Source organism: Empidonax traillii, unplaced genomic scaffold (genome assembly GCF_003031625.1).
Source record: "Empidonax traillii isolate 1590-97213 ecotype Southwest subspecies unplaced genomic scaffold, ASM303162v1 scaffold138:size3245559, whole genome shotgun sequence".
Classification (NCBI taxonomy): Eukaryota; Metazoa; Chordata; class Aves; order Passeriformes; family Tyrannidae; genus Empidonax; species Empidonax traillii.
The window spans coordinates 378,469-447,495 of NW_020955331.1; the positions used below are offsets into that span (position 1 = coordinate 378,469).

General features: G+C 50.6%; 3 protein-coding genes across 5 annotated transcripts; 2 read left to right on the forward strand and 1 right to left on the reverse strand.

The window, feature by feature from the left end:
- Window positions 1–4,057: 4,057 nt before the first annotated feature.
- Window positions 4,058–9,797, forward strand: PDCD1 (programmed cell death 1). The gene is made up of 5 exons (XM_027884083.1): window positions 4,058–4,291; window positions 6,182–6,514; window positions 7,465–7,617; window positions 8,153–8,187; window positions 9,007–9,797. The coding sequence occupies exons 1-5, from the start codon at window positions 4,219–4,221 to the stop codon at window positions 9,223–9,225; spliced, it is 813 nt and encodes a 270-aa protein (XP_027739884.1). The 5' UTR covers window positions 4,058–4,218; the 3' UTR covers window positions 9,226–9,797.
- Window positions 9,798–17,447: 7,650 nt separating this feature from the next.
- Window positions 17,448–19,437, forward strand: LOC114057594 (receptor-transporting protein 3-like). The gene is made up of 3 exons (XM_027884084.1): window positions 17,448–17,738; window positions 18,775–18,970; window positions 19,360–19,437. The coding sequence occupies exons 1-3, from the start codon at window positions 17,557–17,559 to the stop codon at window positions 19,399–19,401; spliced, it is 420 nt and encodes a 139-aa protein (XP_027739885.1). The 5' UTR covers window positions 17,448–17,556; the 3' UTR covers window positions 19,402–19,437.
- Window positions 19,438–22,315: 2,878 nt separating this feature from the next.
- MASP1 (mannan binding lectin serine peptidase 1) lies at window positions 22,316–46,367 on the reverse strand. Of its 3 annotated transcripts, XM_027884065.1 has the most exons (11): window positions 45,758–46,367; window positions 43,116–43,341; window positions 35,936–36,113; window positions 35,542–35,673; window positions 34,891–35,087; window positions 34,438–34,585; window positions 33,836–33,954; window positions 32,918–32,996; window positions 28,499–28,636; window positions 27,414–27,488; window positions 22,316–24,852 (listed from the first exon to the last, which is right to left on the reverse strand). In XM_027884065.1, exons 1-11 carry the CDS (start codon window positions 45,976–45,978, stop codon window positions 23,957–23,959), a joined length of 2,409 nt encoding a protein of 802 aa, XP_027739866.1. In that variant the 5' UTR covers window positions 45,979–46,367; the 3' UTR covers window positions 22,316–23,956. The 3 variants fall into 3 exon arrangements, with proteins under 3 accessions (XP_027739866.1, XP_027739867.1, XP_027739868.1); XM_027884066.1 differs by lacking the exon at window positions 28,499–28,636 and having other exon boundaries at window positions 45,758–46,366; XM_027884067.1 differs by lacking the exons at window positions 22,316–24,852; window positions 27,414–27,488; window positions 28,499–28,636 and adding an exon at window positions 30,795–31,295 and having other exon boundaries at window positions 45,758–46,355.
- Between the last annotated feature and the right edge of the window lie 22,660 nt (window positions 46,368–69,027).

The window sequence follows — 69,027 nt, forward strand, 5'->3', positions numbered from 1 at the left end:
TCAGAGGTCTTTCCAGCCTAAATGAGCCTGTGATTCTGTAAATAAAGTGTTTCATGAGGCTGCTGCCTGGGGTGAGGCAGGAGGTCTGACAGGGAGAGAGTGAGGTAAGATGGCCCAGCCTCTCTGGGTGCTTCCCCGATGCCTGTTCCCCTGATTTTTGCTTGTGTGTTGCTGCCAGATCTTGTACTCTCTTCCTGCCTGTGGGCCATGCATCCCAGCCATCAGGGAGAAGGTCCCAGCCTTGCTGCTTTCCTCCAGGAACTTCTTAAATCCTCCATAAAAGGCCTAAACTTCTTGTTCCCTGATATCGTCTCCCTGTCATACCCCTGTGCTCTTTTCCCTGCCTGCAGCTGCTGTCTATCCCAAGGAAGGCTGCATGTGACGCAGCCCCTCCTGAGCTGACATTCTGCTTACCCGGCAGTTTATCTCGATGCTGCGATCTCCACGATCCTTCCTGCGTGCAGTAGGTGACGCGGCTGAGAAAGTGTGCTTCACTTAGCTCCGAATGGAAACTGTGTGAAGGCACAGCCAGTGCCGGTATAGAGCACACTGCTGCCAGGATCGTCGTGCTGGAGGGGACCATCACCTGTGACAGGGCTGGTGATGACTGGAGGTGCCCCTGGGGTACAGGAGGCGTGAGGTTGCACCAGGACTCAGAGGGTACAGCTGCTGCAGTTTTACTTGGGATGCACAGGCACATCCCAACTGGTGCCAGGTCCTGCCCCCAACTCCTCTGAGTGTAGATGGGTTGATGAGATTCCGAGCAGCAGGAGCTCCTGATTTCCACATTTAGCAGCACCACTTGCTAGGGATGGACCATCAGAGTCCTTAGTACCACCGGACTCTGCCCACCGGTAGGAGCAGCACCTCACTGCCATGCTGAAGGTGATGGTGGCCCCATGCCATACCCATGTGGCACCTTCCTATCGGAGTTACCATAGCTCTGCCCAGGCCCCGCAGGTTTCCACTTGCTAAAGGAACAGTTTTATGCCTCTGTTCCATCCCTGTGCTTACTCACTGCTTACCGTTGCTTACTCACACCCACAGGCTGCTGCCTGTCCCCACAGGGTCAGGTGCTGTTCCTCATGCAAATAATTTGCAGAGACCTTCCTAAATTCTAAGAAGTATCTGAAAGACCTCAACACCCTTCTGTGTTTATCTGTAAGCACTATTAACCGTTTCCTCTTCTTGCCCCAGCCATTCGCCTCCCGCCTGAGTCAGAGCCGCAGATGTGAATTCAGTTAAAATGTTGGGGGAAGGATCTTTGGAACCTCTGGGTTTCTCTTCCTGAGCATCTTTTTGTGGTAATCTGTGTTCCCCATTTCATTTGGGAAGCTTTGCTTTCCCTGGACTTCAAGGTCATTTAGCTTTGGACTCCAGTCAGCTTATCTGACGTGTTTGATCATAGCTTTCTTTTTCATCTTCCAAATTTCCAGTGCTCCTTAAATACCCCAGATGCTTGTAAGCCATATTGGGTCTGACCCTCTATCCTTTGACTCTGGTGATAGCTGTGTGCCCTGACAGTGATGGCTGCAGGAGACTGGAGTCTCTTCTGGGTCCCAGCTGTGTCCCAGACTCTCACTGACACACTGGGCCACCTTCTTGTTGGGGAAAAAAAAAGACATTTGTGCTCCTATGAAGTGGTATGATGCGCTTGCTGAAGTTACTCTCTCTTAGTTTTAAAGAACAAACTTTCTTCTCACTTATTTCTCCTTGTCCTTCCTTTTTAGACCTTCTTTTCCTCTTTTAGTGGCCAAATAGCAAAGGACTGTCCCGTGCAATTTACTATATTCCAGCTCACAGAAAGTGCCTCCCTTAGTAAAACCCCAAAGTGTACCATCCACCCCATTGGGCTGGAGGGGATTTACCAGCACGATGGGGTGCTGCAGAACAGTTTGAGCCAGGCTGTTTTCCTTGGTGCTGGAGAAGCTGGTGAAAGAGCCAGCAGGAGCTGTGTTGGTCTGGCACAGTGCAGGCAGGGTGCAGGCAGGTTGCAAGGTCTTCCTAAAGCCTGGTGGCTGCTGTGTGGCTGGGGCTGGGCTTATCTGCGATGCTGACACCTGGGGCACATGCTGGGCTGGGGCACGGCACTGCTGCTCACCTCGCTTTCTTCCGCAGTGGCTTCCTAACAGTGAGATTGATCTTTTCTTTTATTCTTTTCATCGGTTTTTTTTTTGGTTTTTTTTTTTTTTTTTTTCTCAGAAAAAAGGGCATCTAGCCATTGTTGGTTTCTCGTGGACGTGGCAGCCTCCCCGCCTCAGGTACTGGCTTACACCCATTTCAAGTGCGTATTGGAAAGTTTGAGCAATTCGTGCTATGATTTTAATCAGAGCCCTGTGCTGCTGCTGCATGCGGCGGGGAGGATGAGCCAGTTTTTCCTGCTGTTCCCTGCCTCGAAAAGTCGTGATCTTGTCAGTGATACCCATCACATCTTCTCCCTTTAGAAATCAAAACATGTGGCAAGCCTTCCCCCACCTGGCCTAGATGCCTGGTGTCAGCATTTGGGGACATAAAGCCTCAAGGTAGAAAAGCCTCCTTGCTGTGAGCTTCTGTATTTCCTGAAGTTCAGTTTAGTTTAGTTTAGTTAGGGTTTTTTTGAGTGGGAATGCAGGAAATTGTGAAAGAAGATGTGAAGTCCGCCTCAAAACCCACCTGCACCCTTGCACATGGTGGAGAGCACTCCCTTTGCCACCCATCCAGGCAGTGCGGTGGCCTCTGGACAGGTGGCATGGAGAGGTGACAGGGTGGGCACAGCTCCCAGCCTTGCTCTGCAGCCCAAGCAGGGCCAGCAGCTCATGAGAAAGAAATGATGCTACAATGCCAGGAGGAGACTGGAAAAGAAGACTCAGGACAGGCTGGATTGAGCCACCCACCTAGGGTGAGCCTTGTCTGCCCCAGTTCAGAACCCCCTTCTTGGCCATCCCAATTTGACCATCACAGTAGTGTTAGGTTAATGGTTTGACTTGATGATCTTAGACATCTTAATGATTGTATGATTCTATGATTCTATGAAATTAGGGGTGGCTCCTCCAGCCCACTCGCCTGCCAGGGCCATATTTGAAAGTGAGAGGTGAGCAAGCCTCAGCCCTGCAACTCATTTCTGAAAGCCTGGAAAATAATGAAATCATCATTAGAATCACATCCTTCACCCCAATTATTAATTTTCCCCTGACACTTTCCAAAATTGCGAGGCACTGAGGCTGTGTTTGAGAGAAGTGGAGGAGCTGCTTTCACCGCTGGTTATTTCCTATGCAAGTATTAGTCAGTGTGGTGAGCGGGGAACATCGATGGCGGAAAAATTACAGAAGCCTTCTGCAAATGTCACCCCAATAACAGCACCCTGGCCCTGGGCACCTGCCTTTGCTCTCTGCAAATCTGTTGTGAAAAAACACCCTGAAGGAGGCAAACCATCTCCTCCTTCTCCTTCTCCTTCTCCTTCTCCTTCTCCTTCTCCTTCTCCTTCTCCTTCTCCTTCTCCTTCTCCTTCTCCTTCTCCTTCTCCTTCTCCTTCTCCTTCTCCTTCTCCTTCTCCTTCTCCTTCTCCTTCTCCTTCTCCTTCTCCTTCTCCTTCTCCTTCTCCTTCTCCTTCTCCTCCTCCTTCTCCTCCTTCTCGTCCTCCTCCTTCTCCCTATTCTCCCATCCCATCCCAGTGGGAGCAGCCTACCAGTAGGTGCCCCATGGCTACCAGACTCTCCCTATCTATCCAGTCCTGCATGTCCCGCAACACTCCACTGCCTTGGGCACCTGTTGGGACTACCTGTGGGTGCCTGGGAACCCAAGACAGCTTCCACTTATGTGCCGGGCTTGGAGCTGAGGACCTGTCCCTTGTGGCCCCAGCCTGCTCCATCCCTGGAAGATTTCCCCAAAAAGGGTTCAGGCTCAGAGGTGCCTGTCTCTGCTGCTTGGTAGCTGTTTGCCTGCGTGGGAAAGCAAGGAGGGGAAGGGGCCAGGTATGGCTCAGCTGATTCCTGCCTCTGAGGGGAGGAAGCTGGGGGCGGGAGGCAGCCCGGGTTTCCCTCTGGGGGAGAGATGGGCACGTTTCATTTCCACCCAGCCCTTGCAGTGTACGACAGAGAACAAGCTGCTGCTGCGGGGAAGGAAGCACGGAGAGAGCCGGGGCCGGCACAGCACATACGGCACGGCACATCACGCCTGCCTGGGCAGGGGACCCACCACCTCGCCGTGACTCCAGGTGCCTTGAAGACGTCGTGGGGCAGCATGGAGGTGGCCCTGGCTGGCCTCTGTGCTGTCCTGCTCTTCTGCGGGCCCACGCTGGCCTGCTGCCGCCGGGGTAGGTACTGCAGTGTGGCGTGCTCGCTGGCTTGGCCCGTGTCATTTGTTGCTCTTGGAAAATGCCTAAAGGCTAGTCTAACTAACTAAGAATCTGGCATCAAGAAGGCAGAGATCCCAAGGCTTTTGGGTGCGTGCGGCTGAAACAATGGACATGGGGATGCTCGAAGCAGAAACGGGATTAACAGCTGGGGAAGGGGACACAGCCCACAGTGCTGACACCAGAGCTGTGTTGTGGCACAGTGACTGTAGTTAGGGTTTGGTGGGTTTGCCAGTGCCATGTGGGGTCTGGTGTTTTCTGTTCTGGCTCTCGTGGCTTCAGTCTGCGCCCTTGGGCTGCATCTCCTGTTTTGGACTTGACACTGAGGAAGCCAGAGTCCTTTCTCTGGCTGAAATTTGGGGAAGAAGGAGAGGTTGAGGGGAAGAGCAAGTGAAAGCCCTGGTGAAGTTGTGTTCCCCCTTCCTCCCAGCCTGACTCTTTCTTTGGTGGATTCGTGTGTTTTCTGTCCCGATGGTGGGTGCAGGGCTGGGCGTTCATTGGAGCAGATGTTACCTCTGGTGCTGGGAAGATGCAGGGAAAATGTAAACCCAGCATCTACTTTCAGATGTCCTCCGAACACTTCATTCATTGTTGGCACCAGCAATGGTAGAAGGCAAAGCCCTGGGCCTGCCAAATATTTCCTGTGAAACACAAAACGCTGCAAAATTCAAAACCTGCAAATTCAAAATACAAAACACTTCAAAAATTCCATCTCTTAGTGTGTGCGCTGCCACAGCCGGTGCTGCTGGTGGGAGCTGGGACACTTCCCTCCCTCCTCCTCTTTGGTCTCATCCCTCAATTCTCGTCCCAGTTTTCCATCTGATCTTGTATCTATTTGAGGAATCATCCAGGTTCGTTTTCTGGTTGATGACACTGAGATCGTGGTCCTACAGCCTCAGGCCAGAGCTGGAGGGAGAGGAGGGACTTTCTGGCTCTGCCTGCAAGCTCTGGGGCTGCTATTGGTGTTGATTTCTGAAAATGTGAATGCCTCTTCCCACTTTTTAGTGCTCTGAACAGAAATTAATGCAACAACTGCCACGTTCTGCTGTATAGGACTGGCTGAGCTGGAACAGTGTGTGCCTGTCCCATGTTCGCAGCATCCCCACTGCCTAGAGGGGTTGAACCTGAAAATGTGGTGAAGCAGCAGGGCTGGTGCTGAGAGCCAAGAGGCCTGTGGCTGTAGCTGACTGCCCTCTGTGCTGGGAGCAGCCTGGCAAGCCCATCTGGGACCCCCAGGGTGGAGGACATACAGTTTTGGGGACAGGCAGCTGGGAAGGGATGGCATTGTAAGCTCCAGGTTGCTCTGCCCTGTTAGGTGGTCTCAGGCTGGCAATAGCAAATACTGTGCCACGGTCAGCCCCTGCCTGCTCTGAGGTCCAAGCATGGTGCAGTGGGCAGAGCCAGAGTATCCCAGCAGGCAGCCAGGCGAGAGATAGGCTGCACCGCAAGGCACTGCCCCAACCCAGGACTCAGTCCCTCTGCTCACTTTTAGAGTCAGCATCAGCTGGAGGAAGGATGACTCGGACATTAAAATATAGCATAGATTTTGAAATAGTTTCAAAGTTTGTTTTCCCTGCTAGAGGTGTTCTGTGCTAATTTTAGGTAGCCCAGAATACAGCTTGCTTTGCTGAAACCACTTCACAGTACAGTTACTAACTCTGAGGGTCCCCTTCTACCCAGCAGGCAAACACTCAGGAGGGAAGAGACATGGACTGATGTACCTCCCTGTGACCCAGAGTGATGAAGTGGACTGGGCTTGCATCCCTGGCTCCTGCACAGGGGGTATAACTGTTTCTGAGATCTGTGCCTGCTGTAACCATGTCTGCACCTTGTTTCCTCTCTCCCAAACAGTGACTATCTTCCCATCAGTGTTGACTTTCCATGAGGGCGGCATAGCCACCTTCTCCTGCAATATCTCCACGGAGAGTGACTCTGGCTCAGAGTACAGCCTCAACTGGTACAAGGAGACCGACCACGGCCAAGGCCAAAAAATAGCTGAGATCGGCCCAAACAACCCCACGATGAAGACAGAGAAATACCGGCTCACCAATCACACTCCTGTCTTCAAGATCGAGATCCTGAACCTCCACCAGAATGACTCAGGCTCCTACTACTGTGGACTGATCACCTTATTTGAACCCAGTAAAGTGATGGAGAGCAAACGGTCCCAGCTGATGGTCACAGGTCAGGCTTGGGGCTGAGCTGATGGGTAGCACATTGTAGCTTCAGGGCTTAAGGCAGGCAGTACCCTGCTTGTGGAGGATCTGACATGGGTCAGGGGAGCATAGCCCTGCCCTTTCCCCTCTCCTTTGCATTCAGGGTTGAGGTCCAGGAACACAGGCTGATTTCCCTGTGAACACTGCATCTAGATGTGGTCCTGATGCAGGAGGTCTTCATCCTACTGGGGCTGTGTTGGGACAAGCAATTCTTACCCATTGATGGAGGCCTGAGACCAGTGTAGGGAACTGCCTTCATCCTTGAACAGCTCCTTTGGGGACAGGAATTGTGTTTGGGGTGATGACCAGGGCTCAGACGCCTCGAACAGCCAGTGTTGGTGTAGATCCTGACATTGCAAAATCATGCTCTGTGAGGGTCTGATAGTCCCATGGTGTGTGAGACCGAGATTTTGCAGCAGTCTCTGCCATACCCTTGCTTGACAGCAGAGGGGCTTTGTGGAGCTCAAGCTGGCCTTTTATAAAAAAGGAAAAACTCTGCAAAAGTCACTGTCTTCCACAACATCTCTTCCCAATGCGAGCTGACGTTGTACTGGCCCCAGGATGTGGACATGGCAGGGAGGCCTGGGGAAGCTGTGTCCTCCATGGGGCTCTGCTGAGCATGGGGTCATGGCACAGGACTGCCTGCAGGTGCAGAATGGAGCCCTGACCCTTTGCATCCCAACTCTCAGAGGTGTGGGATCATCTTCACCACCTGCAATGGGAAGGAATGGGACATATCCAAAACATCTCCCATGTCAGCCCAAAATCAGGGCCCCTGGAGGGATGGTGGGGCTGTGGCAGCCTGTCTGGGACTTAACCTGTTCTGAGGATGCTCCCCATGTTCCTCTGTTGCCTTTTACAAGAACTACAGAGATAATTTTCCACTCCTGACCTGCTGTTTTTGAATGGCTCTTGCAGCAGCTCCTGAGATGAATCCAACTGAGGAGCCAGAGACAGAGGAAGGCAACCCCTCAGACCACATCAAGGCCATGCTCCTGGGCATCCTGCTGCTGGCTGGGGCGGTTCTGCTGCTGATCTTTGGCTACCTCACCATCACGTACAGGAGAGGAGGTACGATCCTCCTGGGGGCCATGCAAACCCAGCCTGGGACAGGGATCAGCCAGATGTCTGCAGCTGCTTGGGGTGCATGGCCTGCTTCAACGTGCTAAACTCTGCTGTGACATATCCCTATGGAACAGATATCTCCATGCCTAGGGGAGATGGGTGCTTTGAGCCCTGCTTGCCCGTTGTAGAGCCCCCAGACCATGTACAGTGGCTCTACACCACTCATTGCTGTGGTGCCCCTTGCCCAGGCACCTTTGGAACATCTCACTGTCACCCTGCTGCAGCACAGGGCATCACCTCAGCCACTCCACAGGCACCCCAGAGGCTCTCACAGAGGGGTCCCCTGTATTCCATTAATTCAAATTAAACTCTGGACTGTGGGCTGATGTCTCACTTGTCCTTGTAATGCTCAGGGTGTTAGATGATCCTGAGCAGAGAAGGAAATGGTTGTGATGTCCAGTGCTTTCTAAGACAGGGGGCTGGGTCAGCTCATGCTGTTGTGGTAAACAAGCCTCTTCTAACCAAGTGTGTTACTTTGCAGATGTGCAGAAACCACCAAGTGAAAACATGCCAGCGGTGAGTTTTCCGCCTCTGTCGCCCTGCTGTGCTGCAGGGGAGCATTGTGGCATCGCTGGGGTGAGCAGGGTGCAGCGCCTCCCTTTATCAGCCCTTCACAAGCATCTTACTTCTCCTGTCTTCTCTGCTGCTCCTTGATCTTTTCTGCACAGCTACAACTGCTTTTCTGCACCTGCAGCACAACAGTCCCATCACAAAATCAAAAAAACTGCCCCAGAGGGGATGGGACTCTCTAGTCTAACCCCTCATCAAAGCAGGGCTATCTTTGACAGTGGATTGCATTACTGTAGAAAATGGGAGAATGTTTCCCCCCAATATATTAAGCTGAAATATATTTTGGTACATTTGGTGCCTGTTTTCTTCTCCTTTTTGCCAAGCACCTCCAGGAGGGATCTATCTCCATCTTCCCTCCTACACCACTAATTTGGTAGCAGTAGGTTCTGCTGCTCTCTCTCTTCTCTGGGCTGAGCAAACCCAGCCCCAGGCTCCTCTCATGCACACTTCAAGCCCAATGGAGAGGTGGGAAAAGGCTTCTAACATATCCCTGCCTCCCAGTGCATGACAGGGAGGGAACCCAGCCTGCCTGCAGAGGCAGAGAGCTGAGATGCACATGGCTTTGCAGTGAACTTAAGGCTCAAGACCTGGTTCCTCTGGGCACATGCTATCCCAGGTCTGTGCATCTTTCTGCTTTGTATCTCTCACCCTCCTGGTATGCCTCTGGCATACCTGATTCTGGCACTTGCTGTAAAAAAGGAGGCTTGTGCTGGGGATGGCGGGTACCTCTGGACATTGAATCACCACAGTGGGATTTCCTTGCAGAAGGAAGAGAAGCCCCCTGTGGTGTCGGTGTCCACTGTGGACTATGGTGTGCTGGAGTTTCAGAGGGATCAGTGCACTCACGTGATCCCTGAGACCCGGCCCGTTGACCAGACAGAATATGCCACCATCATCTTCCCAGAGGAGAAACCAGTCACACCAGAGCGGGGGAAGAAACGCCAGGATGAGAGAACTCGACAGCTGCACTCACAGCCCTGCTGAGGATCAGGATCCCTCCGCACCACAGTGTGGGCATGAACAGACTGCTCCGGTCCCTTGCTCCACTGCAGTTTGCAGTTGGGAAAAATCCAGCATATCAGGACTGAAAAAACAGAGATGCTGCTGCTGGAGTTGATATCAGACAGTCCTGGCCACGGTGTTATCGTGGCCGTGGGGTGGGTACCACAGGATGAGGAAGGTCCCTGCTGAGCTCCATGTGCTGCCTCTTCACTCAAGGCAGGGAGGATGGGCTGGGACAAAGCAGTGACACCAACAGGTCTGTCCCAAAGGCAATGTATGTCATGCCTCAGTTTTCTACCTCCACCCAGGGCTCTGCGGAGTGGCCCGGCTGCTTCACTTCCCCAGGTCTGACCCAACTAGCAAAGCATGACTGTTGGAGGTAATGCTGGAGGCCAGAGCTGGAGTGGATCCTGTGAGATACTGCTCATGGAATCCCAGGACTGAGGGCTTCTCCTTGCTCAGAACAGAGGCTGCCTTGTGTTCTGCTATTTAAAGAAACCCCTGGGAAGTGGGCAGGTGGTTTTCCTCCTTTCTCCAGGCACTATCCTTGTCTCCAAGAGTCCCTCCGACCACAGGTGGGAGTTGGATCTGGCGAGGGGGGTGAATAAAGGGTTTTGCATGAGGGGAGTTTGTTCACTTGTGATGGCAAGTGCGTGGGCAGGCAAATAACGGCTCTTGCAGTGCAGGCGAGAGCTGGGAGATAGCGGCATCTGTTGTGGTTCCTGGGCCTCTCCGTGAGTTATGCAAGCTGCTCTTCCACAAAGCTGCTCTTAATAATTTAAGAGGCTGATGCTCTTTTTCCTCCTGCCCCTGTCTGAGCTGGTCACTCAGGCACAGCTGCAAAACCAGGACTGTCCCTTACCATGCTTGTCTTGGGACACTCACTCAGCCCTTGGGGATATGCATGCTTGCTGTGCCAAGGGTCTGGCTGCCATAAGCCAGGGCAAAGCTCACAGCATGTTGCTCAGTGCAGCTTTCTGTCTTCAAAGTTCCACTTTCCCTCTTAAAAGAGGTGCCAGGGCTGTGCTGCCTGCTAGAAACTAGAGTGGAAAGAAATGACAGCTGTTCAAGAGGGGAGAAACCCCTGTAAGGAGTGGCTTTGAAGGTAGCAGAGACCTACCAGGAGACTGTGAAAACCAGTGAAAACAGAGAAGTCACTTGTATCTCACACTTCAGCAGCACCGTCAGCATATTTCTTCTTCACTTACTTCCAGTAAGTCTTGTGGGACCCAGCCTGGGCACTGCACGAAGGGGTGAGGCAACCCAGGCATCACAACTTGTCCTCTGTGGGGACTGGAAAGTCCATGAGAAACTTCCAGAGGTGATCAGATGGGATAAACATCCATTTGGAATGTCTTTCCTCTTTCCTCAGGGTGGAACAGTGGATATGGTGGCTTCCCCTTTGTCCCTGGTGCTGCTGAGGGGTCCCAGGAGCCTCCATGGGCAGCGTTGTAACTCCCAAAACATTGACTCAGGCCAGTGCACGGTTCAACCCTTCAGGCCTCTTTGCCAGCAGCAGCCCTGCTCCTTTGCCCCAGCGGCTCTGTCAGAGAACTGCTGTGGCCGGCAGGGCCCGGAAAACCAAGGCAGGAGGCAGCTGCAGTGGGCGAGAAGCGGGAGCTCAGTCAGCAGTTTTGTTTTTGGCTTTCCTGTCAGACACAACACTGGTGAGAGGGTGGGCCAGTGGGCCCTGCTTCATATTTTCCGATCTGCCTCTCAGGCAGCAGAGATGCTGGATCTTGAGCCCTTCCTGCACCCCCTGGCTGCAGCTATGACTCCTCCAGGAGCAGTTGGGGCTGAGTCCCTTCCTTTCTTGGTAGATTGTGGTCTGCAGCTGGCCAGAGGCTCCCAAGCCCTCTGGTGGGGTTGGAGGTGTAGCAAACACATCTCCCTCTGACATCTGGGGTGGGAGAGTATCCAATCTGTGTCAGTGCCTGTTGTGCCCCTCCAATCCCCGTCAGCCTTGCTGCAATCCTGCCCCATTCAGGGAGCAAGGCTGGGCTCTGAGGATGTTTGGGGTGAGTGGTGCAGATGTTCCAGGCTGCCAGACACTGTCTCCCATCCCTGTTTGGAGCACAGGGTCCTCAGCATTGGCAGAGACATGAGCTATGCTCCCCTGCACTGGGCACAGCACTGGCTGTGGTAGCCAGAGCAGGAACATGGCTGGGATGAGCTCCAGGTGGGATGCAGGTTTCAAGCCCCCAGCTGGGCATCTCCAAACCAAAGCAGTGCCTTACAATGCGTGCCAGGCCCCACACCCCAGCATCCTGTTTGGGAATGGGGAGTTGAGCGTGTTTGTGTGCAGGAGCTGTTCTTTTGTCTTCCTTTGCAAGCCAGGAGAGCAGACATGTACAGTTTTAACTTTCCCTCCAGCCTGGTGATGGTAGTTTGGTCTTCCCAGAGTCACTGTGCAGGATCTGGAAGAAGCTGTTTTACCTCCTGTCCTGAGAAGTCCCCAGTTCTGGCTTTCCCAACTACACTATCCTACATCCCTCCTTCCACTTCCCCTCCCTCCCTATCACAGCCCTCTTGGTTTTGCCCACCACTGCACCCATATCAATTGGCTGCCTGCTATTTGCACAAATGGGCAGGTTTATGCCCCTTTTCTCTACTCCAAATCAGGGAAAGACTCAAGTAAATTCATTTCCACCTAGGATGCAAAGGTTTGTGTCAGGTTTTTTGAGGGGGCTGAGTTGACAGCTTCAAGTCCTTTGGCTTTCCCTGCCCACATCAAGGGGAGACTGGGCTGTGATGGGCCTGGTGTGGTTTTGGGGCACATCCTTTCTTCCACAGCTGCTTTGTTGGCTCTGAAGGGCTGTGGGTGGCAGGGTTTCAGTGGTCGTTGGTTTAGGCTGTGGAGGGGAGGTTTGCTGAAGGGTAGTTAGGCAGACCTGACCACCTGGCTCTGGATTTTGACCTTGTTCCTTGCAGCATCACAGCCACTGGGACTAAGCCCTGCACTTTAGAATCACTGGCCACTGACAGAGTAAGAACAGGGCTCCAGACCATTTCTTCATCCCATTTTGGGTAAATGGTTGCTTATATCAGTGCAAGAACAAGGCCCTGAAGAATTAAATAGCACCTGGACCTGACTCTGTGTTCTCAGATGTGTCATCACTGGGAATAACTCCTGAAATGCCAGAGGAGATAGGGTGTAGGTTTGTATCTGCCCACCTCATTCCCCTTGGCATAGTGATGTGAGCGATGGAGAATGCTCCCAGCAACTTCCTTCCCATTGCACAAAGCTCATAAGTGCACAACAGCCAGACCAGGGTGGGGTGGGTGTGTGTGTCCAATTTTTTTGCACACTGTATCCCCCCAGAGCAAGCATCCTCAGCCTGTCCATGCACACTCATGTGCAAGCACACGTGAATGCTCATGAACACAGATGTGGAAGCAACTCCCCATGCAAATTTGTGTGCACACCCCCAGATTTGCACAGTTACTGTTACCAAATACACTAACCCTGCTGCAGACATGTATCCCCCCAGCCCCTCCATCCATGTGCCAGGGTTTCTCCCGTACTGGGACCTGGATGCAGCCAAGGGGGTGGCTGTGGGTGCTGAAGCTGTTGCGTTTCCTGCACACTCTGAGCTGGCAGCCAGAGCAACCGCTTCTGACCGCGGACACCCAGCACTCCCCTGAGAAGTGGCTGTCACAACGTCAGTGCCAAAATGCTTTGTCAGCTCCCTGAGACCACATGCCAGCTGTGACCTCTTGGAGAGCCTCATCCCTGGTCCCACCCCGGGGTCTTGATGATGGAGAATGGCCAGACCCCTCTGTGAGACGTGAGACTGATCCCTGTCAGCATCTGCAGGGAGCTTGGATGTGTGACTTCATGTGCCTAAGCTATACCAAAGCAAACAAAACCCTCTATGTGAGGCTTGGGAGCCAGCCTGGCTCCTTATATACCCCAGCCTTGATTAAAGGTGGTTGGGAACAACATGTGAACAAGCACTCCTTAAAAAAACCTGTTTCGCTTAAAGAAAGCTGAACTTACAAAACACGTATCAAGAAAACTGGGCAGGCAGATGAAGATAGAGAGACACTTGCAGCAGTGTCTTTGAGGAGAGCCATGGAGCAGCAAAGTGCTGTTCCTAAACAACAGGGCATTGCAGATTCTGGGGGGGGGAAGGGGTGGTCAGGACATAGAACAGTAAGGTCATTTTCAGGTGAGCACTGTCTTGATCACTGGAAGGTCTTGGAGATGTGTTTTTGTTTGAAAGAGGTTAGGCTGGAGGTGATGCAGGAAGTATGTGGGTTATTTGGCCCCCGGGTTAATGAGATGGTCTGTGTGGCACTGTGGTGTGGAAGTGTTGCCATGGCCTTGACTTGCTGGGAAAGCAGATGTCAGTCCTGGAAGAGACAGGCTGGGCTAAGCTAATGAGTGGTGTCACTGATCATGGGAGGGATGGGCTGCTGGGCAGGCTGCCTGTGTCTAACCGTGGCTTGCACAGCCCTGGTGTGTCCTAAAGGGTCCAAGCCACAGCATCTCTGTCCTGTCCCACCAAACGCCTTGCCCTGCCTGTCACAAACCTGCTGAAGCCTTGTAGAATATCTGCATTTCCTCCCACCACCCTCACTTTGCTTTCTCTAGTTTTGCTTTGAGTCGTCTCCAGAGTTTCTTCTCTCTCTTCTTCCCTTTGCTGGGATGTGATACTCAAGGAAGGTGGTGGCATGTGAGATCCTGACACATGGGGGCTCGGAGGGACAGGCAGGAGCCCTGTACCTGCCCACTCCACTGCCCTAAGACCAAACCTACTGTCCATGGAACTGTGGCAGAGCCTTGTCGGAGGGTGCTGAGCTCTCTCCTTACGACTGGAGAGATCATCACAAGGCTCACCTGAAAGTCAGGTATCCCAAATCCATGTGGACTGATATCTGTCCACATCTTCACATCCTGCTCCATTAAACCTTTCCCCATCGCTCAGCATCCCTCTCATCCCAGAAGTCTTGGGTGATGAGGCAATTACCTCTCTAAAATCTGGCTTGGGCATACCCCCATTTCCAGAGGACCTGATACTCCTTGCCTCAAATCCACTCTGGGATAGTTGGACCCTTCTTCTCCAAGGGCTTGCATGTGGAGGCAATCCAGCCTGGAAGGGAACCTGCAGCTATTGCTTGTCCCTAGAGGTGGTGGGTTTCACCACAACAGGGTGACAACCACTCAACGTCAGCAGTGGCAAGGTCGGAGGGGGATTGAGGCACAGAGAGCTGGCACGGAACTGTGTCCCAGGAGGATATGGACGCCCAATTACCCATCTGCTTCAAGGAGAGCAAAAAAGAGGATCTGTGAAACTCTAGATGAGTCAGCCTGCCTTGGTACCCAGAAAAACTCTGGAACAAATTAGTAAGGCCACCAAGCAGTAACATTGACAGGACAATACTGTGGCTGAGATAACGCATTTAGCAGGAATGTGTGCCAAACCAACCTTGTTTTCTCTTCATTAGGGTGACAGGCTGGGTACAGCAGGGAAAGCAAGAGTGATGCTATCTTTGTGCTGTCTTATGTGAAATTCTCATAAGCAAATTGGGGAAATGGGAAATTCTGCCACTGTGGGTGAATGGCTTCCCAAAGAGCTATATCCCATGAGCAGTTATCAATATCTCATGACAGCAGACACATCAAACTAGTTTTCTGTGGAAGCATGGCTCACATGAAGGCAAGATGCTCTTGAGGGAGGGTGTAGGACCTATTTGAGGGGAGGGTTGGAAAACAAATTTACCCTGATGACCTGGAGAAAATGTCCTGAAAGAATGACTGATGGAAAATAATCGGGTGTGTTTAGTGCAGGAAAAGATGATGAAAGTCTTCAGAGTGGGGAAAAAGCCCCGGTATAGAGCAAGCAGTTTAAGGTTCTGCCCTGTTGCTCAGATGTCAGTCCATCTGTCCTGCAAACCTTGCCATGCCCACGAACACAACATCCCCACTGCTGAGGGGATGTCCCTCTTTGCAGTCCTGCCTGTGAACTGGGGTTGAATGTTCCTATCTGCCCCTCCTAGGGACTGCTGGCAAGATGGAGCCACCTGTGTACAGGGTGACCCATCCCAAAAGAAGTAATGGATGTCCCAGCAAGGATGGGGTGCACATGGGCCAACGAGAGTCCTCATGGGCCTGGGCTGGAGACCTGGGGGACAGGGAGGCTGACACACACTGAGAGATGAAGAGGAGGAGAAAGAACTTTGGGAAACCTTCCCGCTTCCGCAGGGGCTGCTCAGTTAGGGGTGGGAGCTGAAGTAAAAAAATAATTTCAGGCTGTGTGAAAGCAGCAGGGAAATTACCACACAGGCTGCACCTTGTGTGCTACCTTCACACATTCCATGGAGGACTCATGACCAGTGTGCCGGGATGGAGAGAACTGTCAGGGTCTGTCTCCAGCAAGGGTTGCCAGCCTAGTGGGGTCATTCTGTGTCCTGGACAGGGCTCATCCCTGCTCTCTGCTGAGGCTGGGCTGCTCCCTGTGGCAGCAACTTTGGTTTCCAAGCAGGTGCTGGTAAGCAGCAAGGTGCTTGGGCAGAGCTGGGAGGTGTGTGTGAAATAGAACAGGACGTCAAAGCAGTTTCGTCTCTGGGGGTGGTTCTGGGAAAGTCCCTTTAGTAAAAGCAAGTCAAAAGCTTTAATAGAGGGACCAGCACCCAGCTCTGTCTCAGAGATGACTGTGAGGGCTCGGCACATCGTGAGTTGTGATTTGAGTTGTGTTGCCATGATGTAACAGGGGACTGGTTTCCATCACAGCTTAGTTTTGGAGACAGGGACCCGTCCCTGCGTGAGGAGTGTCACTGGATTTCTGCTGAACACTGTGTCTGAGGGGCAGCATTTTGGTCCCTGGAGTGGGAAATATGGGGAGCAGTGCCTGTCCCATCGGGACCATCCCTCTGCCCTGTGGCAGCAGTCTCGGAGAGGAAGAGCTGCGCTGAAAGAACAGACCCTCCAGATGAAGTAATCAGTGTGTTTGGGGTTGAACACAGGCAGCTCTGCCTGCCTTTTTCTTGCATTCAACCCCCCACAGACTAAATCTTGGACAATAACACAGAGAGGTCCAAGGGGGCAGGAAGATGCTGCAGGGTGGGGGCCCCATCCTGGTACCCTGCTGCTGCTGGGTCCCTATGTCATAGTGGGCCATGATGCCCCCTGTAAGGCCAGCCTTGATGCTGCTTAGCTCCTACTTTCTGCACTACAAGATTTGCAGCCCTGGAGACTTCTCTGTGGAAGGATGCATGGAGGAGTCTTCTATAGTGAACCTATAGAAATGGGGTCCACTGGGAAAGGAGTGAGAGGAGGCCAAGGAGATCTGCTACTTCCTCTCTTCCTCCCGTGCACCAGCCCTGAGCCAGGGATGTTCTCTGGCCCCGACCTGTGAGCATTGAAAAGGCTGGTGGGATGACTCCTCCTTTACTGTCCTGCTTATAGTTTGCTGCCCCAGCCCAAGCACGACCTCATGTACCCATAGCGGGGCTCTTGGGAAGGGGATGACTCAGGTCCCATCCACAGGTTAGGACTTTCTACCTCTTCATAAGGATCCTGAAGACCTTGGCTCCTCTCCTTCCAAGAATGCTCTTTCCTTCCTCCTAGTCCTCCCCAGATGATAGCATCAAGGGGTAAATAAGAGTGGAAGGATCTCAAAACAGGAAAGAACCTCAAAGCTGAAGATGTGGTCTGCCCTGGGACCTTGTTATGTCCCTCTGCTCTCACAGGACCAGCAGCACTCATCGTGAAGGTGTTGGAGGGGTCTTGGTACAAACGACTTTTCCTTCCAGCAGCAAAGATCAGAGGCTCCCTGCCAACCTGTGGTTGTTGGGACTTTTTCTGCTTGAGTTGGCTGGAAGTTGGTAAAAATAGCCCATGGTTAGTGGCAGCTATTGAGAGAGATAAGGTTACCTGGAGCATTATCAGTTACTGAGTCCTGTGTGGGTTTCACTTCCATTATTCCTAAGCTAGGCACAATCTCTGTCAGTTCACGCCACTGCCACAACAGTGATGGGCAAGGGCAGCCTGGCAGGTTTTGTTTCCAACCTCTCTGCCTGTGGACAGAGCAGCATCATGACAGCATGGCTCTGCAGGGTCAGGGGTTCATGTGTGGATCTTGATGGAACCCACCTGTCCTTGCTTTTGGAGACATTTTACCTGTCCAGGACCTGGTGCAGCGTCAGCAGGGACTGTTGACCCAGAGATCAGGAGGGGGCGGTGCTGCTCTTACGGGAGCAAAGGTTCCCCTCTTCAAGCACAAAGGCATTGTAGAAAGAGGAAAAACTTGGGGAAAACACAGTCACACGTGTATTAGCCCTCAGAAGCCACAAGCTTGACCTGCAAGCATGGTCACTGCCTCTTCCACAGCTCCAAGTGGAACCAGGATGAACTGGCAGGACATTTTCAAAGAGAAGCTTGCAAAAATGCATGTAACAGAGCAGTGGACACTTCAGGAGGATGATACCCTGCAGGCGCAGGCCCTCAGTCCTGGCTGGAAGGAGTTTGTGCAGCGCCATGCTCTTGGCAGGTAAGGGACTGCTGACTGAGTCCCTGTCGGAGTGGGAAAAGGGTTGATGTGCTGCCATGTGGATCTTTTCCTTTTTCAAAGTTTGCTTGTAGGAAACAGGTTTTGACACAAAAGGGGCAGTTTGGAGGTGGGCGAGGCTGGAAGGAGTTTTTCTGGTTTTGTTCAAAGCTTAGTGGGCTATTGCCAAACAGGAAAACATGATAATTGGAGGGGAGAAGAGTGCAGCAGCCTCCACAGGGCCAAAGGGCAGCTGGTATTTGGCCAGAAATTTCTCCATGTTGGTGTCAAGATGCCAGAGCTCCTCCAGTAAGCAGGGTTAGTTACACCACACTAGAGCCAAATCTTCTGGGTTTGGACCCAGAGGATGAGGACAGTGAGATCCATTGTCTGCCAGGATGTGGGGTGATGCCACAGCAGCCCCTGAACCTGCACCAGGCTATGAGATCTCAGAGCAGAGAGAGGCTGTGGGTCTGCATTGTTGATGAGAAGCCCCATCCCAAACATTTAGACCCTCAGACATCCTGCTCAGGTGGCAGCAAATGGAGACCTTTGTTGCCTGTCCCAATTGTGCAAGATGAAGAGCTGTGGGTTGCACACTTTTAGACTCCTCAAGATCCTCCCCTGCGCAGCAGCCTCCACTCACACCTTCCTTCTATTTTGCTTTTTTTTTTTTTTTGTCTTATCCAGTCTTGGGCTTGATGTTGGCTTTCTGCTGAGATGTGCTGAGCTGGCATGGGTGAGGGGCTGGGGTCCCAAATAAGGGCCTGATGTTTCCCACTCCAAGGACCCCTGCTCTTTGCAGTGGAGGAAGGATCCCAGCAGACAGCCTGGCTGCTAAGATCTTTAATGCTGGGGCCAGCCCTCAGCTCACATCTGTGGTCAACTCCCCAGCCTAGCATCATGCTGTTAGGGGAAGGACAGTTCAGTATAAAGCTTGCAGGAGCCATGGCTTCCCTGGTCCCTACTGGCTGAGTGGGAAGTTTCTGGCTCAGTATGGGGAGCCTGGGATGAGTTGGTCTCATCTGTGCCCTGACAGGTTTCAGTGCTCCCAGTGCTGTCGTAAGTGGACTTCGGCCAAAGTGCTCATCCTGTTCCACATGTGCCGGTGCCCAGGCCGGGGCACAGTATGGATGCGAGTCTTTCGCCAGGAATGCAGGTGCTGCCGCAACTCCCAGCTGGAGTATCCTGAGTTCAGCCTGGAGACTGTGGAGAGGATTCTGCACAATCTGGTGGTAAAGATCCTCCAGTATTTCTACAAGAAGCTTGTCCAGTCCTCTGACCTTCTGGAAGTTGTGGTGGATATACCAGTGACGGGGCCGCACGATAGCACCCACTGCGAGGCCTGCAGGCTTGGCATTTGCAACAAGTCATGGCAGGCCTTGGCATCGGATGCCCGGAAAGACTTGACAGATATGTGTCAATACGCAGCATGTGATGACAGGAAGAGCTTGTTAGATGCATATAGGTCCCTGAAACGCCAGCGCTCAGGGCCCCACAGAGCCTCAACCCGCCGCCCCTCACCCCGCAATAGCAACTTCCCCTGGAAACGCTGCTGCTGCATTGGCAGCTCTTTGCTCTTTGTTTTGGCAATGATCATCTTCTTCGTGGTTTATTTCACCAGGATGTAGTGGGACCTGGAGATTGCAAAGAGGAGCTGAGGTGATTGCTCAGGGAGCTGATGGAGTGCCTGGAAAACTGGGTGCCAAAGGTCAGCCCTCACTTATGGCTCAGCTAGGCTTTCCTGGCTTCTGGTGGCATGGGAACACATAAGAATGCCTCAGCCAGGCACCTTGACCCAAAGCCTCAGGGAAGGTGGTGAGTGTGATGCTTTCTTATGGAATATATTCTATGTGAGGATGACTCTCAGCTACTCCATGCAAAGGATGAGGTTTATTACTTGCAAGAATAAAACAAGCCCTTTATCCTCAGCCTAAAGATGGATTTGTGCTTTTTAATTTCTCTAGAGGCTTTTCTAAGTGTGTGGGAGCAGCTTGGAGAGAAGGTGGTGCTGCCTTTATTCACTGTCTGAGCTCAGCTTCCAGGGAGGCACATCCTTAGGCTCCCCTGCCTTTGGCCCTGATGTTTGCTTTTTCTGCCGGTGTAAGGTTTCCCCGTACTTTCACATATGCAACCTGCAAGCTATTGGTTAAAAACAAATGTACATAACAAGAAAACCCTGTGTGATCCATGGGACGTGTGGATTTGGTTTCCTGAATGTTCCATCCTGCTTGCCCCACCAACTTTCCCCCTTCCCCAGCACCTTTTCTCCTCCGCAGCCTCCGCAGCCCTGGCCATAGAGCCACCAGATGGAGCTGCAGATCTCCGGCACTGCACTGGGAAGAATTGGGACCAATGAGCTGACAGCACTGGGACGGGAGAGCATTCCCTAGGTGGGGGATGCCCTCCCTCCTATTTCTGTGATCAGCTGTTTCCCTGTAGCATGGTCCTTCTAAAGTCTATCCTACGTGGGAATGGAACTGATCTGTGGATGAGTGGCTCTGCTGGGGAGGAGGAGGAGGCTGATCCTGCAGCCTGGACCAACTCCCCTCCTGCGATGGGAGCTGCCCGCCCTCTCCCCGCCGGCGTTATGTCATGAAGCAGAGACATGGCCAAGTTTCTTTCTGCCATTGCCAATAGCCCTCTTCTTTCCATGCTGAGGTTTTCCCAGCCCCAGTCATCATGTCTGGCTGTCTGCAGCCTCCCCAGTCACCCAGCCGCTGAGGGGCTACTCCCTTGCCTGTGCCTGAGAAGTCAACTCTGGTGGAGACCACATCCCTGTGGGGGTCCTTATTTTCTTGCTTGAGTCTCTCTGCTCTTTCACAAGGGCAGACCCATCCCTTGCTCCTCTGTTAGTCTTCTGCACACCCCCTGTGCTCCCCATCCACAGCCTCATGTAAATATGCTGCTTTTGTCTTGATGTCCTCCTTGCCTCTGCCTACTTGTCTGTCCGTCTCCTCATGCTGTTTGAGCATGCCCTCTCCATCATGCAGCCCCTTCACCCCTCCCCAAAACTCAGAGCCACCTGAGAATGTGTAGGTTTCTTAGCCGTGGTCTCATTTTTGGGGTCCTTTTCAGGATACCCTTTCCAACATGCAGCTGTGCCCATCTCCCACTTGTTTCTTAGCAAACTGTCCTCAAACTGCTTCTTTCTGTGGCTCTTGGCACTTTTGGAGTACAGAGCAAGTCCTTGCAGCTCGGTGCAGCCCCAAGGTTGGTGAGCAGTGGCCAGGCCCCCAGCTAGCATGGGAACAGTGGAAGGTGGCTGAGGGAAGAAGGATGCTCTCTCTCTCTGTAGGTCCTGGGTGTCCCCTCCAGTCTGTTTGAGATTGGGCTCTGCTGTAGCCAACTCTCAGCTCACGCCTGGCACTCACATGCAGCCAGGGGCAGTAAAACCTCCTCGGGGATGTTTTTCTGGCTTTTCACCACAGCCAGACTGATAAATTGCTGTCTCCGCGCCTGTCTCCCTGGAGAGAAGCTCTCACCACTCTGGCAGGTTGCGAGGTGCCAGCAAAAGCAAAGCCTATTGTTGCTCCCACTTTTCTCCTTGGCTGCCTGTTGCCAGCCCACCCTGCAACCACTGAAGCGCCCGTGGGGCACGAGGGGTTGGCACTTGGCGGCAGCAGCTTGGTGAGCAGGGTATGAGGGCTGGGTTGTGATGGGGATTTCCCGGCAGAGCTATCAACAAGAGGTGGAGGAGAGTTTGTATTTATGAGTTATCTGTTGTAGTGCAGCAATATTTCTTAATGTGCCCCAGAGCTGTCTGGGCTCAGATCCTACAGATGATGGTTTAATGCTCAGAGAACCATGCTTTGATTTTGCTTTTTCTCTCTCCTCTCCTCTCCTTTACCCTCACTGTCTCTGGTCATGTCAGCAGACCCATGAGTGAGCCAGACCCATGGCCCTCCTCCCTGCCATCAATGCAGAGGAGCCTGGCACTGTTTTTCAGTTCTGTGCCATAGAAAAATAGGGATCAATAACTCAGCTCTCAGACTTGGATCTAGGCACATGATAGGGAACAGTGCCTGTGATTTTAAGCTCTCTCCAAAGGTGAGATTTTCACAGCCTGTGATACAGAGATGCCCAACAGAGCTTTGTACCTGCCTCAGCTCACATCTGAGCTTGCTGCAGAGCCTCTGCTATGAAGACACTCTCTCAGTCCAACAGCTACTGGGATGGGCTGATTTTTCACTCCTTTTAAAGCAAAAATCATATACCTGTTATTTTTTCCTCATGGCAATTGAACTCAGATTTAATTGCTATTCTCAGCATACAGGTTGCTGCCCTCTCCTCCTGCCATTGCCCCTTCAGTGTTTTGCTCAGGCTATAAATAATTGAAGGACAGAATCTCATCTGTCGCCCTTTTTGTGATTTGTATTCAGGGCTACTCAGGGACTGTCTCAGCCCATGAAGCTGCGCAGGCCATGGCTGAGCAGCCATCGGAGTGAGGGATGGTGTGAGAATCCACCTGGGAGAGGAGGTGTGCATGGCAGAGACTAGCAACCAACCTTGACCATGTTCCTCTTGGAATAAAAGTCTCAGGGCACAAACTCAGTACATATAAAAGTTTTATTTAGTTCTCAGGAGGAAGACTGCAGAGAACTATCCTTACATGACATTAGATATTTTACAGAATGTAGTATCAAAAAAAAAGAAATATATATATATATATATATATACTAGAAAATACCTTGCAGTTACATGACATAGCCAAGAGTACAGTTCATAGTATGCCTGCAAGACTGACCTTCCTTAGGCCTCCTGCTCCTCTAATGCTCTACAAATGGCTTTTTGGATAATAACAAAATGTCAGAGTGGCTCACCCACTGCTAGCTTCTTCCTTTCATGGCAAAAGCAAGGAGGAGAAGGTGGAGAGACCAAAAGGAGGCTATAGGCACATGGAGAGAACAGCAGGCAATTTTTGCATGTTGCTTAGAGCTCTAGGAGGGCTTTGCTGGCAAATGAAGGAGAAGGTATCCCCACTGAAGGAAGGTAAGCTCACATGACCTTGTTCCTTGGCAGGGCTTATTTGTCTGCGTGGGCCTTGGAAGGAAGCTGGTGAGATATGAATACTTCTAGTGCGTTAGGTGAGTTTGGGTCAGTCTAAAATGACTTGGACACCTGGAATAGCCCACAGGAGCCATGAACAAATGCCGAACACCATCAGTAACCGTAAACCAGCTAAATCAATGGCCTTAAAAGCACTTAAAATGGACTAGGTTCTTGCAAGAATGAAAAAACTGCCATGCAGGACTTACCAGGCTCCTGAGAAAGAGGTGAAAGCCCAAGGAAACATGTTCTATCTGAAATGATTCTGCTGAAAAGAAGTACTGCTTAGGTAGAGCCAAAGTGATGCTGTCTCATATGTTGAAAAAATTTCCTTGGGAGGCCTGCTGTGGCTGGAAACCACAGAGCTAGTCTGGGGGTGTGACTGGAGAAGGTTTGAAGTGATAGAGGGTTGGAGATGTTTTGTGGCTGGAGGTGAGTGTGACGCTGAGTCCAAACCCCTCTCCCTGTCCCTGTGTCCTCTGTGGGTCACTCATCCCACATGGTAAGACACAGGTAGACCATTTGGGCTGGTGCTGGCTGAAGTTTAGGGCTGAAGTTTAGGGCTAACTGTGGATTCACCCTCACATCCTTGGGGCCAGGTGCGCATCACCTGAGATGCCACCAGGCAGGGAAGTTTGCTTGCAAACAAAAATAATAGCAACCCCCCACGACTCTCTCACTACTCCTTGCATAGAAAGTGTGGGGGACCTGTGAGGTTCAGGCCTGCCCAGATGGGTTTTCCTGCTCTGTCCATAGGCTCTACAGTTGCATCTTCTGATGGGAAGATTTGACCAGAGAGTCCCAGAGGTGGGGGCAATTCCCTGTGCATGGCACAAAGCTTTGGTGCCAAGGAAATGCTGCCTCAGTTTCTGTGCCTTTTTCCTGGCTTGGAGGAAGGCTCCCTGGAGCGTGGGTGAGGTTTGCAGATGGGCAGCACAAGCTGAGGACACCGAGATCTCGCCTTTTGCTCCCTTCCCCCAGCTCCCTGGCAAGCATTTCCTAAGAATGCAAGTGAAGGGATGTGGGACCAAGTGAAACAAATGACCTTGAGGGCTGGCAAAGGCTTGGCATGAGTGGAGTATCGTGGCTGTTGCTTGCGAAAGACCAGAGTCTGGAGCATATTAAACAATAACAAGAAAGGGAGCCGCGGTGGCAGCAGGCTGCTTAGTCACTCATCTCTCTGGCTCAGAGTCCAGAAATGTCCATCTTTCTGAGGAGCCTGTTTTCTTCTCCACCCAGTTCACATAGTTAGAGACCTTGGTGTACACACCATACACTTGCTTGCTGCCGCACTCCTCTGGGCCACCCCATGAGACCAGCCCTTGCGCCACCCACCTCCGGGTTCCCGGGTCCTGGATGACAAAGGCTCCCCCGCTGTCTCCCAAACAAGTGTCCTTCCCACCTTCGTAGTAGCCAGCGCAGAACATGTTCTCAGTCACGCTGTAGTTCCCTGACCGCGACTCGTAGCTGGTCTTGCACTCGGCGTGCAGCACCACCGGCAGCTTGACGTACTGCAGGATGTCAGACAGGGTCCTCATACCCGAGCTGATGATCTCATCCACTGTGATGTTGGGGTTGGAGATACCCCAGCCAGCCACCAGCCCCAGCGTGTTGGGGTGAGGCCCCTCCAGCTCATGCTCAAGCTGGGGCAGACAGACGGGCATGACATACTTCCCCATGGTCACCTTCTCCTTCAGCTTGACCAGAGCGATGTCATGGTTGTAGTTCTGGATGTCAAACTCCTCGTGGAGGATGATCTTCTCCACTGTCCGGTTGACAGCATCCATCTTGTTCCTCACGTCATGAAGGGCCAGATAGACAGTGACGTGCTCCTTGGAGACGGGGATGACAGTCTTGTCCCGCCGCTGGGAGCGGAGCACGTGGGCGGCCGTCAGCACCCAGGAATCTGAGAGCAGGGCCCCGCTGCCAAACCATTTGTCGTTGGGCACCCGGGACATGTCCTCCACCACAATCAGGGCTTGCCAGGGGAAGAAGCCGGGCTCTGCATTCCGCCCGCCAATGATGCGCTTGATGATCCCAGGCAGAGGACGAGCCGGCCGGCCACACACTGGGGACAGAAAGGACAGGGCAGTTACTCCCAGTTTACTTATCTAGGGAACAAATGAAAAGGGATATCCCTGTAGATTATGACGCATGGCTGGTTATCTTCAAACCAAACACTCTCTTTTGTAGTTTATGGAGGGATTTGGCTGGATCCACACCACTTCAGAAGCAGAAAGGCCAAATGAGTAAATCAGCAGCCTCACTGTGACCTTTGAGGTTGCTCAGCCCTTCCCAGACCTTTCAGTCAATTGCCTGGCTCCTGTTCAGTGTGCCAAGATACCCAGGGGGAATGCTGGTGGGAGGATTGGAGCCTGACATCAGCCCAGTCTCACCCCTTGCTCTGAGACCTGTCATGAGGTCTGTGTTCTCATGACCATGGCATCTGCCCTCCCAGAGAAGCTGTGGCTGAAGAGGGCTCAGCCAAGTTGCCTAGCACCATGGGCATTGCTCCTGCACCTCCTCAGCACAATTCTGGCAGCCAAAACAGAATCCCTTTTCTCAGTTCTTCAACAGACCCAGAATTAATGCCTGAAGAGCCCTGATGTGCTGACTGGTTTGCTTCCAGGAGCTTTATCCAGGCACTGTGACACAGCGTGAAGAAGAGGAGGGACTCAGGATGCTGAAGGTGACTCTGGGAGGGTTGGACAGGGTGGACAGGAACAATCCTGTCCCTATGGAACTTAAGCCTTGGGCCATGGTTGGTGGAGGTGGGGGCGGCTGATTCATGCCTCTGGCAGCCCTGTGGACCACAAGCCAGCTGGGGACTCCCAGCTGGCTTGTGGGTGCTGATGTCACCAGGAGGTTGTGGTAGCCAATTTGGGCTTGTCCTTCTACATCTGGAAGAGTCCTGAATCGCAGAAGCTCAGGTGCTGGTCTCATCCCTCTGAGTCTGCAAAGAGAACCCATATACACAAGGGAAAGTGCCAAGCCTCTGCCTTGATGCCACTTGTACTGTGAGGGGAGGATGCCAAGCCTCTCAAAAAGAGGATCTGACCTCTCAGGCTGATGGGATCGGGGCTGAGAATCAGCCTTGGAACTAGTGCAGGAGCACTGGGAGCTGCTAATGTGGATTTGTTGTGACTGGGATCTGTCTCTAGGAAAAATGTGACTCTAGCAGGGAAGGAGCATGGTGAGTGTCTCTGCATGTGCTCTGCACCCTGCCTTTCCCAGTGCTGAAAGGAATAGAAAACACGCTCAGGAAAAGAATTCCTGTGTCCCAGCCCAGATGGTCTGCTGCACTGAAGCTGACGGTCGTCCCAAGGAGATGGTTTTAGAGGAAGTGCATCCAGCCAAATATTTATTCTATTAAATTACATATAAAAAATGCTGACCAGGCTGCAAATGCTCCCACTGATGGCAGAGGCAGGCATGGAGTGGCCTGGAAGAGAGGTTTCTATTGATGGGGAGGTGCGTGAGACATGGGGAAGATCTGAAGAACAGCTGGCCAGCTGCTGCCTGCAGATGCCGATCTCAGGAGCGCGTCACCCTCTCTCTGGGATTTTCCATTTTCCTGAAGTCTCTCTGACTCCTGCCACTAATCAAAAGGCCTGGAAATGGCCCATGAAAGCAGCTATGGCCCCAAAAGCTGTCCCCATATGCTCCCAGTTCAAATTAGTTCAGGCTGAAACATCAAGCAGAGATTCAGGGAGCAGCTGCCACAAAAAGAACAGCCACAGACCAGGAGTTTTTTGGGAGTTTTCTGTAGTTTTGTAGGATGCAGGGAATCTCAGGGGTCCCTCCTCTGCAGTGTCTCAGCATGTCTGGAGAGCAGATACCCTCCATGGGGCTGAGCCAGTGTGGGGACCCTGGGGTGGTTGCAGCTGCAGCTGCTGCATGGCAACTGGATCCCTGCACCTCTCTGGAGAGCCTTCCCTACACACTGGATCATGATCCACACCCAAACTGCCTCCAGGCCCCCGACCTGCCAGCCAGACCTGGCCCCGCTCTTATAGCTATGGCCCACAAACAGCCCAGAGACTTTTGTTTAATCCTGAGTGGGCGCCTGGCCTAGAAACTTGCTGGCTGCAAACATTTCTGCCACTGCTCAGACTTGGGATTTTCCTTCCCTGCAAAAGTAGATGAGTTTTTCTGCAAGGCTTGAAGAGGTGATAATTGCTACTGGATGTCTACACACTGCCTATGGGAGCTGACAGCCAGGCAATGCTCTGCCCTTGGCTGGAGCCATCTCCAGGGATGCTGGGGGCTGAACATGGACAGTGGTCTCTGCCCTGGGACTGCTGGCTTCCTTGTCTGCCAGAATGGGGAGCTTGGGGAGCCCTGACAGCCAGGATGGCTGTGACCCCACTGCTGCCCTAAACTGCCAGGGACATATGGCCTCATCACTGCTGCCCAGTGCCACCACTGCAGCCTGACCATCTGAGCCAGCTGGGACAGCAGAAAGACTCTGTCCCCAACCCTCCCCTGGCCATTCACTGTGGCAGTTGGATACGAACAGCCAAGTCACTGTCACCAGGGAGCATGGTCTGGTCAGGCATCCCCTCCCTGCATGTCCCTGCTCTGCACCCCTTGCTGAGCGAGGGGAACCAGCTGCCCCAGCACCAGTACCTGGTCGGCAGGACGGCAGCTTGGTCCCCAGCTCCTCGCTCCTCCACACCCCCGAGGCGTCGCACGTGTAGGTGGCTGCAAGAGAGCAAAGTGTTAGCTCGTCTGTGGTCCTGCCATGAGGGAGTGTCCTTTGCAATGAGGAGACTTGCCCAGTGGTTAGGACCCTGAGAACCCTTTTTCAGGTGACCTGCCTTTTAAAGCTCTCTGTGCTCCACTCTCTGGCGGGCCCTGGCAGCCCCTGTCCCCATGCAGGGGACATGCCACAATCCTCAGTTTCATTGCCTTGAGCTGTCTGGAGGGCAGTGCTGTGCCTTCAGCCTCTGCTGGCAACAGCCTCCACATAAATACTGCCAGTGCCCGATCTGCTAATGCATACGGGATGCTGGGACCAGATGCACAGGGCCAGTGGGAGATACAAGCAGGGAGACAGGAATGTGAGGAATTCCTTTGGCTTCGCTTGCCTAGGGAGGAGGAGAAAGATGGTCTGGGGTGTGTACACAAACTTTCTGCTGCCCAGAACTGAGTTTGAAGGGTGCAGAGACCTGTAGTTCTTGTCAAAGTACCTTGTACATTTTCTGTTGTTGTGGATCAGGAGGACTGGGGGGAAAACCCAGTCTGATATGATCCTACTTCTATCTGTTTAGCTTTGGCTATGCTGAACATTTGGTTGCTGGGATGAGGAGCCTCACAGAGCCCCTGCTGAGGCTGCTGGACCTGGTGCTCTCTCCAGCAGCAGCTCCTTTCACTTTTCCATAATTCTATAATCTGCATGGAGCAAATGGCAGGGCGAGAAGGCAGAATGCAGAACACCCACACTGCTCTGCCAAGGCTGTAAAACACCCAGGCAAAGCACGAGGAAGGTCCAACTCCCTCCTACCTCACTGAGGAGCAGGATGTGTCCAGTCTGACAGTCCAGGCAGTGCAGACGCAGGGTACGGTGCGTGTAGGCTACATCCACAGCCTGCTGTTAGCAGAGCACCCCGGAGCAGCCACCCCAAGCTCCCCCCACTTGCAAACGCACACGTGCGTGGCCACGCGCCCACCTGCGCTGTATAGTGGGGACGTGCCCTGGCCCCACTGCTCACCCGTGCTGTTGGGGGCCATGTGGTAGTAGGGGTGCTGGCAGTGGTACTGGATGGCTGCTCGGTAGGTGGTCAGGTTGTCCCTGGTGGAGTAGGTGACAAAGCCATGCTCCAGCTCCGGCGGCGCTTTGCAGTCAGCAACTGAAACCCAACACAGAAGGGGAGTTGAACCCTGTGCTGTTTCTTGGGGTATCCAGACAACCAGCAGGCAGGTAGTGCTGGGCTTTGGCACTGGTCCTGTGGGGCTGAGCATGGGCCCATATAGCCCTTCTCTAGGGCACTGCAGGAAACTCAGCCTGACATGGCCTCAGACAGCAGCAGAAGGCTCTCTCTCAGTCAGGACAGCCTGGCTCTGTGAAACCCTCCCACAGACAGGGCATGCACAGACAGGGCATGCAAACGGCATGGCTCCCCTGCTGGTTGTAGTGCCAGCACCATTCATGCTGGTAGAGAACCCAGTCCTGGGAACCCCTCCATTTAGTGTGAGATCTCCCTGCTATACTGTTGAGAGGGGAGGAAGCCTGCTCTCGCAAGTGAGAGCTGATGTGAGATGGTCTCACAGTACATCTTTGCATCCCTTAGGAGTGGGCAAGGAGAAGTAGGCAGTAATTCACCAGCCTATGCTGTGAATCAGGGGTGCTCCTCTATGCACAAGGTTTTGCCGAAAGCATGGTCCAGTCCTTCCTACTCTGGTCTTGCTCACCAAACAGTGCTGTTAAGCATTTACACATCAGGCTGAACAACCCTTGGTCCTGGTTGTCATGCAACAGCAGGAGATGAAGGACATTAAGAGTGTGGCTTGGCTGGCCTGCAGGCAGGGATGATGCCAGCAGATATGGGTGAGATCAAACCTGTTCCATCCCCCAGGATATTGTCAACGTTGGCTCTGCTTCACCCATCCCTGGTGTTGGCTCAGGGTCTGATGAAGGGATAAAAATTCTCAGGGTACCACTGCCCTTCCCCATGGCTTGTCCACGATCCCCTTTCTCCTCTAGATCACTCAGAGTACCCTGCCCAGCCTCTCCTACCAGCTTGTCCCCTGTATTGGGTTTGTGCCAAACACATCAGGAAGGACCCCAGGCTGAGAGATGGTTCATCCTCCAAAGCCAGGAGACACCCTTTTGGAGCTATAGCTCCCTGTCATGTCACAGAACACTCAGGAAATGCTGTGCAGCTTCCCCCTGCCCCATCCTGGGGGACCTGCCCTAGTGGAGGACAGGAACCAGGGTCTGATCCTGCCAGGAAATGCAGTGCTGTGGAGTAGGGTTCTGCTATGTTTAGGATGAGGGCTTGAGTAGGGGATGGTTGACTGCAGAAAGCAGCTCCTGTGGATAAGGGATGACCCTCTGTGGATGTGAGTCTGCATGTCCTCCAGATTGTGAAGGGAGTGAGTACAGGAGTCCTAACTCCTCATGAAGTGATCCAGGCTAACAAAGAGAGAATTTACCCAAAGTAGTAGCTGGAACAAGGGATATCTTCCAATGCTCAGGGTTGCCTAATTGCTTGGGTGAAAAAAGCCTGATTTATGGCAAAATGCTGCAGCTCACTATTCACTAGGGTCCCCTTCACCTTCTGTAGGGACAGCAGGTGATGGAATGAGTGTGTGGGTGCAGCCAGGCTGCGTGGATACTCTGGGTACCTGTTCCCTTGCAGGAAGGAGGGAATGAAAGTTGGGGGACCATCCTGGCTGGCACCTCTACTCTGGGGTTATTTATGGCTGTAGGGAAGCATCCACCAGCCTGAAGAGCCCATCCCACCCCTGTGTGTCCCCGAGGCCTGGGCAAACCTGATGCCTGGAGAATGGGCTCTTGCAGAGAGGTGTTGCCACACCAGTGTCCCAGGTCCTGCTGAAAAGGTGAGGGGAGGAATTTGTTCCATGAGCCTTTCCGGAGTTTTCCCTCAGGAAAGAGGCCATTTAGCATCTTTGTCTTTGTAGGACCAGAAGTGGACCGAGCTCCCCAACACACACCTCCTCCTCTCCCAGCCTCTGGTCCACATCCCATATCCCTCCTAGTGAAGCCTCTAACGCCTCAGGGAGTCCAGGGTGCATGCCCATGGCTCCTGGGGGTGTGAATGGGGACAGATACCAGGCTCTGACCTCCTTCAGCTGCAGTCAGCATGAGGCCAGCCCATCCTCACCTCTGCCGGGCCAGCAGTGGGAAGCAAAGGGGAGGTGGAGGAACATCCATCCTGCTGTGTTGGTGCCAGGGCTCGGTGCCTGCAGGAAAGGGCTAGTGATGCCAACCCATCCTCCAGGCCTCCTTGTCTGGAGGGTCTGAAAGGCACCAGGACTCTTGGAGAAAGGAGAGGAAGGAGTGTTTCTTATTTGTGATGCTGGGCCAGGGACGAAGGGCAGCAGGAGACTGAATCCAACCAACCAACCATGACTGCCATGTGCTCCCCGTGCAATAGCCACCTTGGAGGGGGAGCCAAGGTGGTCAAGGCATCCGCATGGAGAGGGAGGGATATGGACATGCCAGGAGCTGGCAGCAGCACGTGGTCCCCAGGCATGACAGTGGGAACAGAGTGTTCAACTCCAGTTTCCTTTCCCCTTCTCAAGACGGAGTTAAGAAAGCACCAGGCGCGGGGGGGTTAACAGTGCCATGCCGGTTAGACAAGCCACAGAGATGGATTTCGCAGCCAGGCCAGCAGCAAAGGGAGCCTGCCCTGGGTACTGGATAGATCAGAGAGGGGCATCAAGACAGGCTGCCCGTCGGGGCGGCACGGCCGAGCCAGCCTCACGCGGCCACTTGCTCCGAGCCAGCTCTTCCCTCTGTCTGGTTGTCGGCTCTATCTGCAGCTGCACCGAAAGCAGAGGGGAAGGAGGAGAGCAGAGAGAGAAAGCCCAATTAGTAGATGAGCAGAGAGAGACATGCAGGAAACTCAGCCCCCAAAACACCAGAAATCGTTAATGAGCGCCTGGCGAGCTGTGCCAGGATGCTGTGGATGCCAGCAGAGCCACAGCCTTACTGGGGACCCTCTCACTCTGCTGGGCCAGGGCAGCCTGGGGGCAGTGGCTGGGAGAAGCTGTCACAGGTTTTTGTTTAGCCTCTACAGGCTATGGAGCTAGATTTTATCCACACTGGCTGAGAAGTTTCCCATTTTCTGCATTGCTTTCTAAAACCGTTTTTGCCTGTGCCCTGCCTCTCCCAGATATCCTGGGGAGGTGGGAGGCTTGCAGTTTGGAGGGATGAATTGCCCATTTAGGGGTTTCTTGGCTTCCAAAAAAGTCTTAGAAATTTAGTGTAGTGAGTCATATTACACAAGAAGTGATCATTATTCCAGCTGGAATAATGAAGAGAATAATTTAAACTTTCTTGGAAAAAACAACTTTCTGGGGTTAAAAATATTTACCTGGAATTTCATTCTATTTTTTACATGATGCAAATTTTTATCTGATCACTGTTCAAGCTGTATACAATCAATGGGAGACTGTGACAATGAGAGTGTAGGAGTGGGGAGTTCCTTGGCAGGGCAGAGGCATCGCTGACCCTACACTTTCTAAGGAGCTCTTTCAGATATGATTCTATTTAGTAGGTCTCAGAGCATCCCAGTTTCCATTTTGAGAGAGAAAACATGAATTAAAACTCCAGAAATACTCTTATAAGGTAAGATCCAGAATATTCTTAAAAGAATAAGGATCTGCCCAGATGAGGATCCCAACATCCCTAGAAAGCATTTCCTCCTGCATCTCCTGGCAAAGGCCTGGGACACTCTCTGAGTGAGTTTGCTTCTTTTCTCCTCTCTGGGCCAGCCTTACAACAGACTGAGCAGCAGTGAGAGCCTCCCTGAGGGCTGAGGGGTTTGGGGTAAAGGGAAAAGGTATTATCAGATACATCTCCCAAGCCTGAGCTGAGAGGGGGGCTGGGTTAGATGAAAGAAGAGATGATGCAAATCATCACCTGGTCTTTCAAATGGCTTTTCTTTTCTTCTCCCCTTTTCTCCCATTTTATGGTTTGTTAATATTTGGACAACTTTTCTCTCCCCTTTCACTTAGCCGAGCAGTGCCAAGTTTAGGTTAGTACTTGGGACTAATGCCCTGGGTCTTGACAGCCTCCATTGGGAAGGAAATTTGGACCAGGAATTGGATTATCCCAAATTATCCCAGATTTATCTGACAGAGCCAGTGCTCAAGAGCCAGGCTTGCCCTTTCTTTGACAGGGAGACAGCAAAAAAGGCTCACAAATTAAGTTATATGAGTAATCTAAATAAGAGAACCAATCTCCTGCTTGTGGTATTTGGACTGAGCCCTGTTACGTTATCCAAGAACAAGCCAAAAGAGCTTTTGCAGGGTTACGTAGCCTCTCTGGCTGGGTTTGTGTCTCTGAGTAAGGAACTCCACTCTGGCAGGGCAGCTCCTGTTAGCATGAAATTATTTTAGCAGGAAGAGGACATCGGGAGGGTAGGGAAGGGTGTCCTTACTTTTGCAGATAGGGATCTTGTTACTCCATGTCCCGTCCTTCAGACACTCAATCTGGAAGGAATCACTTTCCATGTTATCCTGTGTAGAAGGTGCCAACAAAAAAACCAAAACACCTATTAATGTTCATGGAAAAGAAATAAATCTCTCGATTAAAAGGGAATTTCTTGGTGATTTAGTCAAGTTATATCCAACCTCCCCTGAAAGAGGAACTAAAAATTGCAATAAAATCATAACAAAATCTTAGAAAGTTTTTTCGTTGCCAGCAACTCAGTGTCATGCTGAAGCAAAAGAAGTGGAGTCATTTATTCCTGTTCTAGATGATGGGATGGGTAAGAAGGCAGCTCTGCATAAAGAATGGGACTAGGAGGACTTTATAGAAATACCCAACTCCATGTTCGAAGTCACAGTGGGCTACTGGTTTGGAGGCAAGACAGCCACTCTGTGAGTCACCCACACTCCCTGTGGTTCTCAGCTGCTTCCCGGAGAGGGCCTGCCAAAATCCTGCTTCCCGTGACTTGCTGAAGCTGTCCCAAAGGACCTCGCAGTCAGTAGAGGGTGGCCTCTGTAGGGCTGCTGAACCAGTGCTCATCAAGGTGGGGAGCAGACAAAACCCTGGCACTCCCCTGGGGCTTTTGCTGACTTTTTCTCTGGCAGAGGTGCCAAGCCTGACATTCTGTGAGCTTGCTGGGTCTGGAGAGATGCTGAGAGGGTGGCTCAGGAAAGTGCTCTCTCTTCTCTTCCTCTGTATCTTTGGAAAGGAAAAGTGGTGGCTCTCAGAGGAAATTTTTTCCTCACCCCTAGGAAGAGGGTAAGGATGTTTTGTGGGTTGTGTTCACCCTCCCAGAGATGCAATGGCTTTGAGCCGAAGGATCCTCCATTTCCTACCCTATTCCCCGCTCCACATAATTTCCCCATACCTTCAGCACTTTGTATCCAGCGTTGCAGCTGATGACAACCTGGTCTTTGAAGGTGTATTTAGCTTGAGAAGGCTCAATTTTCCCATTGATTGGTGGTTGCACTGGTGGGCAGGGGTTTCCTTTGAATAAAAGAAAATGAAGCAAAACAAAATGCGGAGGAATAAATAGAGGAAATGTGGAGTCCCAGCTCTGCCATCCAGGCCATGTAGCAGAGTCTGAGCATTTCTGCCTTGCTCCTGCACTAGTCTACATTTCCATGGCTCATCCAGGCTCTTCTAGAAGGAATGGAGGCTCCAGGTCTTTCCTCCAGTCTGTAATTCTCTGGTTTTGGGCATTACAAATCTAGGAGCTAATAACAGTAGCCTGTGCAATTACCCTGACCAAAATTGTTCTGCTTTGCAATGTGATCTTGTTTCAGGGCCCATCTGAAGATGCACCCTTTGGAGGGAGGGCTCTGTGTTATTTATGCCTCTCCTTGTGTGATTTCCAGAACAGATCCTTCCTAGAGACAGGATCATGGACCAGCAAACTCATGGTGTCCACCTTTATAAAGCCCTTCCTATTCCCAAGCCCAGCAAACAGTGGAAGGCAGCAGGACTTACCAATTGCTGTGTATGACAGCTTCCAGCCTCTGTTCTCTCCAGAGTTGTCACTGTGGAAGAGGATCTGCACGCTGTTGGTTTGGGTTTCAATGCGTCCTGGGGACTTCTCTCCACAGAAAGGTCCAAACTCCTTTTGGCTAGCTTTGATCTGACGAGGCAAAGATGAGTGGATGGTATGAGTAAGCTCTTTGATCCCTGAGACTAATGGGTAGGCCTGCAGTGGGGTCAGTCGGGCTTAAGCACTATGTGTTGGCGGGATGTGAACAGAAAGAGGGTGAGTGTTGGCTGAAAGGGTCAAAATCAGATTTAATAAGAGACATGGGGTCAAGAGAGCACAGGGCTCCTGATGGTTACTTCACTCCTGTTTAGACTGGGGTGATTTGTTCCCCTCACCAGGGCACTGGGGAAAAGAAAAGCGAGCTGCAGAGGAGCAGTGTGCAGACCCCATCTCACCTTGATGTAGTCATATGGACAGGTCACCTCAGGGTGATCTTCCACATCAAAGCTGTCCTCGAAGTCCAGGGTGATGAAGAAGCCCTCCTCCAGCTCGATACGGTACAGGCAGTCCGAGCTCTTGGGGTAGGGGCTGGGGAAGTCAGCGCTGGTGATGACCCCGCTCCTCTGGGTGTAGAGGTTGTCACTGCACTCCACTGAAACACAGCCATGGCTTTGTAAGGGCCCTGACAGTCATGCCCCAATCCTGACCACATTTAGGAGCCCTCCCAGTGGAGTGGGATCTGTTGAGTGGGTCCATGGAATCCAAATATTTTCCATGCGTGGAGCATCTCACACAGCCAACTTACAAATATGCCTTTGGCACAGAGGCTCTGGACTGAGAGCTAGTCTTAGCTAATCTACATGATGCAGTTTCAGAGCACAGACTAAACCTTTTAATTTCTCTGACTTGAGGAGGTCTATAGAGTTTAGCTGAGGAGCACAGCCCATGGGAACAAACAGTCCCAAATCACTGGTTTGTAGGGAAGAGGCATCTCCTCCCTCCTGGCAGCAAAAAAGGCAGTTTTGCCTGTGTTTGGTAGGTCTGTTGCCTGCTCAGGGGCCCCTCTGTGTGACCATCCCTGTGTCTGAACTGTGCCTGGGTGGTACCTTTGCAGGTCCTGTTGTCGGAGTGGAGGATGTACCCGAACCTGCAGGAGCAGTAGTACCCGCCGATGTAATTGTGGCAGTAGTGGTCACATGCCAGCTCCTCATCACTCTTCTCCAGGCACTCATCCACATCTAGGATAAAGATAACAAGGCAGAGAGCTCATCTTGTAGTCCTCCACATCTCACTCCTCATGGGGATATTTGCCACAACACTGAGAAATTACTTGTCCCATGTGGAGGGTTACATGAGCACCCAGTGAGTCCCACGTGGCCCAAGGGCTGCACACAAGCTCCTGTTGTGCCAGGGTTCCCCAAGGCTGAATTGGGATGTGATCTTTGCAAATTTGTTACCCTACCCTATGAAGCTCATCCCGAAGGCTCAAATGCTGCTCACCCACGGCCGTGTAATGGGCATCAAAGCCGGTGAAGCGTTCCTCATTGGAGAAGTCGGACCTGAAGGTGAGACCCATGTAGGGCCCTGGGGACAGGATCACTTGCTGGCCAGGAGCCTGCTCTGTGTCCGTCGTCTCCCTGCCACAGAAGGTTGCCAGCTCCTGGTCCTCAGCTTCAATCTGTTAGCAGAACAAAGGGGTGAGCCTGGAGAGCCTGCCATGTGTTCCTCAGGGATGTCAGGCTGGGCTTGGAATCATCTCTGCACCCAGCAGCTCACATCTTTGCCTGTGCTTGCCCAGCCTGCCCCCTTCCAGAGCTGACCAGTGCCTCTGTGGGACAGGCTGCCCAGCTGGCAGCCTTGGACGGCCATGAGGATGCAGCTCCGGACCCTGCAAGCCCCGTCCTGCTTACCACTCTGCTGCCTCGACCCTTCCCAGGGCATTCTTGAAATAGCATTTTCCAGCCATTCCCACTGCATTCACACCACCTTCTGCAGCCAAGAGTGATTCCAGGGATGCTCAGAGCATGGCAGGTCTGACTCCCACTGATCCAGCTCTTTGAGATGCTGTTAGTCCAGGAAAGCAATTAAGTGGGTTCTGCAAAATGTGCACAGAGACTCAGGTCTGCCTGCTCTGCCTGGAGTCACCCTCTGAAGCAGACCTTGAGAGCAGGTAGCATCCAGGACGTAGAGAGGAGCTTGGAGGGTGTAAGGGGAGGGTGCAGGGTGGAAGCCCATTTAGGAAGTGAGGTAAGGATGTGGACAGGTGGTGTAGAGGAAGAGGTGTGAAAATCAGCCCCTGGGCTGTGTCATTTCCATTCAGAGCTATCAGTACCTGAGATGCTCCCCCTCACCCCTTCCCACGGCCCAAACACTGATCCAGGTAGGGCATCTGCATGGGGGCTGTGCTGCTGGGAGGGTGCCCAGAGGAGCCTCTGCCCACTGGTTTTGCATCACTTCAAAGAAGCAGCTGTAATTTGGATGGTCATTCTGTTCCCTCTGCTGCCTTTGGAGAATCTTGGTCCTGTCCCTGCCACCCAGGGTCCCTGTCTGGCTTCAGCCCTGTGGTGCCAGGCACTGTTTGGACTCTGACCAGGCATCCAGAGCGATAAAGAAGGGGAGTAATGAGCCAGCGTGCTGGCCCTGTTGTCATATCAGCACGTTCAGTACTCTCTAGTGCATCCATTGAAAACACAGCCTCACCTGTCCCTTAAAACAATGTAATCCCTGCAGAAAACCATCCAATTTTTTACTGGAAAGCCCCTCCTTTCCTTTTTCCTTGCCATTTTCTCCAGCACTGATCTATCTTCTTCTCCTACAAATCCCATCCCCAACCCCTCTCTCAACCACAACCTCTCCTACCAGGTGGTTCCCAGCACCCTGCCTGCTTTCCCTCAGGAGATTTAGATATGAATAAGCCCCAGCAGAGGAATGTGATGAACACCACCAGCCAGCCCACCACCGTTCATGCCAAGCCACGGCTATTGAGGCTGTGATGAAGTGTGCAGTCCCCCAGCACACACCTGGGGAAAACAGTCATCCGCTTGGGGACCCATGGGCTCCTGGAGGTGTTGGAATGCTGTCCCTGTCTTGCATGGCCTCACTAAGGCCACACTATTCTCTGAATCCCTGTTTTCTGGAGACCCTTAGGATGTGCTGGCTGGGGAGGGTCTGGGTCTGAAAGGGAAATTTCCCAGAGCTGAACAAACAGGCGGAAACTTGTTCACACCAGGGAAAGCCAATGTGGAAATGGCAACTCAGCATGCCTTGATATTGCCTCCAGATATTTTCCATCCTCTCATGCAAGCTGGAGCTGGCCAGAAAAGAGAGAGACTTTCCGATGATAAATTTTGGGAATTTGGAGAAAAAACACACGGCCCACTTTGGGACAAAAACCCAATTGAATTTTTTTCTTTTCTTTTTTTCTTTTTTTGGTAACAGCATTCTGGGGAAAAAAAAGAAAACAAGTAATTTGGGCTCCATCTGGTTTCAATCCCTTTGAAATACACTGTGGTGCTTTAGAATTGTTTTTAAATCTGAAAAATTGTTTTGAAATAGTGTTTCAGACTGAAAAACGGGAGTGCCCTCACCAAGGATGGAAAAAGGCATTTTGGCCCCAACACACAGACTTGGCTGTGCAAGCACGTGGGATGCAGCCTTTTCTTCAGAAAATGCTTTTTTCTTAAGGAAATCTGCGGGAAGGAGGAATTTCCCGCCACCTGCTCTGTGAGGGGCTGGTGGCTGTCACCTCTGCCAGGACACATGAGCCACTGTGTGAGCTCCCATCCCTCTCCTTAAGCCCCAGGATCTGCAGCACAGCATCACCAAAGTGCGGGAAAATCTTCCCAGTGCCCAAGGATGCTCCATCCATGGGGCCAGCCTCAACATGGCCCCCAGCATCCCTGGATACAGCCCTGGAGCAGAAGGACGGGGCCCGGGAGAGCTGTGCTCTCCTCACTGAAGGTATCCATGGCCTCTTATCTGAGATGGGTCCCATGCTCCAAGCCACAGGGAGCAGAGGCAGCCCTCCAGCAGTAAACTAAACAGAGAGGTCATCATCCCTGGTTAATATTTGCTGCTTCTGCTGGGGACTGTATACTTTTTTTTTGTGGATCATTTACATCCAGCAAGCAGGCTGGTAATTAAATCCCGGTTGTTTGTTTGGAGTTTCTCCCTCTCGGGTCACGATGTCGACGTTTTCACTAGAGAAGATGTGTCCCTGAGGGAAATATCAATTGCCACAGAGAAATTCCCTGTAAAAATACGCTGAAAGAATCCTCCTTTGAAAAATAAAATATAGTGACACCCTCATGCCTTAAATCTACCCCTGCCAATGCCTTCTGCTGTGTTCCCTGTTTCCGCTTGCATCCTCGTTCTCTCATTAAGATTTCTGCCCCTCTGGATGGAGGCAGCTGGGAGTCCCTCCCTGGTTATGCTTCTGTGCCCTTTCATTTTGGCTGGTGCTGTGGGTGAGGGAAGTGGTGTCCCAAGCTGTGGGGCCCCTCTCTGCCCCACACTGATTTCCCGGTTTGGGGCAGGAGCTGGAATACCCTAGCTCAGCAGAAGAGAAAGGCTGCCCCAAGGCACAGGCTGCTGGGGATATCGGGGCATTGATGCTCCGGAGATGCCTCCTGCAGCCAGTGGGTTAACGAAATGCCACGATCACCAAGGGGAATTTGGCTCTCGGCAGTTTGGTGTCTGCTGCCGGCAGCAGAGAGGAGCAGGCAGTCGGCAACGCGGAAACACAGCCGCCACCAGCCCCCCCCTCCAGCCCTCCAGGAATGCACTAATTGGACTGATGAAGGCCAAACATACCACTTGTAATATATATAAATGGCTCATTAGGCAGAGAAATCGCAGTGCTGGGCTAAAGACACTGGGAACATGACATGGGGAGGAGATGCTCAGAGCCAGGGAAGGGCATGAAGTGGCCCCCGCCAAGCGGCCCCACAGTCAGTGTGAGGCAAGAACACAACACCCAGATCAACACATTGCTGCTGCTGACTCTTGGGAAGGAGGTAGGGATGAGACAGCCCCTCTAAGAGCCTCCCTCTCCCCTACATGCATCCATCCTCCCCCTGAAACACATTAAGGGTCCTTTCATATGCAAACATGAAATTGTCCTGAATTTCCATGGGAACGTGTGGCAGCCCTGTCACGAGCAAAAAAAGGAGGATGTCTGGTTTCCTGTGCTGTGGACTTGGATTGGAGTCCAGAGACTGTCCCCTCCTGGCATGGCAGTTGTGGCCATATGCCCTATTTCTGGGCCAGGCCTGTTCCCTAGAGAGGGTGGGGATGAAAAAAGATCCAGGAGGGATGCTGGGGTGCTGCAGGAGCTGTTGGTTTGCTCCCATGCCTTGTTATCCTCTTTCCCCTGCATTAGATGTAACTGTGGCCCCCAGCAGTGCAGGGGGTGGCCAGTGCCACCACACTGCTCTGCACAGAGCCATCTCCCAGATGCCTCCTGGGATTCAAAGTGTTCCTCGGGGGACCCTGCACTTCCAAGGCATGAACAACCCCCTGACTGGGGCTATCTGACGGGACCAAAAGAGAATGCTCTCCTCCTGAACCCCCAGTTCATGCCAAACCTTGATTTTTGCCTTTTATCCCTACTTTGAGCACAGGAAGGTGTAGATGGGTCCTGTGCACCTTTCTTGCAGACCCTGCCCTGAATGCAGCACCAAGGTTATTCTCTGTCGCTGCATGTCCCTTGCCATCAGCAAGGAGGTGTCCCCTCATCCTCACTTCAATCAAAGATATGTACCCAACCGGCTGCCAAGTTCTCAGAGGGTGATTTCATTCCAAGGGTTGACTAAGCGATGTGTAAAACCTCATGGACAGGACCCCAGGCTCAGATCTCCCTAATAAGCTTGAGGATTTACTCATGAAGGACTCTCAGAAGTCAGGATTTCATCATCCATCTCTTTGCCTCTGCCACAGCACTCCTCAGTGACACTATTCAGGTCACTTAACTTGATTTCCTGGTCATGGTCGTGGCTTTTGGAGTGCCCTGGGACAGTGCTGGAGACTTGTGTGCAAAAGTGTTCACTAATGAGTGACCTCAGAAAGGAGTGGGATAACCCATGGTAAGACCCTCTGCAAATGAGGAACCCCCCAAATCAGTTCCCTGCGGACAGCAATGAGCTGGGCAGAGCCTGCTGAGGAGCATGGCAAAGGGCAGCAGCTGAAAGCCCAGGGTGGACTCCATCCCTATCCCCAAGGACCTGACAGGTGGCATCCATAACCTGAGAAGAGGCTGTGTCTGATGCACTGGGGCCCAGAGTTTGGCTTCCCGAGGCAGTGCCTGACTGGTGCTTTCTACCTGCATGGGGGGGCTTCTCCAGTTGGGCATTTTGGGGGCACTGCTCCCATTCCTCCTGGATCACTCCCCCTCTCTGCCATCCCCATTTGCACAAACAAGCCTCCCATCCTGTGAGCATTTCTTTAGGAGCCACGTTCTTTTCATATATATACACAGGCGCACGCGTATATGTGCATATATATAAATAAACAGCTATTGTTTTAATTAGCCATTGTTTTAGAGCTCTGGAAACTGTTGCCTTCTGCAGACCACCCCGAAGGCAGAGATCTGTGTGGGTTTGCAGCTCAGCTTGCCCTGAACTCACTCACAATGAGTTTCTACACTGCTCAAGAGCTTGGGTGTGCGGGCAGCCAAGGACTGAGGGAAGCAAAGGCCAGGGCTCAGAGGCTTTTTGCCTGTCCTGAATCTCCACCTGTTCAGCCCCATTTTAACCTCCTTCTTATGGCAGTCAAGATGATGTAGACTCTGAACAAACAAGAATGTGTTTCTTCGCGCGCACACACACACACACACACACACAGAAGCATGTAATCATATATTTAACCTCTGTAACTCTGCCATGTCAAGCTGCAGAGATTAAAGTCACCCATGAGCTTAGAAAGCAATGGTACAAGTTCATGGGTGAGAATCCATTGAGTGCTGTGGAATGCAGAGATTCACCTGTGTCTTTCTGAGCTTCCTCCCTGGGACCAGCAGAGTATTACAGAGAAGCACCTGTATGTGCCAGATGTGTAGTTATATTCTACAGCTGTTCACTGAGGCCTCTGTCAAAGCGTGCACTGACACTGCTTGTACACCTTGCACTGATGCGGCAGAGCTGGACACATAAACCCAAAAAGGAAAATGGCCACGGAGTCATTTGCTGCTCTCTTTGATGTTTTGTAAACTGGTGTTTTAGCAGCATCAAGATTGCACCCTTACCCAGCAGAGAAACTTACAGATTTCCCGTAATCCATCCATTTTCATCCCTTTTCAAATGTAATTCTGTGGTGGAGGCTCCGCAAGCTGAGTTACAGCCCTGAGCAAATTTATACAGCTGAGATCTAAATCCCTGTGAAAAATACCGTCTTCTTACGGAAATCCAGCGGCAGGGAGAGCTGCTGTGCCAAGTTGGCACCACGGCCAAATAACAGGGAACCTTATGAAAAAGGAAAAAAGAGCAGGGGGTGAAGGGTGGGAGGAAGGGTAAAGCTTGGAACGGGGAAAGTTTCCAAGAAATCTGTTCCTTGAGCTTATTGGGTTTTTAAAGCAATATATCTCTATATATGTCCCTGGCCCTTGTGCTTGGAGAAGCTCCAGGAGAAGCAGAAAGAACTAATCAAACCTCAATGAGAGCTGTAAGTAGCAGAATGAGTGCCAGCACAAAGGGGAAATTAAAGCAATGAGCAACAGATCCTAGAGGGAAAAACTCACAAGTGTTTGCTTTGTGTCCTTAGGGCAAGAATAAAATAATAATCTCAATTATCTTCTGGCAACTAGCACCAGGGCCAGGTTCTGTGGTTCCAGACCTGGGAGCAAGCTCCACCTGCCTTTGTGCAGAGGGGCAGGGTGAGGCTTGTACTGGACGACGGGATAAGGTCTGTTCAACCAAGGAAACCTAGAAAGCATCTGCTTGCTACTGCTGCTCCGCCAGAAGCACCAAACTTAACCATTTTCAAAGATATGGACAACCCAGCTTGTCCTGGGTGGGAAGGAGAGCCCTGCCTGGAGAGACCTGTGGTGCAAAAGGCAAGGTTGCTCTGTGGCACTGCAGTGAGTGGTTCACTGCAGTTTTGGATGCTTACTGCCCGGAAATGAAGCAGACTGAAATATTTGGAGGTTTTGGCCATGACAGCTCCCTGAGAACCTCCATATCAGCCTTAAGATCAGGTCTAGCCTTTCCTTTTCTGCTTCCCTGGGAGCTGGACAGTGTGTCCCAAAAGCCTGCAAGTCGTGGCCAGGGACCCAGGCTGGCTGCAAGGTGCACCCACAGTCACGGCCTGGCAAAGTGTGACCAACTCAGAGGTCTTTCTTGCACGGGGCTGGCATTAAAGTGGCACAGGCTAGTGGTTTAGCCACAAGAGTTTCATCAGCCCATAGGTGTGCAAATCCCATTTGATCCAGTGAGAATTAGATGCCCAGCTACTTCCAGAAATCAGATCCTCTGTAGGTAACCTCTGACTCTGGTGTCCCACTCATTGCTAGTCCAAGCGATGCTGCCATCTTACCTGAGCTCTCCCTGTGGTCCAGTGGACTGACAACTGCACAATAAATAGGGAAAACTCCTGTCTTGTTCCCAACTTCTCCAGCACTACCCTTTCTCAGATGGCCCAACAGATCTGCTGCCTACCTCTCCATCTGCCCCATGATCTCACACCTCACCTTCACATAGTCGTATTCGCAGAGGTAGGATGACTCCAAGTCAAAATGCATGAAGTACAGCTTGATTTTAAATCCATCAGGCACAGAGATGTTCCAGGTCACTTCCGAGTCACTGGGATAGGAATCGGGGAAGTTGGGAGACTGGATCTCCCCAAACATGTCTGTCAGCTCAATGGCATCTGCCATGCAGAGCAGCAAGGCACATAAGGGCCAGGTCAGGAGGTACCTGGAAAATACATGTGAGGAGATGAAATGAAATACCAGCAATGACAAAACCTGTTGAAGGCTCATCTCTTTTCCCAAGTGGATCATGGGAGAGGAGTCACCACAAGTGTCCCCCTGCCAAATCACAGGGAGGCGGCGGTGGGGATGGGAGTTGCATGGGGCTCCTGTGAGGGAAAAGCCCCTTTTAAAAGTGTGTGACACAGGTGCCACACCTTATGCAAAGGCATCTTCACAGCTCCCAGACAGCTTGAAGTGCAGTCAGGAGCTTGGTGTTTCTCCTGCTTCTGGGAGCAGCAGCCATTGGTAACATGGCCATTAACTAATGGGGCTCTGATGGGCAAATCTTCATTTAATGGAAGAATAAACATAAGGATGCTTAATAAAATAATGATGCTTTCTAAATTGGTTTAATGAAAGGATCATGGCAATAACTGCTAAGTATCATTATTATTATTACTGCTTAGCCTCATCCTGCCAAATTGGGATCATTAGCTCTCAATGAACAGCACAGTCTTTGCAGCTGGGCAAGGACAGATCCATGCCCAGCAGCTCAAACCAGCGTTTCTTTTTCTTTTCTTTTCTTTTCTTTTCTTTTCTTTTCTTTTCTTTTCTTTTCTTTTCTTTTCTTTTCTTTTCTTTTCTTTTCTTTTCTTTTCTTTTCTTTTCTTTTCTTTTCTTTTCTTTTCTTTTCTCTTTTCTTTTCTTTTCTTTTCTTTCTCTCTTCTCTTCTCTTCTCTTCTCTTCTCTTCTCTTCTCTTCTCTTCTCTTCTCTTCTCTTCTCTTCTCTTCTCTTCTCTTCTCTTCTCTTCTCTTCTCTTCTCTTCTCTTCTCTTCTCTTCTCTTTTCTCTTTTCTTTTCCTCTTTCTTTTTTCTTTTCCTTTCATTTTTTCTTTTCTTTTCTTTTCTCTTTTCCTTTCTTTTTCTTTCTTTTCCTTTCATTTTTTCTTTTCTTTTTTTCTTTTCTCTTCTCCTTTCTTTTTTCTCTTTTCCTTTCATTTTTTCTTTTCTCTTTTCCTTTCTTTTTTATTTTCTTTTTTCTTTTCCTTTCTTTTTTCTTTTCTTCTTTTCCTTTCTTTTTTCTTTTTTTTTTTTTTTTTTTTTTTTTTTTTTTTTTTTTTTTTTTTTTTTTTTTTTTTTTTTTTTTTTTTTTCTTTTCTTCTTTTCTTCTTCTTTTTCTCTGAATTTCTCAGAGTTTTCACCCAAGACGGAGAAGTACACAGAGGCTGAGATCCTTAGAGGTGTTTTGTCATCAAACCTATCTTTTAAAAAATCTCAACCTGAAGAATTTGTCCCAACTTATTACCAACTTGATTTTCCCAGAGGAGGGTAGAGGGGACAGGGAAATTGGTGGCAGTCCAGCTGACTTCACCCCAGCCTTGAGTTCCATTTGACTATGAAAGTGAGCATAAACTCATCTCTGTGAAACGAGAGAACACCACCTGTGCTGGAGGTGTGAACACAAAAGCCTGTGCCATTGCATAAAACCTGATCAAATCTCAGGCTCTTTACACACAGTGGAGCACACAAAGGAAATTTAGAGCCATTAGAAATGAAAATTTCTGCTTTCTAAAATAGGCACTAAGGCCTGGCAAAGGCTTGTAGGTGTGTACTACAGACATTGGAACTACTCACGCGAACACGTACACCTGGTTTCAAAATCAGGGCTTGATTTAGGTATGCTGATGAGGAAATTGAAGCTATATTAGTGGATTATTTTTAACTTGTCTGTGTTCTTTCAAAACCAGAGCAGTAAATTTCTGGGTTTCATTTGTGTAATGCCATCACTTTTCTCAGCTCTTCATTACAAAGAAAAGTTAATGGGAGCTGAGAAAGTTGGATTGATTTTTCTTTGAAGTAGAGTGAGGTTGAACATGCCTTTTTTTGACAGCTTTTCTGAAACCACAAAAATGTGAGAAGGGAAGAACTGTTCCTTCTCTGGCCAAAGTACATGCATGGGGCTGGATGTTCAGCTGGTGTAAATGGGCATCAGCTCCTCGATTTCAACGGGCCGTTTGCTGCTGCAACTCTGTATTCCCCTTAAACACGGGAGGCAAAACAGCATCAAACTTCTTTCTCACGACAGAAAAGTCTTGACCTCAGGTAAAAGTGACACCGTGGCGTCCCCAGAAACCTGAAGCCCGTGCAGCAAGTCCTGCCTCACTCGCACCTTTGTCCCTCGGACCACGGCAGAGCGGTGCCCATCACCCGACGCTCCCTCCCGGGATTCCGGCATGCAGGCTGGGCTGCGGCACGAAGCCGAGGCGTGAGCAATGCCTTGTTTGCTCACAGATAGGGGAGCTGAAGCCACGGTCATCAGCGAGAAACCTCCCTCAACAGCACGGCCCCCCCCTGCCCGGCCGTGCCCTGAGACCATGGTGTGCGGGAGCCCGGGGTCAGCCCATCGCGGAGCTACTCACCTCATTTTGCCGCTGGGAGGGTTTCCCGGTGGATTTGGTGCGGAGGATCGATGGCTCGTTCGCGGGGGACAGCTTTGCCTCCTTCCCAACGCTCCGCTGTCCGCTTTATCTCTATCTGGAGATTTGTGAGCGTGTGTGCGTCTATGTGTGTGTGCGTCTGGAGTTGTCTGGCATTTTCCATGCAGGTCACGCCTTTCCCTGCCTGCAGCAGTTCCCCACATCCAGGCGGGCAGCAGGCAGCAGGCAGACCTGCCCGCATCCGAGCCCTCCTCCCCGCCCGCCTCTCCCTCCTCTGCGCCGCGGGGCTGCCCTGCGCTCCAGCATTCAGCGGACTTTTTGTCTTCCCTAATCTCCAGAGTTTTGTATGTGTGAGTGTGTGCCCATGCACATTGTGTTTTCTCTCTCTTTTTTTCCCCTCACAGCCTGCTTTGCCAGATGGCTAAAATTTGCCTCTCAATGGAGTCGGAGGCTCCAGCAAAAACAGAAGGCAAGAATGTGTGAAAAAAAATTCCAAACCGTGCGGGGATAAATAGCTTTAGTGGTGGTGCTGCCGCTGGGATTGGCTCTCGGGACTTTCTTTCAGCATCTTTACTTAGTGCCGGGCAGCGTTTGGGATGGGAATCTGGCTTCCAATAAACTTTGGAGTTGTGACAGTCCGAGTAAAATTAAGCCCTAGTTTGCAGCCTCCGACAGAACGGAGGAATTGCCGGGTTCAGTATTTTGCCCCAGGGCAAAAGAGCAGCTTTAGATGTGGACTCTGCTCAGGAATGAGCTCTTTAAAGACCAAAGTTTTAGGCTTTGAGCCTGACTGCTTCCTGTTCAGGAAACAGGTAAAAACAACAACACTCCTCTCTAAGCCACACGAGATTCATCTCCCCTCCCTGTGCCAGGCACAAACCAACTCAAACTCCCTTGTCTGCAGAGCTAAGTGGGAAGAAGACCTATCTGGGCTGCAAACAAGGGAGAAGCACGTAGAAAGTCAAAGGATGCAAGCGACTCTCTCATTCAGAAATCTCCTTGGACACATGACGAGCAAAACATTAATAGTTGTTTACCAACTTCAGCTTGAGCTGGTTAATGTAAACCCTGCAGACATCCAGTGGCAGGCACGGATACACATGCGGCATGTTAAAAGGCACACACAAACAAGAGCCGGGAAGAGGCAGAGAAACAGGGATGTGTTGGCACTACTCCTGGAGTAGCAGCTCCCAGCCTTCCCGGACTCCCCAGCTCGATGATGTCAGGCTGTGGCGCTGCTGTTAAAGGGGCGATGGTAACTCCAGCCTCTGCATCAGCTTTGCCCCTACAGCAGTCCTGGATAAGCTGGGAGGGGATAGAGTGAAAGAAAAAAAAAAAAGGAATTTTCTTTTTCCAATTCTTGTCTTTTTGTTTTGGGGCGGTTATGGTTACTTGTCTTGCAGGGTAGAAGCTGCTTCTCTTGCTCTCATGACTCTCTGGTTTTGTGCTGGGAGAGAAATGGTACCTAAGAGACACAGTGAAGTAAAATAGAAAAATATGAGTGGAAAAGCACTAGAAAAACAGGAGAGAAGCTCTGGGCAAAAGGAAGATCTTGGTCTGCAATTATTGGTAGCCCTATTTGGAAAGTTTTAACAGCTTATCACTACACAGTCACGAGCTCTCACTCATGCTCACACACCCAGGCAGGCTGATCAAACTAATTAATATGTAAGCAATGTGTCAAATGCAAGCATTTATTTTTGCATGCAAGTGTGGTCTTGTCTGGGCCCTGAATACATTGTGATCTTTTTTTTCCCTGCCTGTTCAGCAGGGTGGGTCCTTCATACACTCATTTTTCCATCACAGCAGCCTTCTACATCTTTTTGGAACAGCTCCTCTAATTCAGGGGTAACATTAATTCTGAAGTGACATTTTATATGCCTTTCTATGCTTCTTTCAAGCTAGATCGCCCAGGGTCAAAGTCAGTGTCTACACTGCAAGGCTGGACTGGGAAATGTAAAGTGGAAACAGAACCTCCTCATGTTTTTGGGCCGTGTTGCTGGATGCAGTGTGGGCTTGAAGCATCCATGCTGACCATGTAGGTTCTGAAAAGCAGGAGAGGATGCTCAAGAGGCAGGCCACTGCAGATCCCTTCAGCAGCCCTCTGAGCTGATTTCCCTGTGAGACTGCTGTATCCTAGGGGGTTCCTTGACCTAGTGCTTGTTCCAGTCCACCAACCTCCTTGCTGCACAGAATCATAGCTCCCTGAAAGCTCGTGCTGAGCAGCTCAGGGATCAGTTTTTTTCTGGCCAAGTCTGACCTGAGACTGCGTGGGCTCATAAAGAAAGTTGAGAAGCAGTGGCTGAACGGGCACAAATTCGGTTCTGCTGTACCCAAGTGCCTAAAGCTTTCTGCAGTCTCCTGCACCCCAATTCCCTCCTGCTTGAAACTCCAGCCCCGACACCTGCAGTGTTGAGTCCTCTAGTGGGACTCAGATCTTCAGATGAGTCCTATTGGAGTCTCAATTAGCTCGCTTGGCTAAATGCACTGCCTCCCTCACAGCAGGTCAGCTTTGATGGACTCTGCACCCCACTGCTGCAGTGTGTGGGTGTGGCACTCCAGGTAATTCACAGCCTCTGGCAGTATAAACACTATGCTGCAGTTTGCTGGTGGGGAGACAGATAAGAACCTGCAAAGGAAGATGCTGTAGAATCTGCTCTGGCTGCAATGCCCTCTCCAGCATTATTCTCGTCTCAAAAGAAGGGTTCTCTGTAGCTAGGTCTGGCCATTTACAGGGCTGTGTGAAGTATCCACTAAGAGTAAAGGCAAAAAAAAGATCACTGAGAGGAGAACATGGTGCTGTTCAGGCAGGGTGCCAGGCAAGGTTCAACTTATCTCATGTGTGGTGTTACCTGCAACATTCAGCTAGCTCACAACTATTTCAGTGATTGACAGGGAGATTGAGTCTTGTCCCCACCGGGGTTCTTGCAGAAATATCATCTGAGGTCTCACAATGAAGTGACAGGAGTGGGCATGCTGAGTTTTCAGCGAGGATTGTTTTCTTCCCTAGGTGTTGGTGGGACAGTGGAGTTAGACTGTGACAGACCAGCACACAGGCTGGGACCTGCTTTCTCACCAATGTCTCCCATACTTGAAGAGGTCATCCCTGGGGTTACTTCTCCATGTCCATGATTCTCATCAAGGACTGAGGTCAGCAGTGTTGTCCAAAGCATTTCTTTAATGCTGGGGGCAAATTCAACTCCTGGAAATAATACCGCTAGAATAAGTGGAGTTAGACAGGGATAAAACAGATGTGAGGGATAAATGTGGACCCACAGGAATAAGACTGTGGGGTGAATCTATGACTGGTGTAAATAATCATATACTGAACACCAGTATCCTGCAACAACTTGTGTCCCTGTGGGTCACGCCAGCACAGCCCACAGCACAGCCTGGCTCAGGCTCTGTGCTGGGCACATTGCAGTTTGTGCACTGCTCCTGGTCATGTTGTACGTGACAGGGACAAACGTTCTGGCAGATCAGAGCTTTATCAGAGCTGTGACATCTCTCCTGCTCTCCTCCACCCGGGATGCTGGAGAAGACCTCATTCTCCAAGAGACATGAGCATCTCTCCTCCATCCTACAGAAGATATAGGCTCTGCTCCTGGCATTTCTCCTTCGTCTCGGATGAGTTCCTGGAGCCCCCTCGTGGCTCTTACCACTGACAAGGCCCCATCGAAGCCACCCTTGGGGAGCTGCTGGTGGGGCCCAGAGCACCCTGCTGCAGGTTCTCTGCAGCTCCAGAAATAGGGAGAGCGGAAGAGCCGCCTTGGGGATGGCACTGGGGGACAGGGCGTGGACGTGACAACAGAGACACGCAGGAGTCCTAACAGGGCAGACAGTCGCGTTGCAAAGCCATCTCCCTGCTTTGTGAGCCTGGGAGGAGATAAACCCTTCAGTGGCTTTGCAGTGCCCTGCCCCTGGAGCCTGCTGCGCGGTGTGACAGTCCCAGCAGGAGGTGGCCACAGCCCAGATCTAGCCCAGATCTGGCATGGATGAAAGGGGGGATGTATGGGCATGGAAAAGGGGGGATATAAAACAATGAGGGTGGGGAGGGAAGGTGGATATCGGGAAAGGAGACTACACGGAGGTGGGAAAAAGAGGCTGTGGGGTGGTGGCAAAGGGTGGCTCTGTGGAGAAGAGGGGAGAGCATCTGGGAGGCAGTGTGCAGAGAGAGAGGGGAAAGGAAGGCTCGCTGCCCGGGAGCTGGGGACGTCCGTCTGTCCCACGGGGACCCGCGTGCCGCTAGATGGCACTTGAACCTCTGCGTGGGGAGGTCCGGGGGGCAGCAGTGCTCCCACCGTGCGACACGGGGGTCCTGGGGATGCGCTGGGCTCTGGGGGCTTTCAGACTGCTCCGGCAGCAATTCCAGCGGATGATTCTGCCCTGGGGGCTGGTTAAGGAGAAAGTGTAAAGGTGAGATATCTTTTGAGATACTTTCCTTATGCCCCTGGGCTGTGCTGGCCCTTCTCCAGTACTCATCCTGAGGAGAGGCTCATGCCACAGCCCTTTGCAGAGGTGACTTGCTGAGGTCGCACACAGCATCCACTAGAAGATACCTAAAAGAAATCTAGTGCACTCTCAGCACAGCCCAGTGGCTATTCAATAAATCAATGCTTTGCTTGGCTGCAAGAGAAAATCAGATCCATAATGCTGTGGATGGAAATATTGATCCCTCTTTTTCCCCTTTTCTGCTCCATCCTCTGCCTCTGTATGCACACCGTGGGGTCACGGGAGGCAGCCTGACCGTCACAGCACATTTATGACGTGCACGAGATGATCAGGATTGTTTCAGCAACCTGTCATTCCTTCCTCTGCTGAAACTGAGGGATACTTGGTGGACCCCAAAAGGATGCAGAGAGGAAAAAATGCATAAAACGTTGAAATAAATCCAGAGAAATCAGGATAGCGTGTCATACATTGGTTAATTCAAATATATCTCTCCTACTGTTGAGTCTCAGCTGCTGCATCACTGACTCCTGACAATTGTCAGAGCTGTGACTTTGTGCTGGTGTGTAACCACATGTGCTGGCCCCGATTTTGATAGATATTTTGGCATTGCTCCCCTTTGTATTTCACTGGCAGGGAAGCCCCTGAATGCTTTTGAGAGAGTGAGATTTGAGGTGCTGAAGCATCACCCACCTTGACAGGATACAGGCTTGGCTGAGCCTACACCACTGTTGAAGGAAAGGCACAAGACTTGTGAAGCATCGAGACACTTTTTACCCATGGAGGCAAGCAGCAGAGCATCACTTGCACACTTTTGAGAGAAAAAGATCTCTGAAACTTATTTGGAGCAATCCATGGGAAATCTGGGGCAGGGACAGGCTTTGATAGCTATGGTCCTGCCTCACAGCCTGATATCCCAGACCCTCCCTTGTCCAGAGGAGCACTTGACAAGGCAAGGGCTCTGTTTTCCATGCCTGGGTGCCCAGACACAGCACCCTTTGCTTGTTCAAGCACTTTTCTTGGTGGCAAGTGAGTCCCTGGGGAGCTCTGGACCCTATAAGGGTCATACCACAACCAGTCCCTCTCTGTGCAAACCAGTGTCCTTTCAAGAGGCAGCACACAGTTGCAATGCTTTCAGACAAGCCCAAATCACTGTGATTTCCCCCTGACTGAGTGGCCATGAAATTGCAGTGGGACAGAGCGTGGCGTGACTGAAGTGATTACGTGGGTGGCAGGGGATGATAGCAAATCCATGGTGTTGGAGGGCACTGCACGCTGTGCTGTGCTCCCAAGCACAGATAACATGAGCCGGCTGAGCTCAGTCAACAGCTTGTTTGCAGGGCCTTGCCTCCCTGGTAAAAAAAAAAAAAGAAAAAAAAAAAAGAAAAAAAAAAAAAGACACAGAAAAATCTCAGAGTATTGTTTCCTTCTGTTTTTTCAGTTCCAGAAACTTGGCCTTGCTGAAGCTGGTGGGTGTTGAACCATGATGTGAGTCCTTGCTGGCCCTGATAGCACCAGCCCCTGCTCACATGCGCGGGGTTCATCGCAATACCCCACATCTTGTAGCTCCCAACATTTGGGTCTGCAGTCCCTGTTCCAGATGTGTAACTCTCTGCCCTAAATGTAGCCTCTTTCTCCTCTTGGGAAGCCTGAAAACCAGTGTTCTGGGGAACCTAAAGCCTCTTGCTACTAGGGAAAATGAATGTCCATTTTCTCTCGGGACCAGTAGACCTTTCAAAGCTCCCCCAAGGGGAAGCCCTCTCTGCTGTAATCATTTCTAGACTTGGTGGTGGTGAGGCTGTGATGGATGTGGAAGCCCGCAGGTCTTTGCTACTTGCAGCGATTAACAATCCCATCCCTGCAGGTGATGTGCTGGGGCCACCTGCTCTCCAGGCTCTAGGTTATGGTGGCACCAGGTAGGATGGTGACCAGGGAGCAATTTGTCATGAGCGGTAGCTTCCAGTGGTGCCACTTGGTCCTTGGTGGAGCCAGGGCAGGCAAGCAATTTGCTGTGTGTCTCTGGTCCTGGGGACACTGCCCATGTGTGCCATGACCAATACATATTTATGCTTTAGGCCCCTGTCTATGGTAAGAAGCATTTTTAAGGCTGGTGGTGGTGTCCTCACGATTTTGGCTATCTCAGACAACACAACCTAGAAGGAAAAGGATCTAAGAAAGGCTTGGTGCATGGAGACATCTGGGACATCCAATACTTCTGGACTTGGTGAGGCCAAAACTAAATGGCAAAGCTCTGGTGCTGGAACTGGTTCAGTGGTGAGGCAGCTCATACAGACAGCAGTGCCAAGTGACTAATTTGCTCCTGGCCACAAGTGGGAACTGCTGCTGCCAGCATGGAAACCCACATTTGCAGGGCCTTTCAGTCACTCCAGGGATTGCCCCTCTAGCTTCCAGCCTCTGGGGTGGAACATAACAGCTGGGTTACTGAAAAGCTGATAAGGCTGGAAGGCAATGGCAGTCGTTGCAAGAAGAAAGTGCCTCAGACAAGTCCTTTGACCACTGACAGTGGTGTGCACCGTGTTACTGCTGAAGAGATCCCCAGGTCCCCACAGCCACAGCTGGATGTGTGCCTTGCACCTTACACATCCATGGAGACCCAATGTCCCCTACCTCAGTTCCCCTTGGCATCCCTTTCTCGTGGTGAAGGCTGTCCAGACACATGAGGTACTCTGATATTGGAAGGGCCAAGTCATTAAACACAAGGACAACACAAATATCAAAGTCATCACACAACTAACTGATAAGCAGAGGGGAGTAAAGAGGACTTGGGGAATGAGGAATTCAGGAGAGGACTGAGAGCTGTTTGCCTGCCTATGTGCCCTGGCCTGAACCAGTTTGGGAGCAGCCATTCTTCATGTGGGCTTTGTGAGCCTTGTTGTGGAGTATTATCGACAAGCAGCAGCTCTGCTCTCATTACAAGCTGTTAATCATCTGCCGCAGGTCGTTAGGAGGTGTGCAGAGACCCTGCAATGGCAGGCCATGTGCTGTAGGCTGGGGCGGGAACACAGCTCATAGATCACATATCTGGAGACAGGAGGGCTGGGTGAATTTCAACAACTCACCTGGATATATGAGACCCAGAAATGGGCCATTAGTTATCTTCAAAATCTGCTGTGACTTGTGCTTTTATGGACAACCACATTTACAATGTCATTCAAATCACATTTTGATTCTTACTCATGCAACAGTCAGCTCCTCTAAGACACAAAAATTCAGCTGAGATAAGCCACAGCTTGGGAGAAGCAGAAGATTGTTAGTCCTGAGGGCAGCAGTGGGCAGAGAGGGATGGTGCCCTGGGCTGCATTTGCAGAGAGCAATTTCTGCATTATTCATTCATGAGTGAGCTCCTCAGGGGCGTATATGAGCACAAAAATTGATATTGAATATCTCTAGCATCACAAAACGATTGCACACAGGTGATTTCACTTGCTGTCAGGATGTGGCCACTTCTGGGTCAGAGTTCAGGTGCTGAGAGCACATTACCAGCAGAGGAACAAAGAGAGGGCAGACTGGTGAAGGGAGAAGTCTGAAACCAGAATCTGCCTGAGACACCATCAGACACACTGTGCCTCTGCTTACAGACAGATGACATTTAAACAGCAGTTTTACACCTCAGGGAGAGCTCTGCAGCCTGGAGGCATGTCTTGGGACTGTGCTCCCATCTCAGAGCAGGGTGCTGAGGATGGCTGGAAGCTCGGGGTTAATGTTGCTTACTGGTCTGACTCAGGTGCACTGGCTTTGCCTGGAGACCAGTTAGAGGGAGCCTGGAAACTGCATAAATAGCTACAGAACAGCTGGGAGTTGTGTTGTTGAACCTGGGGAGGACTTTCCTTATGATTCCTTTGCTCTGTTCCCTCCTCTGATCTTTCCATCAGGCTTGGGGCACGCAGGAGTGTGAGTAGCTGCTCAGAAAGCTGAGGGATCCAGTCTGGGTGAGGTGTGGTGTGCCTGGTTCTTAGGAAAGTCTGGTGGTGCAGGTGGGGGCACCTGTGCCCTGCTGCAGGAGAAGAATGTAGACTTGACTATCCCAGGAGGGCTTTTCTGCAAGCCAGCTATGTCCAATTTCTCCTTAATGGTATCTTTACAGCACTTGTACTGTACTTACAGTACTTGTGGAGGCTGAGCTGGGACACACAAACCTTTGCTCAGCTCCCAGTCTGGGCTCCCTGGGGAAAGCCATTCTATGATGACTGGAGGCCGGAGGGTACAATGTGTGGCTGTATCTATAGCCGGTGTAGGTGGGTGTGGATGCTGTGTGCTACCATGCTATAAACAGCAATAAAGATACCAAACCCACACAAACAGGCCACTGGTGAGGCTCCAGCAGCCTTAACAAGAGACTGAGGGACCATTTAGCTGCCTTACAGCAGCTGCTGGCGGTGAGATATGCTTCATGTCTCATTAGTGCTGGGGGAGTGCTGGAAAAGAGAAACAAAAGGTGAAAACAGGGATGGAGAAGGGGAACCTGGACAGAAAGCATGACTTTGTATGCATTTCAAAGTGAGGAAAATCTTGAACATGTTACAGGACTGCAAGGGGATGGGATTGGATCCCTCAGCAGGGTTTGGATCACCCCACAGCAGCACTGGAGCACAATGGGCTGTTGGTGTACTCAGTAAGAGCATCCAGTTTGGACTGTGCATCTGTGGAGTGACTCTAGCAAGCATTTGTGCATCAGTGCTGTGAGCGAAGGTGAGATTAAACCCAGCTCCTGTGCCACTCAGTGCTGGAACTGTCAGCCCGGGAATGTCCTGTATCTTCTTCTGAAGCAACTAACTTTGGGGACAGGGTGGTGAAGAAGGAGAGGCCATGGGGTGGCTGTCACTTCCAGCCTGAACCAGCTGCTTTGTGCCAAGGTCATAAATGTTTTGTGAGTTTTTTGTTTGGTTGGTTTTTGGGGTACTTTTTTTCACTCTCTAGCTCTGTAATTTCATCTATAAAATGCTGAAGTGTCAGTTGGGATCAAGTCCTTCCTTTCATTTTACATTTCTGCTTAAATGAATATTGATGTAGTGTTTATCTTTATTTAATATTCATGATGATAAAAGACTTGGAGCCATTCACTTTTAATTAACATCCTTCTTGGAGAAACAGTCTAGTGCAATTAGAGCGCTTCCAGTGCATGAAAGAAAAACAAACAAACTTTTTGCATCCACTTCCAGAAGTTCCAAACGGGATTCCCTGGGGCATCCCCTTTTTCTCTGCTATGTGGTGGCCTGTGAATGGGAACTTCTCTGTAGGATTCTTCTGTGTTGTGCTGTTAGGGAGTCCTCAACACCTGGGTGACCTTGTGCAGCCCTCCCATGCGAGGCAGGGGTCAGAAGGGAGGGGAAGGAGGCAAATGTACAGCTCCACTGGATGGGGGTAGGTGGCTTGGAATGGAAGGAAGAGCAGCTGGGATTTCCCAGGTGGGAGGGGTTATGACATGAAGTTCCATTTCTATCTTTGCAGCAGCCCTGCTGTGTGGGGGGGAATTGGACCCCTTGAGCTCCCTATCCCCTCAGTTTTGGCTGGACACAGCCTCGTGCCCTTGTGCAACTCAGAGAGTCTCTTGCTTTTCCTTCAGCAATTTAGATCTGGCAAAATGATCATGGAGTGATGCCTTGATGGCAAGGCAATAACCAGCTCTCCTCTTTAGCACTCAGACAGCATTGCTTCTCTCTCCCGTAACATTATTCATGAGCAAATTGTTATATTGAGCTGTGCAAATTGCCCAGGAGCTTCTGCTGGGAGCCTGAACCTTTCCTGACACATAAACCCAATCTGTCTGAGCGTACCTAATGATCAAACGTGGTCTGGCTATCAGCATCTCTTTGGGCAGCTGGGTCAGTGGTGGCTTCTGCTCTTAGTGTGGCTGGTAAGAGGAGGCAGCAAGCCTGAGAATTTCCTGTGGACTGAGCTGGGTTTTCACAAATCTTTGAAAATCTGAGCCTTTAAGAATTAGATGTCAGCACCCTATGAGGAAACATCCCATGTTACATCTCTGTTTGGAGACCTCTGTGCCAAACAACTTTCCATTCTTGGGCTGCCTTTTGATGAGCGTTCGGACATTATTTGTCACATCATGCTCAACACCAGATGAGTGCTGCATGGGGCTTTCACATGTTCACTGGCTGTTTCCAGCAGCAATGTCCTTTGGCTGAGACAACACCTTAATAAGAAGCTCTTTTAATGTCTTTTCTCTGCTGCGTTCAGGCAGGACTGAGTAGTGCAACAGGCCGATCATTCTCACCCTGTAAAATATACATAATTCCCTTTTACATGGGGGATAATCACTGCAGGACTGACTCTTCTTTTCATCCTTTTCCTGCTGTAATTACTATCCCTCTGCTGATGCCTGTGCCAGTGTCTGGGCATGATGAGTGAAAATTTAAACTGCCCTGGGTGATGGGACATAGACCTTGCTGAAAAATTTAGATGTCTAGTATCCAGAGAAGGCTGGCCCATAAATAAAGGATGAAGTCCCCACTGCAGGAGGGGGAGAGCTAGTGCAGCTCCAGATTTAACACCTTCCTGCCCACCTCCATCCATGCTTGGAGCTGTGGTTGTTTTCCTTGCTGAAGTCTGGGAACTTGTCGGAGACCCAGGGTATCAGGGGCTGGAGACTCTGTGCTCGGAGGCCTGCCTGAGTCACTATGTGTCTGCAGGAATCCTGGGAGTTAAGAATAAATTGAAAGCAACCATCCTGAGCTCAGGTGGGCATGTTGATCCATTTAGCTTTAGAGCTAAAGCCGCTGGTACCTGTGGAGCAGAGAGGCTTAGCTAAAGCAGAAGTAATAGGTCAGGTTTTTTCATTGGAAAATGAGGAATACAAGTAATTAATCTCCTTGCAACATGGAGGGGATACTGGAGGAGAGTGATTATACCATGCTATGAGCGCTAGCATGAATAACCCACTACCCTTTAAAAGGTCAGTGATTTTTAGTTTTACAATGGAGGGCTGTCTCTATTCCCACATCTATTTGGAGGTATTTTACTGTCAGCTTGCAGATCAGCCCAGAGAGTCACAGATGAAATGACAATTTGGTGAAAAATCTCTCCCAGTAGTAAGTTGCTATTTCTGTGTGTTACTGATTGTGCTGCTGAGTTCACTGTAAAGAACAGGGGTTAGAGACCTATGGCATCATCAGCTCTGACTACCTTCTGTCACATGCACAACATCACATAGACTTCAGGGGTCCCTCCCCCATCTTCTGCTGCTGGCAAGGGCTCATGCAGCATGCACACATGAGGTTCAGTCTCCCCCTGGACTTTAGTCCTCAGTCCACAGTGATTTAAATAGTTGCATGGAGGAGGGAATTGTGTGGGATGGACCAGTGTTTTGGGAGGATGCAGTGCCACTTCTTGTCTCCTAGGTGGTAATTTGCTCTGAATGTGAAATCTGTCATTTCCAGCTTCATGTCCCAGGAATGAGTTGAAGGGCTTGGCTCCCTGTCCCTCACCCCAGCACCAGGAACCTTCAGCCAATTACCCCATTTCAGCTAATTGCCCTATTTCAGACAAAGCTGGCATGGGACAGTCTCAAAGATGTTAAATTCCTCTTCAATGAAAGGTGGAGGAGAAAAATCCAAATTGGTGTCTCCAAGGGATGAACTCAACAGCATCAGACATGTGAGAATCCATTTGGGAAAGTCCCTGAAGAGCCACCTTTGTGGCTCTGCTGCCTGTGGAAGACTGTGTGTGAGCAAGCAGGATGCAGACACAGGCAGGTCACAAGCTGTGCTTAGATAGTTCCGTGGCACCTTCCTGCCATTGGCCCTCGGGGGCAGAGAGACACAGTAATACAGGCAGGACAGAATATCTGCTTCCATTAACATGGGTAATTGCTTTGTCATTCCCTTCTCAGAGCTGGGTGCAGTGAGCTGTGCAGAGCAGATGGAAATTGCGTTGACACAGTTTGGGGGCAATGTAGAAATTAGCTAAGCTGCCAGGGCATCCTTTGCTGGGGTCCCACGGAGCTGGGTGCCCTCCACTGTTGTGGGTGTGCTAAAGAACCCTCCCATGGGGTGGCATGGGATGGCAAGGATGGGGAGGGCTCATTCCTGGGGCTTGCATATTCAAGACATCTGTGTGGGTTCTTCCAATTAACCTACTATACTTAATTAGTAGAAGCTCCCTGTGGAGGCAGACAACTAGGTAACAAACTTGCTGGTTAGTCCTTATTAACTTTGGATTCGGATATTGGATGGGGAAGTGCAGGGTGCTCTGGGATCTGCTGTCTGAAGCCTGGAGAAACTTGGCTCTCATCCCGTGATGTTTCTGTGCCCACAGCAGACAGTGTTATGCAGTCCCTGTGAGCACTCTGTTTTCTGCAAGGTGCTTCCGTGAGGTGGCTCATCCACTTCCCAGGACCCAAGAAGCTATGGATTTTGCAGGATCACCTCATGGGCGACAGATATCTGTTGGCAGGGCTTCTTTGGAGGGAAGCTAAAAAGCTCTGGAGCGTTGCTCTCAGAGTGCACCAGCGAAGTTCCTTTTGGTAGACTGGGGGCTCTCAGTTGGTAACAGTCGGTGGAGGTGACCAGAGATCCCTGTCTGTCCCATCTTCCCTCACTGTAGCTATTTCCTGCGCTGGAGACTTTGCAGGGGTGTTTTCAAAAGGCCAGAGCAGTCTATCCAGCTGTATTCCAGCTGTGTTCTGCCTGCATCAAGTAGTTTGTGATAGCTGTTTTATCTTGCCTTCTAATGTGTATTTCCTTCTCCCTGAGAGTGGCCCACCCTCCCCCATGTGCAGTGAGGCAACCCTTTCATTTTGCAGCTGCACTGTGGAGAAACATGGAATTCTGGGTTTTTATTAATTTTGAAGAAATAGATATTTTGATTGTCAAGTCAATCCCAGATTATTTTGGGCGAATGCAGTTTGACAGACCATTATTTTGAAGAGACATGGATCATTTAACCAAGCCTAATTGCCTCTGTGTCACAATTAGTCACTCAGGCTGAGAAGGAATTGGTGTCACCATCATTTTGTATTTGGTAACCAGTGACTAAATCTAATGAAAGTGTTTGAATCAGAACTTTTATGTACGTACATTCATTATACTGCGAAATTGGCCATATCTCCTCATGAGACTGGGGGAGACTCTGTGAGAGTGTGGTTGATGCTGCAAAGGTGAGATGAAGTGATCAGGGTTTGGAAGAGGAGAATGAGGTTTTCAAGTGCTTCCTTGGGAGGAAATATGCAGGGCTGCTCCTGCAGGTACGGAGAGTGGTGCTCAGTACCAGTTTTGGGGATGTCCTCTGAGATACAATTAACCTCCCAGCAAGGGTGACAGGCTCCTGTTTGCAGCACAGACATAGGGGAGGGAGGAAAATAACCAAAGGTATGAAGAAGGGAAAGATTGTAGAGTCCTTGGACTGCTTCCATCACCTGACAGAGTCACTGTGAAAAGCGAGTCAAGGAGCTTAAGACCGAGGATGCAAGGCTATTCCTCCTTCATTTCCAGGGGGTAAATATTGCTCTGTGCTTGTGTCTTGGCAGTGGTCAGGGTTAAACAGCAGGTAAGGGCTTGCAAGCCTCTGCTCCCAGCACCATAGCCCAGGCTCGTGATGCTCACCAATGGGGAGGTTGTGAGAAGGAAAGCTGGGAGCCTAGTGGAAGGCCAGCGCTCCTGTGCTTCAGGTGCCACAGGCACTGGAATGCCAGCACAAAACTGAGGAGTGGAAAGAGGTTGCTGGAAACTCGCCTTCCTGGCCCACAAAGTCCGAAGTTTCAAAAGTCTTTGAATTTTTCAGAAAACTGCAGACCGTCAGCTGAACGCTGCAAGTGAGCAAAGGAGCCAGGAAATGAACTTCTCCCTGAAACAAAAATCAAACTGACTCATTTGTTTTCAAGGTTCTTTACCCCAGCAAAATGAAAGACATAATCATACAGGGGAAATAGGAAGATAAATTGGGTGTTATTTCGAGTATCGCTGGCTCACATAATTTTATTGTGATGTTTGCAAGAATAGGCATTTGTTCTAAAGCTTTGGATGCTGGATTCAGACAGATTCTTGTTACTCTAATCTTTCAGTAAAGAAAAGGATGTTTTATGCTTCATAATCATAGAAAACAGCTTGAAAATTGTGATCTGAGATTGACTCCAAAAGTTCAGCAACCAGAAAGGGAGTAAGGAGAACTCAGATGACACTTTGACTGATTCAGGCCAGGGGGTCGTGCCTTTGAAGGTCCCTGCCACGGTGCAGTACAGATAATGAACACAGAGCCAAATAAGCTGCGTCTCAATATCTGGGGACACCAAGATGTTGGACGTGTGAGGTGACTGTGACCAAACCAGCCTCCTGGGAAGCTCATTTGTCTGCAGCATCTCTGCAGGTTGAACTTACTGGGAAGGGGCGAATGAGGCATGTGAGTGACTTGTCACACTGAATGGGGGAAGGACTTGGCACTGATGTCAGGGGAAGATGTTGTGGGAGCTGCCAGACCCAATGACCACCAGATTTCTGATTTTGTTATGTCCTGATGGTGTCATCAGATGAAGGGGGTGAGTTGGATTCAGCTCCTGCTTCTCCTCTGAACACCTTTGACAACCTCTCTGATGGAAACAAAACTGCATTGGCCCCTTTCCTGTCTTGATCAAGACAAGTTTTTCCATGCTTTCAAACAGCCAAACATACAGCCTCAACAGGAGAGTAAATTCTGGGGACAGATCAGGTAATCCTTGTGTGACTTGGAAAGCTGTGCAACATCAAGGGAGATGTGGGTATAACACCATGCTCTTGAGAAACAAAATACCTGGACCCACTGTGCCTTTAGGAAAAGGGAGTGAAGGGAAGACAGGATCAGTCTGGTACAGTTAAGATAAGGCTATGCCAAGCTCTCTCACATCTCCATCCCACTCCCAATAGATAGTGCCCTATCACAAGAGGGCCCTTGCTTTACACCATTTTGTAACCATCTGAGGCAAGTGAAGCCCTGAATGGCTGCTAATGTGCCTTGTGGAGCTGTGTCCCCTCTTCATTATTAATGTTTAAATCCCTTTCAGGAGCATAGCCATTAATTTTGCCGTTGCCTTGGTGTCACAGAGCCAGCACAGACAATGATTCCTGGAGGCAGAATTCTTGCTGAAAACAGCCTCCTACTTGGCTCAGCCGCCGTCCTCATCCACACCATCAGGTATAGGGGGGCTCAGGTCATTTGGGGCAGGTGCTGCTGGTCAGAGAAGGTCTGCTTCAATGAAGAAGGAACAAATGTCTCAGTGAATGCAGAGGATAAAAGGCTGTATCTTGTTCCTGTCCTCCCCTATAACTTGTTCAGCAGCTGGTTTGGTCATTGTCCTGCCTTCTTTTGTCTATGATGCACTTTCTGAGGAGGATCACTGTAACCTATCACTCTGAAATGTCATACCTCTGAAAGCAGAAATTATTTCGGAATAGTTATAGAGTAGCAACAAGAAGGATCTGGGGTTTTAAGAAATAATCTCAGCAGGGTTTTGGGACAACTCTAGCAATTCTTTTGCCTAGGCAAAATGTAGAAATAGTCAAAAGGACCAAGGTGATAATACAGCAGGAAAAAACAAAATTTTCTCTGATATGTTGGAGCTTTCTCACTGGTTTTGGAAAAATGATTCATATTACACAGATGCAGCCCAACTTGTCTGGACACTAAACCTCTAACAGAAGATGCTCTCAGTGCTGTAACAGTCCAGTCCCTACCAATAATTGTATTCACCCTCTTTTCAGTATTTCAGACTTGAACTTGCCTGACTTTTGTTCCTAACTAGGAGATCCTGAGGAGGATTGGGGTCCCCTCTGTAGTTAGGGAATGGCAATATGCATAAACATGTATAGAGTGGGAACTGTTCATCCCATAACATAAATGTTGAGTGGCTGGGAGCTGCAGGTGTGGGTTCCTCAGCAGCTGCAGTGGGAGCAGGTACATACATCCTAAGTATGGGGTTCTCTGCTTGGTTTCTTTCCCCATCCCTTTTTCATTTTAGCATGCTCTAACAGTAAAGCTGCTACCTGAATTATTGACATAAACTGTGTTTAAATTGCTTGCATAGTTGATAGCCAGTGGTCAGCCAGCCTGTTCTAGTGATGCTGTGCTTGGCTACCACTCATTTCCCTGAAACTTGGGGCAGGAAAACTTTCTGTCCAACTCATGGCCATCCCACACTGGTGTGCAAATAGCTCGTCTTCTGCTTTCTCTGAAGATTTATGTCTGTCTGTCTGGGGACCTGTCCTCTGATATGTCCCTGGCTGTCTTCCTTGTCCCTGCCCCAATGCTCAAACATTAGCTGGAGAGCTCTGACTCACCAGTAAAATTGGGATGAGACAGGGAGTGGGGATGTGCTGAGGTGAAGCCAAATGGCTCTTGGAGGCAGCCAGGAGAATTTTTGTCTCACTAGCCTTGTTCTACTAATTTTTATGTTCTGTGGGCGGGGAAGCTAAAGGCCAGGGTTGGAGATGTGGGATGGCTGTCGAGCATGAATCTCAACCTGAAAGATGAAGTTTTGTTGGCAGAGGAGGGTCAAGACAGCAAAGGAGGCATTGGTGGTTCTGGCCATAAATGCAATGTTGGGTGTAGGGCTGGTCTTTCGGTACCTGGCCATCCCCTTCCCTGGGGAGAACTATTTCCCCATGCAGTGGAGGATGCACTGGGCATCACTAGGGCCAGAGCACTCTGTGACAGAAAAGGCCATGCTTCTCTAGGTGGAGCATTAATGAATTTGGATGGATTCACTGTCACAGTCAGCTCCAGCACTTGAAAACAGTGCTGCAGGTCCATTAACTACCCATAATCAGTTGCATGGCAAACCTTTGAGGATGGAGCTATTTCCATGGATTCTAGAAGCCCTGTGGACATGTGTGGCACATCCATGAAGTCTGGGACATGTGTCTCTTGGTACCTCTGGCTGCATTGGCAGAGCAGGAGCCCATGGGGTCAGAGGTATTTGGAGGGATAGGTGGAAACGGCTTGTAAGAGGTGGCTGGAGGGAGACAGAGATGTAAGTAGGGAGGGGGAGTCCAAGGACCAGTATTTTTGGATTATGGGGCAATTTAGCAGCCCAGGTTGTGGCTTATTCAGGCCAGGATGCTTTGGGAGCAAACATCCCTCCATATGGGTTTGTGGACCGCATTTCCTGGCTCGCAGCCACTAGAGGCTGCCCTGCTCCAGCTCCTGAGCATCCACTCTCTGGGATAACAGCAGCTTTGCTGCCTGTGCTGGAGGCACCAAGAGAAGGTGGTAGGAAAAGCCCTGAAGTTTGGTTTTTTTCCTTTCTTTTGGGAGTGCGTCAAGCAGGTGCCACAGCAAACCTGGGTCCCAGGGATGTACCTTGTGTCCCTGCTCAGAGGCAGAGAAACTGAGGTAGGAGGAGCTGCACTGAAGACGCTTATGGCAAGGGGGATGTTATCACAGGCAGAGCCCAGTGCCTGTCTCTGGTTGCTGTCACATGAGGGGACAGGAGCAAACCCTGTGGGGTTTTGTGGGTGGGGAATAACTTCAAAATCCACAGAACTGCTGGGCGATCTCAGAGGGACCTGATTCTGGGTACAGCTGGGCAGACCTGATGGCTGGCAACTGACCTGAAGCAGCAGAACTTCTCTAGGGGAACTGCAGTGTCTCCTGGTGCACGTGCACCCTCAATCCTGTACTCACACACCTCTTCAAGCCCAGAGCCTGTGCTAGCATTTGCTGAGCTCCCTGTTTTGGGGAGACCTTGGCTTCTTCTTAACTCCACTGTCAGCACACTCCTGCAATGTCCTATTCGATAGAAATCCTGTCTGTGCAGTCCCAGTGTTTCTGCCCCATGTGGTGGCAGATGCAGAGATATAGATGTTGAAAGGTAAGTCCTGAGCTGTGCTGAGCAGGTTGAATATGTCCCTGAGAAAGTCCTGCTGCCTTGAGAGAAAGCCACGGCTTTGGAGATGTGAATTGGAGGCAGGATGCATGAGCTGATCCCATGGGGATGCTGGATACCAGAAGAGATTATCCCAGTGGAACCTCACAGCTTTCAGATGGCTCAAGAGCTTCTGGGCTGATATCACCAAATGCTCAGCACCAAACCTTTCTGTCTGCTCCCTTTCAGTTGGTGTGTGTGTGTTGGGGAGGGGTCCCAGCCCTGCTTCGCACGGTGCTACCTGTGACACTGGGTTTGGCTCAGGGGCCAGTTCTACTCTCAGTGGATCTGGCACATTTCCTCGATGTCCTAGGCGTCCCGAGAAGCAGCTGTTTGCAGGCTGAGCCCCGTGTGCTCCACCGTGTGGCAGCAGGCAAGGCAGTGCTGGGGATGGAAGTGGTTTCCAGGCAATCAGGCAGGTTTGGAGTGCTCATGGGTCAGAGCCCCCACTCCTTTGTTTCTCCTTTGATCTCACTCAGTGTTGCTCTTCTCTTTTCTCCCTTGCCTTACAGAGGTTGTCATAAATCTCTGCTTCTGCCCTTCTGCTAATGGGCTGCTTTGTCTGGAGCGAGCAGGATCCTCGGGTGATGTAAATTGATGTAGCTGCCGTGTGATCAGGGCTCTTGCACTGAATTAGCCCAGGTGAGGATCTGCTCTGCTCCATAATCTCTATTTCATTGTTATCAAAGTCCAGGCATGGCTTCTAGTGCCTGAGAATCGCTGCCTTCTATCTCACTTGGTCTTTGCAGACCAATGTGTTGACAAAGACATCTTCGTTTATCCTCTCAATGCATCCATTGCAGCCGGATGCTTCTTTGACCCTCACGTTTTCAATAATCTTTTCCCTTCTTCCCTCCAGCATTACAGAGCCTCTTATTCATTTGAGAGATAAGTATTTACGTATGTGTTGGTGAGGAAAACTTAATCAATAATGTCTGTGAATAACATTTCTTTGTGTTAGACCCACCAGATCTCCCCCCGCCCCCCTTGGTTTCATTCCTTTTGTTGCTTTTTTGCTGGGGGTTGTTTGAGGTGGGTTTTTTGGTTATTTTTATCCTTTCCAGGCAGGATTCACATTCTGTCCTGGCTCTTTCTTTTTTATTTTTTTTCCTTCTTTTTTTTTTCCCCAAAGTTTAATTGTCAGAGAGAGAAAGCAAACTCCAAGCAAAAGCTGTCATTTTATAGAGGCATCAGTCTCAACAGTCCCCTCCACCCACACCATACCTATCTGAGGGGCTGCCCATCCTGCTGCCCCCAGCCTCTCCATAAAGGACAGGGCAGTCTCTCCCTGATAATTGAGTCACATCTTCTGGGCACAGACTTTACTGTCAGGAAGTGGTTCCCCAAATCTGCAAGTTTCAGAACTGAGCAGCGAAATGCAGCTGCAAAATCCTCGTGTACAGACTTTTTTTTTTCCTCCACGTGATTTAAAAATAAAAGATACAAAATTGTGTATTCCAATGCAGGGGTCTTATGAGGCTTCAGCTGCTCTTTTTTCAAGGGTAGGGTGCTGTGGGCACTGGACCTGTTACCTGCTCAGGGTGAGCTACTGTGAGCTGGGGCAGCCCAGAGGTTGCTCTGGCTGGGGAGTGTGATGGGATGCTGCAGCTCCTGCTGTAGCTGCAGGGCTGGATGGTGGGAAAACCCCCTCTGATCCTTTTCCCTGCTCTATTTGTCTATGCAGTGCCTCTGCCAGATGGGTGTCATCCAAAGCGCCCTGTGCTGCAACAGTGGCAGTCTGGACCAGTCCTCACCCACTGGTTCGTCAGCACTTGTGCACCTTCATGTGGTGTGTACCAACTGTTCTGGACATCAGCATCCCTGGGGATCCTGCTCTGCACTGCCATGGACATGGCTGAGCTGCTTTTTCTGGGCCCCTGGAGCAAGTGTGACAGCTACATGTGTATCTGCCCAGTGCCTGTGCTAGCAAGAGGGAAGCTCATGCAGCATGGCGATGTGTCTGTGTTTGCAGGAAGCAGCTACAGGAAACTAATGGACCATGAAATTATCCAAGGAAAGAAAAAAAAAAAAAAAAGGGAGAGTGTTAGAGCAAGCTTCACTGCCTCCACAACCCTGCTCTGCTCTCAACCAGCTTAATGCACTGGCAAATAAGATATAGTAGTTTTATGTTGAAGACAACGGGCTGGTAAAATGGCTCTTTCCAGGTTATTTGGGTGACCTAGTGTGAAACTACACTGAAAAGAGCAATTTCCTGGGGGAAGCTACAAGGAAGTGTTATTGCATTAAAGAAAAAAATAAAAAAGAAAAAAAAGGGCTTTCAGGGAAGAATAGGATACCATCACCCTTGTAATAATAAAAGTTCACTGATCCAACAAGCTTTATCCCAGGGGATCACAAAGTAGAATCAATAAAACACTGCATTATGTTGCTACAGATTCCTAAAGACCAAAATAATGAGGAGAAGCATGTAGGTGGACTTATAAGCACCAACCTATGTATATAGAAATTCCTTGCCATTTTTCTGGAGCTCAGTCTCCAGTGGGGAAAGCACACAGAGGGGCAAATAGTGCTTGAAAACAGAGACTGCAGGAAGAAATTGAGAGACATGGAACGGCTACTTAGAGCAGAATTCAGCAACGAGGCATCATCCCCAGGTGAGAGTGATGGAGGTTGCTAATGGCCCTGAATGGGTGCAGAGAGAGCAGCTACAGCTTTTCATCACCAGGCTCCCTATCTAACCTAGTCTGATCTCATCAATTCTGCTTTTTACCTTCCTGCCACAGCAGTGTCTGAGATGGGAAATGAAGTTGTCTGCAATAACTAGAGCTGTTTGGGAAAGGTGTTATTTTTTCCCATCAAAAAAAGTCTGGTGAGAACGTATGTTTTTGTTGAAGCAAGGGAAAAGCCCTCAGATTTTTATTTATTTTTGTCTATTCGAAGTCTGAAGCTCAAGGTTTCAGGTTTCTGGAGTGTCTGTTGCAATTAGTGCTCTTCTCAACTCACAGAGAAGAATTGTCTGGGGAAACGTTAAGTGTGCATTTGGTCAAAAAAGGCATGTTATTGCTGTGTTGCTCCAGGAGCAGAGCACGACCAGTCTGGCTCTGCCAAAGAAACATTCAGAGATCATTTGTCTACTCTGCTGCAAGCTCACCAAGTGATGACAGTCCATTATGGCTGCACCTTTCTCTACAACTTCATAGAATCAGAGAATACCAGGTTGGAAGGGACCTCAAGGACCATCTGGTCCAACTTTTCTTGGCAAAACATGGTCCAGACAAGACGGCCCGGCACCCTCTCCGGCTGAATTCTAGAAGTGGCCAGTTCCCTGGGGAGAGTATTCAAATGGCTAATTGTCCTTACTGTGAAAAATTTTCCTTTTGTGTCCAGTAATTTTATTTTTCCCCAAGTTCTGCATTCCCCCAAATAGAACCTGCAACCAGGACCCAGCCCAGGGCTCATCATCAAGCCCCAGCCTAACTTCAGTTCCCTCTTGCTAGATCTGAGTAGGACTTCAGGGTGCACCTGCTCAGGACCTTCTTTTTATACCGATTGAAATAACTGGAGAAGGAATTTTGTCTGATAAGAAAAAGATCAAGATCAAGAGGAAGCTCTGGAGCTGTTTTGTCCTGTTTGAACCTGTGCAGTATTTCAGTTTCTCCAGTGTCATGTTTGTTTGACACCGACTGAGGAGCTGAAATGTGTTTGCCTAGTTAATTTGCTTGCAAACAACAGATAATCGACACCAATGCTGCAGCTTAAATGCTACACGAGAGAATGTAAGCTCATGTGAAAGAGCAATCACCCTCCAAAATAAAGGATGGTGTCCATGTGCTCTGCTAAATACAGCTCCATCTGGGATTCAGAAAGTGGAAAACATGTAAATAAGAAAGGTGGAATTATCTGATGTGATTGCTTTGAGTCATGCACAAAGGCAAATACAAGAGTTAGATGGGCAACCAGAATATGTGGATTTTCCTCCACCTCTTCTGGTTTTCCTTTTGCAAAATCTTTTGTGGAAAGAACAGAAACAGACCCTGGCAAATGAAGCTGTGCTGAGGGTCTGTGGTCCTGTTGTGGGATGAGGCTCTCCCAGAGCTCTTCTGGGGAAGGTCCTTTCCTCTCACCCAGCTGAGAGGACCAGCCTGCCTCTGCTGTGCTGGTCCTCTCTGCCTGCAGGAGAGGTGGTACAAAGTGCCCCATCCACAAGGAATGTCCTGGATCATCACCTCCATCCTGTCCACATCCCAGACCAAACCAGAGGATCCCAACTGGCTGGTCTCAGGGCAACGATGCCTTCCAGCTATCTGCTATGGCCATGTCCCTTGGGTGCAGATGAGCTCTCTTCCCACCATGGGTCTCCCTAAGATTGGTCCTGTTGAATTGGAATAAGCAGTGTGTCGCCCTGTGTCACCACAGTGGAAGAGCCTGGAGCAATGCCGGGCTATAGCAGTCCATCACCGCTCAGCCAAGCACGGAGCCCTGCTCTCTGCTTATGAAAAGAAAGTTACATTAGAAAGGCCTTTTACCCAGATACTTAATTAAAATAATATTGAAACAAGCAAGACACACTGTGTGCTAAGCACACGGTCACAGCTTCCCACAGCTCATTTGCAAGAGTGCTCAATAATGGCTGTGGGTAATTATTTTTTAATCAGCCAGTGTAAAGAACGATTGGCATGTTAACAAATGGTACTTATTTTCTCTTGCTCCAACGGGGCGAGATCACAGGCGATGTGGTGCCAGCCAGTGAGTATCCCCTGGCACAGCAAAATCCTCCAGCTTGCCATGGCTGGATCTTGTGTTTGGAGATGCAAAGAAGTGGCTGGGATTAAGGATAGCTGGGGGCAGGCAGGAGGAGGCTATGAGCATGGGGCAGCCCAGAAACACTGAGATGCTTGGGAATGAAGCTCTGTGCAAAACCAGAAGGAGGAGAGCTAGACAGAGAGAGATACCTTTGCAGCTATTGGGTTCCCGTCCT

Bases quoted from the DNA above. Each gene is read 5' to 3' on its own strand.
- PDCD1 (XM_027884083.1), top strand. From the start codon at position 4,219: ATGGAGGTGGCCCTGGCTGGCCTCTGTGCTGTCCTGCTCTTCTGCGGG. The intron at 4,292-6,181 runs GTAGGTACTGCA...TCTCCCAAACAG, and splicing joins GCTGGCCTGCTGCCGCCGGG to TGACTATCTTCCCATCAGTG. The intron at 8,188-9,006 runs GTGAGTTTTCCG...ATTTCCTTGCAG, and splicing joins CAAGTGAAAACATGCCAGCG to AAGGAAGAGAAGCCCCCTGT.
- LOC114057594 (XM_027884084.1), top strand. From the start codon at position 17,557: ATGGTCACTGCCTCTTCCACAGCTCCAAGTGGAACCAGGATGAACTGG. The intron at 17,739-18,774 runs GTAAGGGACTGC...GTGCCCTGACAG, and splicing joins CAGCGCCATGCTCTTGGCAG to GTTTCAGTGCTCCCAGTGCT. The intron at 18,971-19,359 runs GTAAAGATCCTC...TTATTTCACCAG, and splicing joins GGATTCTGCACAATCTGGTG to GATGTAGTGGGACCTGGAGA.
- MASP1 (XM_027884065.1), bottom strand. From the start codon at position 45,978: ATGTGGGGAACTGCTGCAGGCAGGGAAAGGCGTGACCTGCATGGAAAA. The intron at 43,342-45,757 runs GTGAGTAGCTCC...TGTATTTTCCAG, and splicing joins CCTCCCAGCGGCAAAATGAG to GTACCTCCTGACCTGGCCCT. The intron at 33,955-34,437 runs GTAAGTCCTGCT...TTTTATTCAAAG, and splicing joins GCTGTCATACACAGCAATTG to GAAACCCCTGCCCACCAGTG.